Genomic DNA, 72,089 nt, shown 5'->3' with positions numbered 1-72,089 from the left:
ACCTGTATGTGTGCATCTATGGCGACAGCTGCGTTTATACGCACACACACACGCACTCTCATATGAACATAATTGTAGCAAAACAAGTGTTGTTTCTGATTTGTGAGATATTACAATAAATAAAATGATACTGTGAATGGAGTTCTGCCTCTTTTGTTAGATGATATAACTAAGCTGCATGAAATCAATATTTCATTATCACTTCATCATCTGCCAAAATAAAACAAATTCAACTTGACAGCATCTGCGTGAGATAAAATTAGTAACGACAGAGAGAGTTGGAGGCACAATGGTTTGTGATATTCACTGATGTGCAGGCACAAAACAGTCATGGTGCAAACCAGCCTCTGCATCCCATAAAATACAAATTCAAAACTCCAAAACTGTTGGCAGGCTTAACCAAATGTAGCTCAGCTATTGTTCATGAGTCATTGGCGAAATCCTGGGTGTGTTTGTCCTGTAGTGAAATTTTTGTTGCTCAGCTGTTGTATCCTTTGGAGCCTTTTTTTCCATTACCTCCAGGCTTAATTAGTGCATTTCCTTCACAGTCAACTAAACACGCAAAAAGTAAAAAGTCTTCTTTTTGAGGATTATATTATTCTATGAGACATATTCTGTGGTTAAGTGCAAGACCCTTGAATACGTTAACAATAGCACAACATAAAATGTCAAGGGCTGTTATTTCTTTATATAAAAAAACACATCTACAGGCAACATTTCAGCCCTGACTTTAAAGCGAGCTGGCAGCCGTAGTAAATCAAAAACAAGGCTGTGGTCATTATTTCCACGGCGTCGCTTACAGGCGGCGAGTGTCTCCTCCCTAAACACAACCAACATGTCCTGAATGCTAACGCACAGTCTGTGTTACAGATGATACAAACTGAACTGTTCCGGTCATGTGTAACAAATCACACTCAAATGGGATTTCAGAAGTCACAGCACAGATGTGACTCTTGATTGTTGTCCAGTTCATAACATTTACAGATGAATGGAGCTTAACGTAAACTCATTTGAAGAATTAAATGATAAAATGACAATGGAAACTGAACTGTTTATTACGTGTAATATGGAATTTACTCTTGTACTGCTGTTTGCTGAGGACTACTTTAAAGGCTTATATATTAATATGTAAAAGAGTAGAATGAATTTGGAATTTTGTTTCAGCATAACACTACTTCCTGTAAACACTACGCCTGTTGTTTACAAGCGCTGAGAACACTTGAGGCAAACTTTCCCTTAAGCTCCATGTCTTCAGTCCTGGCACTCTTGCAAACATAAATATCTAATGATTGCTCTGACTACGACTGGAATCATGTGGTGTTCTATCTCAAATACAACAGATTTTGTTGTTATCATATTAAACACATGAGCCACAGGATGTTTCTCGCCTAAGCCCAGAGGTACATGTATGCCACACTCACACATTTCTGGGTGTTCTTCATCATGAATTAAGAAGACACAAAGATCGTAATGTGTTCCAACTTTGTAATTGATTAATGCAACAGATGAGCTACGTGTATATACAGATTATAGATATCTAATATCTGCTGGTAGTTCCATTCCATGTGTTTTATCATATTTAAAGCTTCTAACTTACCAAATAAGTAACTTAAAAGTGCGACAGTAACTCATAAATAACAGCTAAGAATAAATGGAGTAAGCAGCACAAGCAGCTACCAAATTTTCATCGAAGCGAGCCGTCCTTAGAGTTGGACAAATTACAGTGGTCTCTGCGTGCAGCAGCCTGTGACATGAGGCAGCAGAGACTGTATACAAAGTGCTACACGAGGAGAGATGCAATCTCTGATACATTTCATGTTAGACAATATGTTATGTACTGTGATTTTCAACTACATACATGGAGCATTTGATTTCTAAGATTTTTTTTTCTCTTAGTGAGATTAAGAGAAAGACAAAAAAAGAGAGAAAGACATACAATCTAATTTTGGTTTTCACTTATGGAAAAAAGATTACAAAAAAGTTAATGTATGTTGTCTGGTTTTGTAAGGAAAGAATCAGCCAAAACTGTAAATCAGAATCAACCATAATCTGTTTTAGTCTCTCTATGGACATGTATCGCCATTTTAGGCTGAATCTCTCCCCCACTTTCTCCAACAGTATAGTCATACATTTTTTTCTGTCATACTGAGCGTTTATAAAATTTCTACTATGAGCAACAAACATGTACATATGTGTATATATACTGTATATGTATGCAGTGTTTACACAGCTGATGTGGAGACAAGAATTTCAGTGCGCCTGTACTAATATGTATCAGAGCAAATCGAAGAAAATCTATTCTTGAACCTTGAATCTTTACTGTTGCTCTTTCAAAAAAAAATTTTTTCAACCCCTCTTTTAGAGTTAGTGTGAGGAGATGAGGAGGATCATCGTTTGAGCACATACACACACTATTTAAATGTTCAGAAGTGTGGCTCCATCTCGGGACTACTGATGACTGACGATGCTCAGTCCCCACACAGGCAGCAGCTATTTTCAGTTTTTGTTTGAAATTGCTCAGAGAAGGGGGGATTTAGGGATTTGAAGACTGCAGGCAAATTTTGCCGTACCTACTTTTCAGCCTTTCTTTGCCTCAGTATAGGTATTGGCGGTGGTAGAAGTAGTTGTCATAGCTATAAGAACCACACAATAAAAGCACATAAAAACAGTATTTTCAGCATTATTTTTTTTAAAAATGAATGGGCTGGTGTCCAAACTTTTGACTTGTAATGTACATTTACTCAACATATGTTCAATGGCAAGCTTTTTATTCTTAATCTATGTTCACTACTTCGATGAAACGCCATATTTTGCTTTATTTTGTAGCTTTAATCTGTGATATTCAGTCTTGTTACGATGTGTCATTGTAACACAAAAATGTATTACTTACATCTTATGGCTTTTGCAGCAGAGAACCCTTTTCTCCTATCAATGCTCTCTGGAAATGGCCCTTATTGTTGCACGAAAAGCAATTAAAAGCACATCATTGTGTTGCAGTGTAGCACAAGGTATCATGGTATGTTTTTAGAATAAATACTGTCACTACTTTTAAGTCAGACCCATAGTGCTGCCCTGCCCTGTCTTTGTAAGATATTTTCCCAACAGAGCACTTCGCTCCCAAACTGCAGGTTTACTTGTGGTTCCCAGAGTTTCTAAAAGTTGAATGGGAGGTAGAGCCTTCAGTTATCAGGCCCCTCTATTGTGGAATGAGCTGCCAGTTTGATCCTCAAAACATCCCATAGTGTCCCATGGAGTCGTTCCTTTCCACAGTCGCCACAGGCATGCTCAGGAAGGGAGATTGGACTGAAGACAAGTTTCGGTGCAATCTATTGGTTTCCTTAGCTAGGATATTGTTTTTGAATTGGCTCTATATGAATTAATTGGTTTATTTTTAAATTAATTAACTGAATTCCAGTTGGCTTGAATTTGACTATATTATTTAAGTGCCTTGAGATGACAATTGTAATTTGGCGCTATATGAATAAAACTGAATTAAATTGAGTTGAATTGAATTTTTCAAATATCAAGACAAAAACTAAGATAAATAAAGTTATATGCCTTTTTACCATTTGATTAAATTTGGTCAGTGATAAGATACCATTGGATAACTTAAGAATAATTGTTTAAGTTTCTGTTCAAAATTGTTAAATATATTTGATCTGACAGGCCTTCTCAATTGTAATGTCTAAAAGACAAGCATTAAGTTATTTGGAACTATATATTGTTGACATACTTGTCCCACCTTTGGGATCCCATATGTTTCAGAATTTTATTTAATATCTGTTGCAGTATTTTGTTCTATAATCCTTTAAAATACTCTAAGTTTTGTTAACAACAAAAGTTCTACGAATTTGAACAACACAGGGCAGGCGGTGGGTAATATTTTGAGGCAGAATTCTGCTCTTATCTGTTCTGTTCTGATGAGAGAATGCAGTTTTTCTCTTTAAGCATCTCTCACCTGTTATTATAAGAATAGCTTACACTTTGATTTTTTTCATGTAGCCATCACCACTAGCACGTTGGTGTAAAAAGGCAGAAGCACGTTCAGCACGATTAGTGTTTCTGAACTAATACTCATACAAAAAGTAAGAAAAAGATTAACTGACCTGCAAAACGCCTGAAGTTAAAGATGTGAACATTATGTTAAATATTTTATACAAGATGGGTATTACCTAGCCAGATAGGTATTATACACCCTTTTTAAAATGTTGAAAACCTTGTTACTGTTGTAGCTTTGTTCTGTCATTCATAGTAAAGTTGATACAACTTTCATACAATCTTCAAATGTTGTTCCAGCAATCTACAGCCATGGCTTCACTTCAGAATTCTAAGCAGACTTGTAAGAAAGGAAAATCACTTCTTTTAGATATTAGATATTGGTTAGCAGGAGAAAACCTGTTCCATGTCTTCCTCATCACACAATTCAGAATCACAATTTTGCAAATGAAGATTGAAATACTGTAAGTGTTAGACAAATTAAATTGTGTCTGTCCAACTGTTGCACAATGGTGAATTGTTTGTGTTTTAGGCTTTTGTTGGGTGAGGCATGGATCATTTCACTGGTTGAGTAAAAATCAGATTAAAGTCTGGGGTAGATATCACACCATTTGGTAAAAAAGCTCATGATGATTTGATTTCTGCAACAGAATAAAGTTTCTAAATACACCTCAAAATCCATCACTGCTTCTACTACCTGTGTCTGAAATCTCTGGATAGACATCCTATTTTTTCTTTTTTTTTCTTTAATTGCAGTTGTTTGTGGTTTCCTGGACAAAATTTGGAACACTATTTGTTTTCTTTGTTTTTATGTACTTAATGCAGAAGGGCTGTTAAGCTTTCTTGCTGCTCAATGTTCTGCCAGCTTGTCACTAACTGCGACTGATGTGGGAGTGTGTATTGAACTTCGGGAGTTTGGAGGAGCAGTGAAACAGCTGCATGCTGTGGCCAGAAACCGTTCTCAGACAGAAGTGAAAGCAAGACACAACTGAAAACATAAGAGGGAGACTATTCAAGAGATTACACTCAAGAAGCCCAATTTTAAGGTGATAATTGTCCACGAATCCATCACCAATAAACGTCTTTGTTTTTGTCACTTTGTTTGCACATTCTCATCTGATGCATTTTATTTGGGTATCAGTTAAAGCCTTTGATTTTGTTGGGATGCAGACCATGTTAGAACTGATGAGTTAAACATGCAGCCTCTGAGGAATGGACATTTCACTGAATACGTAACCAAACTCCTTATTCAAAGCAGCAATGGAGTGATGTGTGATCTTAAACTGTAAAGAATGACGGAAAGAAACTAGATGAGAGAAAATTTGACTGGCTTTTTAATTGCTGGAGAGAGCGCAGAGAGAAAAAAAACAGGATGCAAATAAATGTCAGACAGAGGGGTTTGGAGCATTGGTTGACTATACTATGATTGACTCTATTGTTTATGCATAACATTATTTCTTTGCAAATATTGTATCTTCATATACTCCAAACAATTACTTTAGTGCTCTGTATCACATCTAATGGGAAACAGACAACATTACATCAGCAGTGTGTCCATTGGAACATAAGTCATACTTATTCACCTTATTGTTATTAGCATCGGCTTCTGAGGTAAGTCATCATTTAGCCAACTCAGTCTAGACTAACATGGAAATAAGTCCTTCTAAATTAAAAATGTTTGGTCAGCGTTTCACACCAAGTCTTGGAAGTTTGCAACCTTTCAAAAGATTATCTGCCAGTTTGTAATATATGACATTGTCACTGCAATGTTGTACGTGTATAGATGTCACACACACACCACATTAAAAAAAACATCTCAAAATTGTAAACTAGAAAAAGCAAACTTTCTCAATTTGTCAGGAAAACTAGTGAAAAACGACTTTTTGTGAACATGTTTGTCCGTCACATATATAGTTTATAAAAACTTTATTCTTGTTAGGTCTTGTGACATTATGCTGCCTTGTTATTTGACATTTTTGGTGGCTTCTGATAATGTCTTTGGCAGCTTCTTCAGCATCAGAACTAATTCATATATGTGGCTGTGCATGTGCTTGGCTCTGCTGGAAGTTCGTTTTCACGACTGATTTCTTGAATCCAACAACTGTAGGGGGTTGCCAAAGAGCAAGATACTGCCAGACTCACTAGTGCTACGTTAATACTGAAATTAAGTGGAACAAATGCCTCCATGAGGGTAAATTAGCTTAATTTATGTTTTTCAGGAATGTTGGGTAAGTAATTGGAAAGAGTAGACACTGGGTCAAAGTTGTTGATTTCATTGGAATCACTAGTTATTGGATTAGCTTGCAGAGGCAAAGTAAATGTGTGCTGTCTTTTTGTGTTAAGTTCAACGTTGGAGAACATTGACAAACTAATTTTGTGGCTCTGACCTATTTATTTCTGACAGTCCTGACTTTTAAAAGAGCAGACAGAATCTGATCATCGGAATTAGAAGCTAATAGATTAGCTGTGTTACACCATTGAATTTTAGTTTGTTCTGCCAAAGTGTTGTCTGCAGTCAATGCTGCATCATTATTCTCTAGAGTCACAGGAGGAGAACACATAAATATCTTTTCCCAAATTATCTGTTTGAACTTTTATTGCCTGATGGGTTTACATGGCTTCTAGCATTGCCCTTTGGCGCCTGCAGTGGGTTTTACTGTGCAGATCTCTATTATAACGAGAACACACCGATGTCAACAGAAAGAAAAATATACTGCCGACAATGCGACACAAACAGAACTGTGTTAGAGGACTCAGTTAATGCAATTCCAGAGCTAGAGGCTATACTAATTTAACATTACCATATAATAACACAGTATGTACTTCATGTGTCGTGAAGAACAAAATGTGAGCATCACAAAGTACAACCCCTGCAGCAGAAACATCAAGTTAGGTCATTCAGATTGGTACACTCTTCCATGGCACATTTAGGTTAAATAAAATGTTTTAGAATGTATTTCTAATTCACACATTTAAGCACTCATACAGTATGAGCGTATGTCACATTTTGTTGATCCTCCAGATATTATCTTGACTTGCAGTTTCTGCTTTTTGTTAATGACATTTTAGAGTGCTTAAATGAGAATGTGTAAGGTCTTTGATATCTATGTAGCAGTGCCCACTGCTTTGCAATCAACATTTCACATAATTTTAAGATCTTGAGGACTTACAGGAGTTTTAGGGTTGATATACAGAATGAGATTCAGAAAACGTCATCAGCTGACATTCTGGATAAGCAATTTTTGTCAGTGAAGGCCAAATCACTTGCATACGTTTCAAGACTCAAATAGCCACAGTTATTATTTTTTAGCTTCATGAGATAATAACTAACATTGCACTATAAGATTTAAAGGTAATCTGATATTTAGACACATGTTGTCCAAAAGGGTTGTATTTACATTTACTGGACTGTATGATTTGCCAGGGGTGCACAGCAAACATGATTGAATATACACATGCACAAAGCAGGACAATTGAGTTAACACTGAGCTTTGGAGGCAAATGTCTTTTAGCCTGTGAAAGCAAATTGGCTCATTCTGTATGGGAAACTTTTACATTCTGAAGACAAAAGTGTATTGATGTGTTCATCCTTCTTCCTTCAAGTCACTGCCATTTTCACACAGGGATAGTTTAGAGGCAGAAAAATATAATTGCGTGTTCATAAGGGTTTGATACTTGGGTGCATGCTGCTTTAACAAGTCCTCATTCCTGAAAGGTCATCCGCTTAGAATCATAGCTATCTGCTCATGGCTGATTACACAGCTGATGAATTGCATTCCCTATTGCAGCTAAGTTTCCCAGTTGTGTATCATTGTGTACTTTTCATTAAGTTGAAAACTAGCAATTGATAAATTACTCTTAATTAAAGTTACACGCACACACATGCTAGTAAGAATTATTATCATCTCAACTGCTCTTATAAAACATTTACAGGCAGCAAATACTCCCATATGAGAAGATGAAAATAGTATTTTCATTTTCATTTCGCTAAACAAGTGAGTTATACAGTATATTAAAGCTAGGCTAAGTAGCAGGTTTTATACTGTAAATGGGCAATTATTTCCAGCAGAGATTATCTCAGTGCTTTTTAACCATAGTAACCTTTTACAATAATGTAAATCAAGTGGTTTAAAGTCAGGTTTGAGAAAATATAAGACCTGACAGGAGAGTTTAATTACTCACAGGTATTTCCAGGGAAAAACTTGTTCCTCTATTCCACAGGTGCAGGTGTAAGTGCACATCCCATTAACTTGGTGCTCCAGCACTGGCAACAACCGCCTTTTCTGCAGAGCATCTCACTCAGTGGGGACATATTTATTATGGCTGGGAATGGCTACTGATTTCCTGAATCAATTAATTTCCAATTCAGAAGTTTCAAATCAGTCTGATTTTCGATTTGATACAATATCAATTTGAATAATTCAGTTTCTATACAAATTTGTTCTTTCCTCTAAAAGAGGTTTTCACAAAAATAATTGTCTGGCTTCTTTTGGTCAACATACTTTCTATATTCACAATGCTTTCACATCTGCCTTCAGGCATGACGGTGTCAGTGTTGGTGCTTCTATTATGTTTTCTCTGTCCCTACAGACAGTACAGGTTCTTACCGACAGATGCATGAATCTTATTGCTCAATGATGCAAGACTAGTCATGTGAAACTAGTCTTGTGAAATTTAATTTAATTCAGGATCGCTGGGGGGACTGGAGCCTGGTGTGGTACACTCTGGGCACCTGCCAGTCCATCAGAGTCACAGAGAAACAAACAACAATGCACTTTCACACTTGTCGGGTCAATTTAGAGTATGATGTAGAAAGTGGCGTATTAAAAAAAAATCAATTCAAGGTTTTTATAAGTTGATATTGGATTTTTCAAATGAAAATTGATTCAAATTGGAAAATAGATTTTTGTTTTTAAGACTCAGTCCTAATATTTACCAAAAAGAGCTGTGAATACGCATTAAAATGAGTCATAAAAGCAGTTATTTAAGTAAGTAGCTGCTCCACTAATAGAATGGGGGGGGGGGACAACCTGTCCCATTATTTACAGTAAGTTTTGAAATAAGTTTATTTAACAACCAAGCAAAATTTGTTTGAACATGAATATAGATATGGAAATACATTTTTTTCTGGACTGTAAAATGTTAGTGACTAGCAGGACTGTTGTGCTATTTCATGATAGTCACACAAGACAGTTATGCTGACTGAAATCTGTTTTGAAGGTGATCAAGGCAAACTAGTCCTCATCATCAGGTTGCTTTAATGCTGCAGCAGCCAGCTGTTAGTTGCGAGCCTAATAGCGTTCAGCTTCAGCAGGGAAGGGAGGAGCCGTGTGTCAGTCGGTCAGTCTGTCTGCAGCCAAGCCCTGAAGTTGTTGTTGAAGTCATCTGTCAACTGCAGGAGATGAAAACGGCACTTTTAGCCTCAAGACTGCTGTAAATAAGTATCTAATTAGATATTCATTTTAGATATTAACAGATAACTCAGTATTGATTTTTTTATTTTTTATTTTATTTTATTGATCAGTTGTGCTTCTTGTCTTTGTTTCATCTAGTTATAGTTCTTGACATTAAACCATTCCCGAGCAATTTCAAGCACATTACTAAACCATTTATTTACTAAGCCTGACATATGCGTATTTGTAGAGGCCGGAGGCAGCAGCATTTATCTTGACTTTCACTTTGACAGTAATTGGGGAAGACTTCCGTACCCTCTGGTAGTATCTAACAGCAGTGCAGTTTTAACAGTTTAGCATCATGTGCACATTTTACTCTGTTTTGATCCAAAAATTCTTATTTTCATTACAAAAGTCAGTGTGTCTATGTTTTTATCAAATATTCAAAAACAGATAAAGGTAAAATAAACAAAAAGAATTTGCTATCGAGTGTTTCAGTGATACAATTAATCAAGTGGCTTGCACAGGGATTTGTGTTCAGCTTTGAGTAATATTGTTTACTCAAACACCTTGCCCTAATATCTTTGTACCATCGTCATTTTCACAGCTGCTGCAATTTATCATTTATTTCTCTCAGCATTGTCCTCTTCCCAGTTAACAGCTGTTCCATCTGAATCCCACAAAGCATTATATTTACTGCATGTTGGAGATATACAGAATTCAATGGTGAAACACAAAAAGTAACAATGATATTGGCAGTTTACACTTACAGTAACAACACAAATGCTTTTAACAGTTGTTAGGTTCAGAAAGGTTTATACCGGCAATGTGTACGTATGTAATAAATGATCTTTTGCATATTGTTGAAATGGCTTCAACTTGCTGAAGCACAGACTACAAAAGGTCTCAGTAGGTGTAGTATCTGAAGCAAAGGTGTGAAATATTAAATGTTAACAAAATGCTATTTGTAATTTAATTGATTTGAACTATTTTGAGGGTAGGGTGTGAGGGTAATAAATGACTCCTACTACTGTGTATTAAGATGGTTACAAACTACAGCTTGTGTCACATAATTTGTAAAAGAAGCAAAACGTTGTTGGCCAAGATTAAAAATAAATGAATAAATTACTTGCATGTTTGCCTTTGCTAATAGTGTTGCTCGTTTTGAAAGACCCTAAAGCATAACGCTGTGAAATTCTCAAGTGGTTTTGTAGTTTATGATGAGGCTCAAGACGAAGCAAAACAAGGATTTTCAAACTCTGCAACAGGCTGGGAACTGAGTGCCTGGCAGGATAAGAGCAATGATCTTGTGTATTGGCAATGTTTTAGTAGTGGTAGTAAAATGTCAGATTTCCTGGGCTGATAAAGTTGATGCAACTGTGTTTGTGTATATCGTTTCCAGCTGAGCAGCTGACCAGTTTTAAGAGGAGAGAACAACTCACTTTATCATGTGGACTGGGTAGGACTGATATTCTGTGTAAAGCCAACATGACTTCAGCTTGTTGTGAAGATATTTTACTTCATACGTTGCCGGTCTTTAGTGTGAAAACAAGAGCTTGGTTCCTATGTTTAATTCTTGTTATTTTATCTGGTCAATAATGGAATGGCAATTTTAAGTGATTATGACTATTTTCTTTCTAATTAATTCCCAACTCAATCGGCGTGATTTTTACTGAATCGTCTCTTCAAATCCCGGATGTTATTGGGATGCATTTGTGACAAACATTGCCAGTGGTTAAAGAAATGGGGCTTTATCAGCTAAAGTTTTGGTCAGAGTCTTTCCTATGTGGCTTGCTTTGCTTGTAATCAGGAGTTTTTAGGTTGTACTATGGACATAATACAGAAGTAATCTGCAGCTGTGGGTCACATACTTAAGATTTTTGACCAGATGTAGCCCCTGTCTCCTCTGTTATTTTCTCTCAATTCCAGCTGCCATGCAGTCAAGTAGCTCCTGATGATTCAGTCTGTTTTTGTCACCTGGTTCTTGAAGAGAACTGCTCTGTTTCCTGACTGTAGATTATTCCTCATGCTCTAGTTGCATGTTTAGTTTGGTTGAAGCAATGATAGATCAGACTCCATGTTGACTATCCGTCCTCTGAGTAAAGCGCTGTCAGTTGGTACAAAGTTTGTAAAACAAAAAATCTGTACTCGGAAATTAATCAATATTAATTGATACCAAACATTTGTTTCTAATTGTATTCTCATTTGCAGCAGTATTAATTCTGGTGTCATCTTCAAGACCTCCAGTTGACTCAGTTTGCTGCATAGTTGTGGACAGATCGACACAGACAATGAAAATAGGCTCACAGTTTATAAGGTAAAGTTCATTTAAAAAAGGGAAACGATGTACATTTAATGTATTGCTATCGCTGTGGTCCAATATTTGCGTATATAACGTGGTGACACGACCACAAACTTTGTTAACTCTGCAGAAACACACTGAACATAATTTTTAAAGGCAGGAATAGTTTTATCAGTTAGCTTAAGTGAATAGTTGACTTCTAGAAAGGACATGATATCCATGCAACTTATTAGAAGTAACAATGATGTGTCAAACAAATAAATTAAGTCCATATGCAAATCGTTATTACTGACAAATGTTTTGCTAACAAACAGGCACTTTAGCCTTAAAAAATGTGAAATAGGAGTTTTGTTTTTTTTGTTTTATTTTTTTTATAGAAGAGGATTGACAGAGGGATTTATTCATTTATTTGGTCTCATGTTTAGAAAGTTTAGGTTAACTCAATGACTTTTTTTCTTTTTTTCTTCTTATTCTGTGACCTTTTCTCTTTTCTTTTCTTTAAAAAAGAAATGTTCTTCATTTCTTCTTTAATCAAAATTTTCCTTCAATCTTTGTTTCTTCTAAAGTCTTTTTTAATTTATAAGCAATGCAGTAAAGAATAAAAAAAAAAGTGAAAAAACGTAGTCTAGATTCCTTGTTTATTAGGATCATTTTATGCCTTTAAATGAGTCATTTTCCCATCTGTAGCATCAAAAATGTAATTAAGTATTTTCCTTTGTTTCGTTATCAAGTTTGAAACTCTTGTATCATGACAACACAAGTAAAATCTCCCCACTTAGGGGTAGTACTGTGCTTCTTCGACTTAAATGTCTGGCTGTAGTCATGTGACACTCCTCAAGGCCGCTCAGATCTTTATATCTGACCTTTTGTACTGCATCCAACTGATCAGCTAGAACGGCCTTGTCACTTTCTGTCTGATGAATCCTACACCAGGGCATGTACCATCAGGGTTCACTTTATCTTTAATAGCTCATAATTACTCAGCTCATCTGTGTATATTGATTCAACCTGTCTTTGACCATTGTATGGCAAATCTTATTTTCTAACACTCAGGCCTCTGACTGACCAGCTGCTCGGTCTCTTCAGAGGAGACATGTTAAGCTCAATAATACCATCAGGGCAGATGAATTATTTGTCTCCTTCTTCCATTAGCGGTGTGGGGATAATGAGACATGACAACCAAGAGTTCAACACGCTGGCAAAGTCATCGCCTTCAATCAGGAGCGCTGCTAATCATCACACAGCACATTGCTGGCACTCTTTACAGTTCTCTGACTCTCATGATTTGTGAGGAAGGGAGGCTATAAATGATTTTCAAATGCCTCCTAAGTTCCAATATGTCTAAATTGTGATAATGATGAATAATTTTGAATGATAATTGCGCATATCTGACCTGATAGCTTTGAATGTGTTTTTCTTTTTCTTTAATTGCTATTCCTGATTTGTTTTCTTTTGTGACTTTTAGCTTCTGCTTTCCCAAAACTACTTTAGCACGATTGTTCTTTCACCTTGTATACACTTTCTGCCAGTTTGCCATTATGTTTTACATCCAGAAAACCTGCAGACTTTCACATACACGCTCTTGTCCAATAAATCTTTTAGCAATGTCCCTCTGTAGTGCACTCAGCTAGGTGTTGGCACTGGGAATACAATCGGCTTACTTCACATGCCATTAAGTGGAGAAGGTGAGAAACAAATCCACCTGCCTAGTTGTTGCTAACATAATATGCACTCCATCAAATGGATTCAGTCGGGGCACAATTTAGAAAGGTAGAGGACACTTCTTGCGTAAATCAAGATTGATATTGTAGGGGTGTTTCCACTGTTCGGTGTTGACTGCTAATGCATCTTGTAAGTATAAAATGTAGCAGCTGCTGTATTCAATTTCATGCCCTACACCTACTTTGCATACAGGATTCTGCCTGTTTTCTCGTGCAACCATTGTTCCGCATCTTGTCTGTACAGTTAAGTATTCTAGACATTTTCATGGTTTTTGGCTATCATTCATCTCATCTTTGCACTTGTCTCCAATTATTTATTTCCATCCAGTGAATGTCAGGGTGCTTTGCAAAGTAACTCTGCTTGAAAGCTACTCTGTTGCAATTGAAACTGAAGAAAGAAAACAGAGGAGCTATCAATACTGCCTGAACACCAAGCTCAGCCAATCAGGGTAGCTACAGATTTTGATTGCGTATTCTTCCTTTTATTGAGTGACTGTATCTGTTGCACTCAAACCAATTACATACAGATACTCTTTCTTGTATTTCAAAGATTGCTTTTCTGTTTCCTATGTATTGATGAAGTCCAACACTGATTTACAATATTGACCTACTGGGAGGCCTTTTTGAGCAGTTTTTCCATCCTCCAAACCTTGACTTCCACCCTTTATAGGTGTTAAACTAAAGATGCCCAAGAGAAAAAAGGACATACTGGCCTACTGTGCCATATATGACAGCAGAAAATTATACCAATCATACTTTTTTCCTAAATAAATTGTGCTGACCGTGTGTCCGACTGGGGCGTCATATGTATTCATTCATATGGAGCAGCGGTATCTCAACTCTCTGGTGTCTCTTACTTTTGGTACAATGTATTCCATTAATGGTTTGTAAACACAGTCACCGCCTTGTAAATAAACTCTGTCAGTGGTGCATTTAAAATTAAATTTCTGTTAGGTTTGTTTTCTGCAGAACGTACAACTTGTGCATATTTAATTCTCTCTCTCCACTTATTGATAGAATCAGCTCTTCACTTGAGGAAGGACTAAAGAGTATGACAAGAGAACATTTTAGAACAATTATTTTATTTCACTCCTGTCCAGTATATTGAAAAAAAGCATGGGTAAGACATGATGCCATTATTCAAATAAAGAATAAGCAATTCCTCACATTCACTTTCTCCCAGTTTATTGCAGTTAAGCCATTTTCTCCTGGAAATTATTTCTCCTGCTTCTTATTTTCTTTAAAAGGTGGATGGAAATAAGTGCTTTTTCACATTGTAGGCATTAGTGTTAGTTAATGTATTCATCTTTTCCCTGCAAATATGGCTTGGATTTATGAATAGACCAACAATACTGAACCATGTATGGCATTAAGTTTGCTCACCTCTAAAATTTAACCAAAATGTTTGTAGATTTGTATATGTTATGGGTCTATGGATAAAGATCTAACCATTTGAAAAATGGACTGAAATGGTCTTTTTCTCGAAAAGCCTTTTTCTCTTCACACTGAATTCTCTTATCTTTTGTTGCTGCTAAATTAATTACAACTTCGTCATATGTTTAAGCTACTAAAATGCCAGATAATATTGTGCAGTTATTGTAAATTGATATCAGTGTAGCAATTAATAACAAAATAGGTCAAATGTATGTATGTTATTAAGTGTTTGTTAACATTTACAGCAGATAGGCGACATAGTTATGCTGCATCTGCTTGCAGACATGAAATCAAGACAATCATTATTTCACTTCTTTATCAAAACTGTGATTTATTTGTTGTAGAGTGGAATGGAGAGGTAGGACAAGCAAAAAGAATCATTAAATTGTGGATGAGTTAGAAGTGTGCATCCCCTGATTATTAAACGTTGATGTAACACATCTCAAAAAAGTTGGGACGGGGGCAACAAAAGGCTTAAAAAAGTTGTGAAAATAAACAGCTGTAGGAACAAGCTTGTAGGAACATGTAGGAACAGGTCAGCAACGTAGTTGGGTGTAAAAAGATCACCTTAAAGAGGCAGAATCTCTTAGAAGTAATAATCTAAAAAAAAAAAAACATGACAATAAATGGAGTTCTTTCAGGATAACGTTCCTCCACATATAATTGCTTTGACTTCAAATATTTCATCATCTACAGTACATAGTATCATCAGAGAATCTTGAGATGTCTCTGTGTGCAGGGCTATGGCTGAAAATCAATATTAGATGTGTTTTATCTTCAGGCCTTTATGCAGCATTCAATCAAAAATAGGCAAGACTCTGTCATAGCAATTGCTGCATGAGCTCAGGAACATCTCTGAAAATCATTCTGGCAAAGGAGAAGCCATATATGAATATGATCTAGAAACGCTGCCGTCTTCTCTGGACCAAAGCTCACATATGAGGTCAATATGATGGATGGCAAGTGGTGTGAGTTTTATACAGCCAGTGTGCATACTCTGTAAAATGAACAAAGATCATGACACCCTGCTACTGGTATGAAGCTGACCATATGATTATTGTGCCATCAGCAGACTTCCAGTGTAGTAAAAAAAAAGTTTCATTATTTTATTTAATTCATTAGATTGCAAGCTTTGTTGCAGTTTGAAAAAGACATATTGTAGAATATCTATTTGCAGTGCAACTGAAATACATATGTGGTATTTTCAAGCTTGAGAGGAAAAAAACATGGCAGTAGAGTAATAAGTAATCCACACACATCCGATCTCTCAAATCTAACCTTTAAGGAAAGCAGAAAGCAGTTGAGTTGAATGACCCTCTTTTTACCCTGTTCTCTGTGACGAAGGTGAACTTTTGTGTCATGCACATAAATACCTGCAGCAGCCTAATAGCAATACATCTATTCAACCTCAGAAATGAATTAATCTGACCCTTTGGAGAGACTTTCAATGGCTGCAACGCCACAATAAATGGCTCAAATAAAGAGGGAGCAATTCCTCATACACCCACCATAAAATGGCATTTGGACCTTGCCAAATGACATTTAGGGAAAAAAAGAGGAAGAAGAAGTCAGCAGTACAATTACAAACCACACTTCAGATACTCTGATCTTTTAAACTGAGATAATTAAAAGCCTCATTTTGTTATTATAGCAAGATCTGGACAATGACAGATTGACAGCTGGAAAGTCTGGGAGGTGGACAGCAGAGAAAAGGCTGGTGATGTGAAATTTTAGTTGTATTGTTACTCTGCAGGTCTGCGAAAGCGGTTGCTGAAATAATAGCTCCATTATAGCAGGTGCTCAACGCTGCAGAGGGAATCAAAAGCTGTAAGAAGTTCAAGAAAAAAACATCTATTCACAGCTAACCAAGGAGCATAATCTTAGAATATGAAAAGCCTGTGGATTCAATGGCGTCCCCGTGCCATTGGAAAAAAAGAAAAGAAAAAAATGCTACTTTTGAACCTGTGAATGTTAATTGTGCTTTTCAATCTGCAGTATTTTATGAAACGTAATACTGGTACATGGAAAAATTAATTTGAACATTTAAGTCACAAGATACCAATAAAAGAAGAATGATTAGCTACCGTTGCTACAGGGATGCACCCATGAATATACACAAATGTTTCTGTGTGTATGTGTAGCCTTAGTAATCCCATCTAACTTGGGTAATAGCAATTACTTGCGCTTTCCTGTCTTTTTTCAAAAAATTTTATTTCTTCATTTCCAAGATCCTCCCATTCAGAGTTTTTCACCATTTTCTTGTGATTTGTTTAAATATTGCTGTGCTTGTTAGTGAGAACAACTTTTTTATTTATTTCTTTGTATTTGTAATACTGTTGTCAGGTATTAAGAACAGGTTTGATGTTAAGAAATACAAAAAAATATTTGAAAAATGATTTGATTTCCTAGTGTTGGATAACCTGACTAAAACTTGAAATACTGTCATATGGTCGAGGGAATCTGTGAATTAAACCACTGACCCTCTGGTTCCACCTAACTTTGAACAGATTACGAGTTAGAATAAGGATTTGGTAAGTCTTGGTCTTTATAAAAGGAAAGTACTCTTATATAAGCAGGTGAACCACAGGAACCACATTCAGTCACATTATCACCATGGTGAGAAATGGGAGGCTGGAAGACATTTTTCCGCCAGCACAATGTGTCTTTTCTTGGGTTTGGAAGAATAAAATGTGAGCTTGACCTTTAACATGGACATCAGCATGTGGCCGCAAACCTACGAATATCAGCCTTGTTTGAATGTGCAGCATGTTTTCGTCCAACTGGAAGGAGCTATCTGAAAATGCGTCCACCACCAAAACTCTTGAGCTGGACTGTGATCTACTGGTTTGTGACAGTTGCCAGGATATAATGAAGTGGAATCACAAACTGAAAAGAAATCAGCTAACAAACGTTGACTGGAGCAGCTGAATAAAGTGTTTACTTGTAAGGAAAGGAATCCAATGCATTTCAAAATATATGTTGAAATTAACGTTGTTAAGGACTTTTGGCTTATTAAAGCCTGTTTAGGAGGCTTGTCTTTTCATGACTGCCACAAACATCTTACCAAAAAGAATGTCAGCCATGCATTATACATTAAAAGACTTTTGCTGTGACCTTCTCATTTTGTTTTGTTGCTGCTGTGAGATTTTCCCCTTTTGTCTGAAACAACTCTACATGAATCATAAGCTAAACTGAAACAAACACAGTCTCCACAGAAAGAGAAAGCCCATCTGAGTGCTTAAGTTGAAAAATTGAACCATTTCGCCCTCTATCACAGCTAGGTTTGTGTTCTCATCATCACTGAGAGAAAAAGAGAAGCCAAAACACAACCACAGAGACAAAAGAAAAAAAAACATCCCTTTTTGACCTTTCAGAAATGCAACCTGAGAGTAAATACTTGAATAAATGCCTACCCAAGTGCTCTTTGATGGATGCTTCAATCTGAGATGTTGGGTAATTTTGTTCTCACAAATCTCATGGGACAGGTCCAAATGCAGTTGTGCATAATGCACTTTGTCGCCTTTCAAAGCACTGACCTTGACAACAGTAATATAACCTCACACATCACTCTAAAATCCTGTGAAAGCACACACTGATCTTGGCTTTTATGCTCTTTAAGCATTTAATCACAGACACTTTAACAAAAAGCAGTCACAGTGTGGACTGAATATGACCAGCTGTATGTTCTTTAGGAAATAAGATAAGCAGATTGTGTTATTTACAGTAGTGTAACACACACTACAACACACACAGATTGAGCATGTTGCTTTCCATGTTAAGATTCATATAAGATAAAACGGCTTCTGTAGCACTAAGATGGGGAGAAAATACAGCACGCATCTACTTTCATTAAATGTCACAAATTGAAACACAGACTTTCTTAGATGGATTCTATTTTATGATGCACAGGTGATTTGTCCTCTAACAGGTAATTCATTTTCTAGAGTTGCCAAAGAAATGACTTCTGATTCTTATATATATCTTTTCTCCTGTGTTATTGAAGTGCCTGTGGAAATACAGAATAATTATAGTGCATTTGACCTTGGACGGTTCATGAGCTGTTATACTTTTTGCTTCTTAAGACCTTGATTGTATTATTTATGACTTTGTTTTAGAGTTAACAGTGAAATGTTCTCTTGCCCAGGAGATGATGATTTACCTCCCAAAAGCAACTTGAATAAAAATCTACAATTGGCTGTACCAACTGCCCAGCTCTCCATGCGGTGAGTAACTCTGCATGATGTCTATTCATCTTTTTTTTATCCAGTCTTCCAGAACTTCTACTGTATGAACAAACTCATAACAGAGTGCTAAGACCCTCACAGGTTAGGTCAGCCGGCAGGTATCCTGAATGATTATCCATGAAACTCATGTACTGCATTTAGAAATAAGACCAGACAATTTAGCGCAGCTCTTTTAGTTTTGCTCTTCTTCCACACTGAACACGGAAATTACCAGCTCCACTCCAGCGCTTTCAATTTCACAACTCTTTTTGCACTCACTTCCAGCCATAGGGACCTGCAGTAAGTGCTCCTTCTGCTCTGAGGGCACCGCTGCATCCTGCTTTACGTAGTGGTCACAAGGTCGATTGCTCTAAGATAGTGAAATGCATTGAGTTGTTGATACACCATGCATGGTGTTGAGGTGAGCGATGAAATCTCCTGGGGTTGACTAGTTGTTGTTAAACTATTACAAATTGAATAGTTAATGCAACTATTGTTTTCCTATGGAACTGTTTTGATTTAATCAGCAGCAGATAGTAATGTGTTACTTCCACCACAAAATGGTGATAATGCACTGAGCTGTTTACCAACCACCATGATGACTGTTGTGATCTCAGTACCAATGAAAATGTCAAGATCCGTGGAGGAGGTAGGACCCAGAAGCAGTTCTTTAAAAAGAAAAAAAAAAAAGTTTATTCCAAAAAAAACAAAACAAAAAAAAACAACAAACAGGGAGCAAGGCAAAAACAGAGGGCGCGGCAGAGTTGGATTCAAAAATACTTAGCTAGAAAAACAAGACTATGGCAAAAACGAGTCTATGGGTAACAAGACAATAATTTAGCTGTGGAAAGACGATGAATAAATAACTTGAACAATGACTATGAGGCAGTAAACCAGACTTAGCTTTCATGACGGTGGTGAACCAGGAAACTAAATACTGAGGAGGGAGTGATTACTGAATGAGTGCAGCTGATGACAAGGGACACAGGTGACGTGAGTGAAGCTGATGGCAGGGGCAAAACATTACAAGAACTGAATCTAAGAACATAACAGAAAACATAACAAATGACCTGAAAACAAGAGTTTACAAAACATAAGCTATGACAGAAAAACTGTTCTCTTCTGCCATAGTGCACAGTATATTTTTGAATGGGGACTACCTTTTGATTGACAAGATGTTTTTGTATGCGTATACTCTGTTTGCTCCATTTTCACTTTTAGCTTTCGGCTTCTAAAAGGTACTCTGCAAACCAATCTGTCATATCGCAGTCGCTACATCTACAACAGTTATTTGAAGGATTTACCTTCAGGCAGTCTCAAAGACGAATATCTCATATCAATTAAAAAATATATATAATAATTGATAACACCATGAGTATATTGTGAAATCTTAGAATAGGTTAAATGTCTGTTGTTCCCCAGACTTGGCAAGCACTATAAAAGTAATGACTAGTTTCCTGCAAATGTTTTTAATTTAATTGTGTTTTAAAGTGGCAAGACCATTGTGTTTCAGTTCCTGAAAACAGGCTAAGTTTCCAATCATGGCCAGTTTCTTGAAACAATGAATGTAAAATCTCCGCAAGATGAATAATTCAGCGCTGCATAAGCAGTGATGATGAATATTACAAATTGTAACTTAAAGACTGGAAAGTTCCTCAGAAAGTATTTCAAGTCCCCATTTGTTAGTGTCCTTTTTTTCTCTTTCATATTAAAAACTTATGTGAGCCATCTGGACATTTTTCACTTACATGCCTTGAGAAACCTTCCTGTGCCTTCTGTTGTGTTGAAGCTCATTTTCTTTGCATCTTTCATATACCAATATGGCAGCGCATCGCTCATCCTGTTGACAATTAAGGGTGACATAGCTGCAATCAGGTAAATTTAGTTTTTATTAAAGAAAAACAGCAGGTTGTTCCAGTGTCCTCAGTGATACTTTATACAGAAGGGAAGTTTACAATCACAGAAAAGCTGGAAGGTAACAGTGTTTTCATGCTGTGGCCACTCTACCAGAACACTGTTGTAACATAAGTATTCAAGGCAGCTGCTTTTGTATGTGTATTCAGTGTAGAGCTTTGTCTCTGCTCCCTGATCTTTTTTTTAAGTAAGGAAATTAATACCTGTGGGAGTTTAATGCATTCATGTTTCCTGTAAATTGACTTTTAATGTATAAAAGATTAAAATCCAAGAGAACCATTAATAATTAAAAAACATATTCCACAAACACTGCGTTCAAGAGAAAGGCTTCTCAGCAAGACACAAAGGACACAATTAATGACGGAGGGAAGAAGCTGCTTCAAAGGATGACATAAAACCTAAAAGCTAAACTGCAAAAATATTTCAGTAGCATAGAAAAAGGTGTGATGATCAGTTTAATTGGTTCCTTTTTAAAAAAAAAATAATTTAGTTGAGTTAACTTAGTTTTAAGTTTGATTTTTATGTCAACAACCTAAAAATGTTTTTCATTCAACTGTTTTCCAACAATTTGGGCATCCACAAAAAAGTCCACAAAAACACAACCCACCAGTGTTTTTTCCAGGATGGTGGGGATCATTACACCACACTTTATGCATACTTGCAAACATAATTTACTGATGCAACTTCCCAACTGAGCTAGTTAGTTCATAGCTTTGCCTCATTCCTCTTGTCCACAGCTACATGCCAAACTTGAGGCTTGAGGCAAGAAGACAAAAAATGGGTGACGTCAATGGGTGATGTCCACTTCTTTTATGGTCTATGGATGGTGGGAATTTCCTGCTTTGCCCTCTCTTTAAAGTAACCTAAGCAATCCATAGCTCAATAGATCCATGTTAAATTTTATATTATCCTTCACTTCTGACTCTGTGAAAGAAATGAATGATTTTCCAAAATGTTGTTTTCTTAAATTACTGTCAGTGCCCTCTATGATAACAGAAGGCCGTTAGTTTTTCAGCAATTTCATTATAGTTTTATGTCTATTCATTACTTTTAGATATTCATTTGAAAATATGAATTTGTGTGTTAACTACAGTTATGTGATTTGAAAGAGTCTAAATCTAATCTCTATTTTCATTTTATTTTAAACTGCAAATATTCCCCAGTACTGTCACTTTCAGAGGGTGATGCCCATAAAAAGACAAGATAATGTTGTTCATTCATAGCTGAAACACATGTATTCAAGCTTTTGCTTGCTCTTGTACATTACTACTATACTTTTTCCATGGGGGGGGGGGGGGGGGGGGGGGGGGGGGGAGATTCCTGCAGTTTGTTCTCTGCAGGCTTAGAAAATGTTTTGATCTCCAGCTGATCAACTCAAAGCTTCATCGAGCAAACTCAGAAATGATCTTAGTTAATGTAGTTTTTAACGGCATATTTACACGACAATACTTTCTCTTTCTAACTTTTATTGACTGAATCTGAATGGGTAGTAAAAAACTATTGATGTGTCAAGCCACTGTCAGCCCTCATCAACTGCATCTCACTAGTCAAGCCAGTTATTCTGGAGGACATTACGGTTTGCCAATGGATTATTGATGGGTTTGTCAATGTGTTAATGTGGAGAGCCCCTGGGGTGACACGTTTATGTTTTTACTTTATTTGTCTGCATGCATGTCCAAATTAGTTCAAGGAGACGGATGACTACACCTATTAAGTATCATCTAGAGTGACAATTAGCGTAATAAGTGAGGGCTATATGCAGGAGCTAGTTCAGTGAGCCCTGTATCTATTGGGATTCAATGACCCCACACAATACTTTCAACTGGCTGTAAGAAACTGTATTGATTCTTTGTCCTGCAGGCTTTACTATTTTCTGATTATTAGAAGTCATAAATCTTACGTAGAAACTTGCTGGCCATCAAATATGTCTTCAGTAACAGTTCTTTTCTTTTTTGATGGGGATCAAGTTAACATCATAAAGGCCTGGAAAAGTAACTCAGCACTTTCCATCACCTCAAGGCTGCCACATATCTTAATGTTGGTGCATCTTCAGCAGAAAGAACTGTTGTGACTTTGAGTGATATATTGAAATATTATGCATCAGCTAAAAAGAAGCTTTTTATGCCGTAGAGCTGCTCAGTTGCAATTGCTGCTGCACACTACAGATTGGATGTAGTAGATCCTCAAAGAGCATTGCAGTGAGGCTGTGCCGCATGTGTTAAAGATAGCTACTTTAAATATTTATTTGTTGACAGTTTTTGTCGCTCTGACAGAAAGAGCTTAGTGTTTTGACTGGAGGCTCATTTCTTCATCACTTTACTTTTATCACTGTGCACTGAGATCATTTCTGTCAGCCGGGCATGAAGACAGCAGCGCAGCACTAGTATCAAACCAGTGTGTCTCAGTCATATTTCAGAAGTAGTTTGAGCATCTTACTTTGTCTCCTGTATTCACAGACAGTGTGGGTGCTTTGTCTCTACAAGGCAGTTTTACTTTCACAAAGATTTGCCGCAATCATGATAGCCTAGTATATTGTAATGTCTTTTCAGGAAAGCAGAATGCTTAAAAACAGTAAAATAATAGTGGTGCTAATTCTTTTGTCAGAGCCCTACTTGTTGGCCTGATGTAAGATGGTCCCATCTACAGTAGGGATGATCAGAGACAGTGAACTGTCCCCTTTATGTCTACTTTACACTGTATGTTATGTGTTGCTGCGACTGAAAAAAACAAACCTGCGTTACAAAGATAGGTTGTTGGAAATGGAAGCAGAGTTTTCACTGCTTTTGAGGAAATCTCAGGATATTTCTTCTTGATTTTAATCTCAGGTACTTGATCTTCATCCAGCATGGACACTGTAAGTTGAGCCAGGGATCCATTCTTTCGTACTTCTAATGTCTCTTGTAGTTGGGAAGTAGAGCTCAGCCTCTTTTGAATGTAGAGATAGGCGATCACACAGCAGCTGAGAGAAGGCAGGCCCAGGCTTGGTCTCTTCTGAAATGCTTTTGAATCATGTCAAATATAACTGTTCACTTGCTGTCCTCACGTTCCTATTTTCCTTTGAATACAGTCACTTCATCAGAGAACTCGAAGACAGTTGTCTTTCTCTGTCATTTGTCTTGAAGTGAGAGATTAAATTTGTAGAGCAGATTGAATATTTTTTTACGGCTAATTTAGTTTAGTGACCCATTACCAGTAATGATTTATTATTTGAAAGAGAAAGTACAAAACTCTGTGTACTCCTGTTGACTAATGTTGACACATTCTTTTTTCATTCAAATTACTACTTTTTAATGCAGCGTTCTTGGTCTTCACGTGCTGAGAAGTTATGAAGGCTTCATTGCCTTGTTTGATAGCTTGTAGCTACATATTATGCAAAGTGGAGCATGTGAGTTGCCTACTGTGATTAAGCCATATTTCAAGTAAGACTCCTGCTATTTTCTATTAAATGCAGCTTTCTATTTTCTTGGCAGTTGTGGGCTCTTGTGCTGTTTTAGCATGGGGCATTTCACCTATTTTAAAGAACCTTTTGGATTCTTTTATACTTATTTTAACTAACTTGTGCTGAAGGGGAGTCAGTAGCTGAATAGATATGAGGCCATCCTTTTAACAAAGGGTCTCTTGTTTGAACCCAGTCCTCTCAGTTCAGATGTCAAAGTGTCCTAGTCTCTGTAGTCTCTGTACACCATCACTATGGGTTTGAATTTGGACAATTTTAATCAAGATGTGATTGAAATTTTGACTTTCACCTTAAAGATTAAAGAGGTTTTAACAAATCTTATGGATGTTTTGATTTTCATTTCACAGCCTTAAAAGAAATAACTGAAAGTACTTTCCATGGTCAGGTATCGCCCATTTCATCATTATTTGTTTATAACAGCTTTCTATCAATTTTATTAAATCCAAGTATTTAATTTTGTTTTATGTGCTGGTCAGGGTAACTATCAAGAGGTGGTTCAAAGACATGTCATTAGGGTAAAATGACAATGAGATCCTAAATAAAATAAGGTCAAAAAGAAAAACAAATGAGCAAAAATCGAAGGCTGATGCAGGAAAAAAGTTATATCAAGATAGGAAACGGTGGGCGGTCAATGACTGAAAAGGAATTGCTCTCAGTTTACACCCTGAAATAAATCTAATTTAATTTCAACTGGGTACAGAAGCAAAACTAAAACAGATGTAAATAGCAGGTGTAAATAGCAGAAACTTGACATCTAGAGGGAATGTTTCACCCATGATAAGCTGTACAGAATTTAATAAATATTATATATCAACTTCAAGGATTCATTAAAACAGCATCAGAAGTTTCTGTGGCATTTCTGTTTACAAATGATAAGCGCAATAATGTAATGCATCCTCAAAAGTCTGTTCTTGGTTAAATCCAAATTGAAACTCTAAAGAGACGTATTAATTACCACAATAGTAAATGTGGAAACTGTCAGACTTATAAAACATTTATTAAACAGTCACAAACATAATAAGCAGGTTCAAAAGTAAGTATTTTTTCCTTATTAGTCTGGAGACATGCATGCATCTAAGGTGCTAAAGGCAGCTTTGTGTATTTCATGAATGAATAGCTTTTGCATTTACACAGCCTTTACTACAAAAACAACAAACATGATCATCAGATCTCAATAATAACCTATGATCATGTTGCTTGAAAATGTCTCTTCTGAGCAGTAACATTTACGGCATTCAAGTGACATCATTACTTGCACAGATAGCTCTCATTAAGCTCCAGATGGATTTAGTCTCCTAGGAGAGGAATAATTAAGTTGAATTCAATACTGGATTTGCAGAGTTGAAACTGAAGCCCACAGTACATTAGCTGTAAAGTATTCCCACTGCAAAAATACTTATCTCCACTGTGATCACCCTGTAGGGAAATTGACTTCATCCTCTGAGAGCCATCATTTCAAATATAACACTCAACCTTCAGTGTGGCAATTACAGCCATTTACAGGAAAGAACTGGCGTCTTCAATAGGTGCTGTAAAGATAATTGACTCAATTCAAAGATATACTGACGCTGCAGAAATAACAGGAATTTAAACCTGAAATAAAGGCAAAATACTGTATTATTTCTATCATGTTGAGAATTGAATGTGACTTTACAGCAGTTAGAACATTTATTCACAACCTTTTTTCATAAGAAGGTTGAAATAAGTGTTCATCCAATTCATCCTTCTTTGGAAACAAAGAAGTCAGTTTCTGGCATTTGCCCACACATGATAGGTGACAAAGAGACTGGAGACGAAGATCGTCTATTGTTTTCATCCCTGAAATCTGAAGTATGAGCATTAGATTCTTTGCAAGTTTTCCCAAGAAAGCATCCTAACTTGAACTTGACAGTCACCTTTGAGAAATGTGTGCAATGCGATGGTGGTAAAATTAGCACTTCTGACTCCAGCTTTTAATTACCGTTTGGCTTTTATATGTATCTCATACATACAAGTCCTGTTCCAGATGTCAGATCTGTTTTTCAAAGGTTTTATGACTTGAAGAAGAGAATTATGATATACTAGATGAAAGCGCTTGGCTGACTAATCGAACATATACAGATTTAACAGTGGTTTACAAAATCACTCTAAGATTATGGGAATTATAGCTTATTTTGCACCTAATTGAATTAAGATGTATTGAGGGCAGACAGTTACTTAATAGTCTGTTCTAATGTACTAATATGACAGTTTTCATGACACTCTACCGCTTCTCTGATAATTAGGTATGGATATCAAGTCATTCAAACATCTGTTGCACTTGACGATGTTGGAATCTTTCCCAAGAGATCCAGATAGTCTGTTTGACTGTGAGCATTTTCATGGTGTTTTAGAAACAGCAAACTGTTATCTAGCTGTGAAGGTGTAATGTTTACAGCTAGTGTTGCATGCTGTCATAATTTCTTGCTTGCAGTCAGTGTCTCCATTCCAAAGCAAAGCTGGTTTTGTCCCTCCCTATCACAACAGACTCTATCAAAACAATGTTTATGCCTATCATATTGAAATTGAATACCAATACTGGGGAGCGGATTCAGTCCTTCACAGTAATTAATTAAAACAGTTATCATATCATAAAAATGTAGAAAATAATAACAAGACAAACCAAATGAAAGCTGGATGAATTGCAAGTTCTCTCATCTTGCAACAAACATTGTTTATAAGTCATCTATTATCAAACAGTCTAGTAGTAATCAATAAGCAATTAGTTAATAATAGTAATTAAGGATAAATTGATATAGGAGATTTAATCAGAAGTCATAGGGAATTTGAATTACTGTATAAGAAACACCAACACAAGAAATTAACACAAACATTTATTATCTAAAAAACGCAATGAGCCAAAATGAGAATAGCAGGGAGAGCCTGTGCGTGTTAGGGTGAATAATTTCAGCAGTGTGTTGTTTGATGAACTGTTAAATATTGGAAATGCATGAATAAACTTCAGAGAAAGAAGCAATGGATGCGATATACAATTACTTGGTGATTAACTTTTTCATTTTAAGGTTACGTGGCCTGATTAAAAGAAATTAAGTTATATCATATTAAACCTCATAAACGATTGCTTCAAAACCATTAACTCATTCTGAAATCAATCCACCATCATAAGGGCTGCAGAAGAGACATTTTCCTATGATGAAGTAGTGTATCGAATGTGGATCGGTCCCCAAACTTCTAGTCGTATTGAAGAAAACACTTGCTGGGAGAAGGCAGTTCTTCCCTGGAAGCGACGTCTTCTGCTGGCCTTGATTCTGCCGGTTCGATGACTGAATCCAAACGCGTTGGACCATACCGCTCAATTCTAGGATTAGCTAGGCCTCTCTCTGCTCTACACACAAAAATTAACAAACTTTTGAGGCAGTACATGCATATCATTCTTAAATAAACTTATTGCGGCTGCACTGAAGAGCCTGATTAATTGAAAATGCACATCAATGATTCATTTTTAGGAAGACAGACATTTGTATATGTTTAGTACATATCTTATAAAGGAATAATTGCTCATTGGACACCTTGCATGCATAGAGCTGTACCTAAATGAAATGAAGACAAATACCTAACTAATTAGATTAGTAAATGTGAATAAGCAGAAACAACTTGTCTTTATTTTTTTGATGACCAGATGTTTGAATAAAGTTGATGAACATGTGGCACAGTGGTTTTTTTAATATAGTACATGTTTAAAACACTTTGATAATTAAACAGCTTGATGTCAAGCGCTGCAAATAAAAAGAGTAATAACCAAGTTTATGCAGTGACAGCCACTATTTTGAATGATATGTGAAAAACGGTTCATATTTTTTAGAATCATGTGCTTAATGTGAGGTTAGCGTTCAGTCAAGTTGTAACTTGCATGATTGAGTAAGGGTGTGGAAACAGTCATTCTATCCAAATTCCAGCGGATAGGGTAACCATGAAGGTACCTTATTTCAGTTGTGGGGTGGGTACTAGTGTTGGGAAGTTCGACTCTTTTTACTGACTCGGATACTTTACTCTCGAACAGTAAATTGAACGAATCTTTGAACAAGTTATTTCGTTCATTTTTCCAGCAGGTGGCGCTGTAGTTCTACTGTGGGCGTTGCACAAAAAGGCCACGGTTCTAAACACTTGAAGGCAACAGAGTTTGCTTCAGCTGAGCTGACAAAGTACAATATACAAAATGCCACAAACAATTCAAACCATGTGAAAACCTGGGAAAGTAAACATACAACACAATAAGGTGACTTGTGTCTGTATCCTCCCAGCCATTTATTGTGTCTTATCATTATTATTATTATTATTATTATTATTATTATTATTATTATTATTATTATTATTATTATTATTATTATTATATTGTAGAGTATAACACAAAATCAACATGTTATAATTTATTCACATTTTTACATTATCATTTATTTATTTACTCACTTCACGCAAGAACACTGAACTTCACACAAGAACACTGTACACATCTACAAAAACCGAAGACCACTAATTAATTATGATTTCATGACAAATGAATGAATATTACAAATCAGACATCATTAATTTCCTCCTTCATTTCTCAGTCCATAGCTGAACTGTAGTCACATGACAAATGAACAAAAAAACCATGCGTATGAACGATCCGGTTTGTGAACAAATTGTTGTGCCTACTGCTCTTCAGCTTGAGCTGACTGTCACGTGACAAATGAACGAGGACCCGAGGAGTTGAGTCGTGAACGAATCATTTCTGTTTCCTGTCCTGCTGACTGAGCTTATGCAGCTGCCGCTTGCCATGTGGTGAGGGAGGGTACTGCATGAAAATGAACAAATCACTCACTGAGACGACTCGTTACTCCCGAGTCATACAAAAGATTAGTTCATAATGAACAAATCGTTTGCGAACGACACATCTATAACGACTTATAGGAGAAGTCTGAGCTCCTCAGTGTACTTTACGACCGTCTCTTTTGATAAATCGGGGCTGCTGCTCAGTCCTGATTGGTCCTTTGTCTAGTAGGTTTTGAGTAGCAGTTCTTAATCACATCCATTAGGTCCCACTTGTTTGACCTTTGTCTTGTGCCCCTCTATTTTAACATTGCTGATAAAGGTGAGAGCATCTTTATTTCTCAAATATCACTAAGAGACTCCTGAGAGAAAGAAAGGTCTCTTGTGCACAATTAGTGATATGTTATTGGTGGTATGTTATTAGTACTACTTTTCATTTATCCATGTGGCATACTGCTATAGTTAGGTGGGCAAAGAGGTAAAAAGTTCCAAAGCAGAGCAAATAAAGAGACTAATCTTTCACCCTTTCTTACAGCTGGCATGATGACGTCTGTCCTTCTGTGGGTTAGCAGCACAAAGTTACATTTGAGTGCACTGTCCTTGGCAAGCAAAGGTAATACTACTTATTATTCAGTAGTAGCAAACACCCAAATCCCTTTAGAGTCCTAGCAAGTGGATTCGCTGTCGAGGTCCGATGGTGACAACAAGACTAATTACTTCATAATGGGAATCATCCCTCTCTTTCAGCCCAAGATGGCAGTTGTGGATTGCTGGGAACTGGCTGGGTGATTACAATGTCTCCTCAAAAGCATCCGCCATACATACAGATTAACTGTGATCCAACCCATCAAAACAGCGAGCTGGTTCTTACCACAGTGAGAAGTGCAGTTCCATGAAAATGGCAACTTTTGGACAATTTCATCTCGTCTGACTTTTTTTTAAGGGTCTGTGAAATATGTGCATGCATGTGGTATTGCATATTCAAAAGCCTTTAAATCATCAGCAGCTTAAGTGTAAGGGGGGGTATTTGCTATTTTGTTTATTTGTATACTTCGACATTGACATTTTTTACATTTTTGTCTGCATCCAATAAAATCTAGGATGATATGGAAAATGGCAAATAACATCGAAGGCATAGTTGATGTAGAACACTGCAACTCTAATTAACTGTTGAATGAGTGAAATAAAGGTATCAAACATCTAAACTCAGTTGACTGGAACCTTACAATCAAACTTCTTCTCGGCTCTCACATCAGGTGGAAAATCTGTAGATGTTGCAACCTGAGTAAGAAACAGACTAATGACGACAAGTGGAGATTGGATTTTCATTCGGTATAATCAATACATTTCAGCCTGTGTTTCCCAAGATAATTAAAACAACACTAATCAACCTGATATTTGCATACTTTTTATGTTCTTTGAATTTCTGAAGAAAGACCTGTCCGAATGTTATTGAATTACCTCAGTTGAATTGCATTAAACTGGAATTACATGATCTCTCATTTTTCCTATGCTGACTTTTTAGCCGAGGAGGAAACACTTAAACCTTTCTCTAAAGTCAATTCTTTCCTTGCATAGATTTCTTCTCCAGACTTGTTCTCATCACATCTTAGAGCTGTTTATGTATTACTCTGTCAGATGACAGCTGGCATGAGGTGTAGATTGACATTTGAGCGTAGATGGACAGCCTCCGCGTCCACGGTGCGAGAGACAAATGTGACGGGCAGTGAGGCAGAGAACGATGCCGGCCTGTGATTGATACAGGTGCCACTGCGAGAGGTCAGACCCATGCCTCAAAAAACGGGGCCATCGATTCTCCTGCCCTTTAAACAAACAAAGGGACATCTCTGCACAGAGACTCCACTCAGCTGTAAGAGGCTCAGACTACTTCCAACTCTGCCAAAATAACTCCTCATATCACTACTACTTTTCCTTCAACTACTTTTCCTTCAACAAAGTATACGACAGTATTTATTCAGTATCATCATGCTCCATGCAGAGCTGAAACCTAATATTGCCTCACTTTGTAAGTAAAGTGCTGCACTATTCTTACTTTAATGTCTTCCCTCTGTTTCCATTTGCCTCATCTTTTTCCTGATAGGACAGTGCTCAGGGTTGCTGGGGAATTTAAATCCATTCTCCTCCTGCTAAGACAGCTGTTTAGAGAATCTCATTAATAAGAGACAACGGTAAGAAAGTCAGCATGAAGATGAGAATGGCCTCCTTTCTCCCACAACCCACAGTAACACCCACAACTGAGTCTGAAGAGGGAGCAACTACAGTTCACATATGAATAAGGAAAACAAGACTTCTTGTCCACCCAGTTTCCTGGTGGGCTAATGAAGTGAAATGAGGCCTATCATTTATCACGTGTGTGTGTGTCATCGGTCCAGTCTGGGCACATGTTGGTGAGGGGATTATCTGTATAAATGCAGAAAGAACTGCGTGTAAGCAGAGCAGTTAGTGGGCTGCTGGAAAGGTCAGGCTGTAAGAGTGACTGTGAGAGACCTCACCCACTTCAAACAGTTGGCTTCACAATATGCACATGATTTAGTTTTACAGCCACATCTTCCTGCGGTTTAGGCAACATATGTAAGAGCCAGATAGTCTCGAATACACTAAAAAGACCACAATCATCATCTGCCTTCTCGTCTGCTGACCGCACCAAACTATCTCATATCAGAAGTATGCCTTTATTGAAACCATGTTGTATCCATCAAAAACATATTGTGAGAACTGCACCAAATGAGCCCCAGCATTCAAACCAGAAATCATGTAAATAACATAGATTTAGGAGCAGTTTTTACAGACACAACAAACAGCCCAGGCCTATCTAGTCCTAATACAATGGAGTTTGTCTGGAGCTAACATTCTCATGCCAGACACCAGAGGACACCCCCACATGCCTCATCAGAGCCCTGTTAAAGTTGTTCAGGCAGCACAAGAGGGACGTGCACAATATTAGGCAGGTGAATTTTTTTTCTCTTTGTGTATTTGTTGCTACAACATGTCATCAGTCTGCACTTCATTTTCTGTTAAGTTTACTATTGATACGAACTGCTGCAGCAATGAACAGAAGCAAATTTTTTGTTGAGATTAATGCATCCAAACCTGTTGAAGTTGACCTTCGAAATACATTTCTTAACTAGTAAAGTGCACGTATCATATCAAGTCAAGTTTTTATTTGAGTTTGCTGTTATCTTTCTTTTATTATCAAAGTTTGTTCAAATAATGTTCATAAAGTTTCAGAACATATATTTTGTCAAAAAAGGAAAGTTTGTGATGTATTTGCTCAGTTAGTTTAGTTATTTGATACAATTATTTAACTGATTGCTGATTGTCCTATATATCTCATATCATTCACGTTCCTAAACTGACAGAAACAGAAATAATATCTATGAATATCAATATATTAGACATCTATAAATGGTTTGAAGAGAGAGCATTTGTTGGCATTTAATGAAACGGATTGCAGCATTTCATTTTGATTATCCAGGTGGCTGTGATATTTCCACTCTGAGCAGCAAACATTAATTTCCTGTGATTCATTTTACATGACTGGACCACTGCAATTTACTAAAGAAATCTAATAAGACCTTTGTGGAGATGAATGTACCTTGCTTACCTTTTGTAGGAATAAATAGCCAAGTCACGATTAACCACTCTTTATCTAATGTAGTCTTCTGCTGCAGGGTCAGTGGAAGGATTTCTTACCATCCCTGAAAAAAAGACTTCTCTTAAATTTGAATGTTTGTTAATTTTACCTGATCACTGGGGTGTGTATCTTTCCTTTATAAAGAGATTTGATGTGTCTAGCTTGACCAGTCGTATAAGATCCAATTCAGGAACAATTTTTTTTGCCAAAAATATGTGATTTGATGCAATCTGATACAGTTTTCTTAACATATATATATACATTTTCTATTCTAAATCACACGTATTTCTGTTACTTCTTGGCACAGGGAAAAAAAGCATCTCAGTGTTCTTCATTCTTTACTTCTTTATAAAACATTTGCTGGTGAAATTCTTTCTAGTTGGGATCTTTTACCACTCTAATGCATGTATCATATGAAGTTAAGTCAAGTCGTGTTTTTTTATATAGCACATTTAAAAACAACTGAGGTTGGGTTTTGCCATTTTTGACTGCACTGTACAATTGTAATATCTTGAAATATATCATGTAATAGATACTGTAATTAAGTTGTATTTGTTGGAGTTGGAGAAAGTCTCCATTATCAATGCCTTTATATTGTGTGTTGTTGCTCTTGTTTGTGTTGACTGTATTAACATTCATGAATTCACCATGACTCACCAGGTGAGTGTTCGGATCTGTCACTGCTTTGCTCCGTCAGTGCTCGACAGACCCTTGTCTGATGTTCCTACCTTCTTATAAAATCCAAATCCTATTCAGATGTTAGGTTTCATGATAAGTCCTTGACCGCATCAGTCTTGGTTGTTGGACATGTTCGATTTATGTTAACCTTGCAAGTAACGACTGTGCCGCCACCGCCTCTCGCTTGTCCACGTCCGCGCCGACCAAACGCTCCTGTTGCGTATCTTTTTCCCTCCTCCTGTTCTGGCTACCTGGCCTCCTTAAAAACAATCTAGGCGCTAGTCCCAGCACCTGATTGGCTGGCGCCGCAGTCAGCCAACAGGTGGATCCACTTACTTGTTAACAGAAAAAGACAATACATGCAAGAACTCAAATCATAATAAACACAATTGTAACAAAAACAAAATATAAATAAACATGCAACTTAAACCAAATACACAACGCATAACAAAACCAAAATATAAAATATAAAGTAGTGGATCACACTCGTGACACATATCAGTTTATTTTTCTCCCTTGATATTTACATTAAACCAAAAAGAGCTGCAAAAGACTCATTCCAGCGTGTGATGCTATTTTGTTGGTACAAAATCAGTGGTTTGACTTAACACAACATCATCAGTGAATAGTATGGTGATGGACATAAACATTGATTCGGCTCTGAGTATCTCTGCTGCTGGCTCAACTGCAAAACAGTAATGATCGTTACACTTTTTACAGAACAGCTAATCTATTTGAACACAATTAACATACTGATAAATGTAGGTGTTTACAACTGCATGACAGCACACTCATTGCATGTCTTAACACACATCCAACTAATAGAGCAACCAAGTCATGCAAGAAGAAACTGAGACAACCTCTCAGTGGTGTTTGTGTGATGTAATGCATGAGTGTACTGTACGGTGAGTGGAAAGGTCATCAGTGAGAGACTCATAAATAGTTCTGACACTCGGGCACATGTTTCTAATCAACTCGGCTTCAAATAATATTATGCTTGAAGAATTCACCGCCGCAGTCATTAGCTGTTATCAAAGACTGACTTCAATGTGGCAAGACTCGAAGGGGCTTATGGGTTTAAAACCGCTGGGAACTGGAGGCATGGAGAATAATTATGCACCTTCATGGTGAGTGGTTCAGGCAGGTGGAATGCTTTCTGCCCTTCTGCTCAAAGTTGCTTGTGTTTTCTACAGACCGATCAAATACATGAGTTAAAACGTCACTCCACAGGGAGAAACATTGTGCCTCAAGTTTTCACCCTTCCTTCTTACATAAATCCTACTCTCAAGCTCCTCCAGCTGGAGCAAAACTTTTACGAACAGTTAAACCAGTTGCAAGTCCAAAACCTAAAAAGTTAGATAATTTGTATCCTTCCCCATGTGACAAGCTATTATTCCACTTCATCTATCCTACTGAAGACTGTTTGGGAAGCTATTCTGCACAAGGAAATGAGTTTGGCAGACGTGTTGACGGTCATTTCTATAATGGACTTTTTCTTTTCAAATAACTTCAGCCAGTAATTTGCTCATACATCTTTGGGAGCAGCTCAGCCAGCCATAAAAAATGCCTTAAATCCTGGAGCTAAAACAGGGATTCAGCGCTGAAGGAGATCCTTTTTGTTTTTCTCGTTGTGTTTTTTCTCCCTAGAGGAAGTTATTGCGCAATAAATGAAGTGAGGATTTTTCTATGGGACTCGATACTTCCTGAGCGTCTTGTTCTCTGAGGTTAATTATGACAGTACAGACAGTAATTTGCTCTTTGTATTGGTACTTATCTCCCCTCACAGCTGGTGTGTTTTGCCGAGTGGATGGCCATTAATCAAACCTTTCTCCTGCAGGAAGTTGGACTATCCATCACCTCCTTTCTCCTCCTCTCCCTCTTCCTCTCCCTCTGCTCCCTCTGTTGTCCCAGCAGACATTAAACCTTTATATTTTACATGTCCATTTGCTACCTTGAATGTTGCACCTGCATTTTGCTGTTGTGATAGGTTGAGTGAATCATATGTACAATTTGGAGTGTTTTTCAGGAAGTGTGAGTGGTTGGTTGTAGTGAGTTGTTTGTTTGTCACTCTGGAAGAATGGGCAAGAGAGCGCAGTAATTTCATGTCCACTCGACTGAAGCTGAAATATGTACAGACTGTGTTATTAATCACTGAGCTGAAATTTACTTCAATCTGCTGTCAGTTTCCTCAAAGCCTCTATAGCTCTGTAGCTATTGATTTCACTGTACCCCTGTGTTATTTCTCAGTGTACCTTTAAGGGAGTTTAAAAGACAGTGTGAGCGACATCTGCAGCCTGAAATGTCACAGTAGCTGTATCCCAGTTCGATGCTTCATGCTGATTGGAAAGGGATTTGGGATTCATGTGCTCAAAGATGCTTGCATGCATACTTTTATAGTGAGCTACAGTGTGACACTGAAAGGAAATGGGGAAACAGCTGCATGGAAAATTGAGAAGTGAATATTAAACTTTTAGAAAGACTATGGTTTTAAATAGTAAAGTGTGAATACAATAATATCAAGATTTATATAAACGACGTATAGGTATCATCTAGTTTAAACTGGGACAATAGCTCCATGCCAACTGCAAACTAATTTTAAGAATTTTTAACTTTTTCAAGAAAAAATTAAATAAAATTAGGACACATTTATTACAATTTTTTAAGGTTATACAAAGCCAGGAAGTTCAACTATTAAATGTTTGTGTCAAATGTGCTTTGTTTATTTTTTTTCTACCAAATAAAAAGGCTAAATGAACATCCAGATGTGGTGATTCCATAATTTTTGCCAACTTTGGGTAGTTGTCATGCTATTACAGGTTCCTGAATCATATTACTTTTTAGATATGATTCAAGTTTTTTCTAATTTAATCAACTCAAAGTAGCTGACAGGAAAATCCTAACTAAACTAATCTAACTAAATAGGGAACAGTTCAGATGTGGTTCTGCACATGAGGTAATAACAGCCCCCTCCTTAGACCCTTTGACCGAACAGATTGATGAGAACACACAATGTACAATGAATTGCACTTTGACAAGGATGGTTCTTCATTCCTGTGCACCAAGAAAGATATAAATAAATTCTATCTATAAGATAGTTGTGCTTTTATCACATAATAAATTGAACTGAGGTGTTTACACACACAACCCTGTTTCCATCTACTTCTTAGTGTACAGTCCCTTACCTATATGCTCTGTTTTGTTCCTCTTTGCTCTGGTTCTCTTGACTAGATCTGTAAAACAGTGGGTGATTTGCCAGCTTGAACCTCTAAAGACCCTTGCAAGTCTTTTGTCTTTGATTCAGCTCACAGGCCTACACACACTAAGATGCACAAACGCACACAACCAAAGGCTCCTCGTGAAGTATATGAGCTGTAACCCTGCTGCATTGTAAAAAAAAACAGTCTCCTCCAAGTCATGCAGAAATGGGCCTCCCAGGTGTAATGGCTCCTAGTTTCAGTTCGCAGTAATATTAAGAAAGGCTCATTTTGAAAAAAAAAAAAAAAAGAATTTAAAAAAAAAAAGAAAAATCCCAATTTTATTGGACATGGTATGGAGAATTTCAGTAACACAGGTGGTAAACTTAAAAAGTGAGGCTATTCTGCTGTCCTGCTGCCTGAAACTGCTCTTGCCTCAAACCTAAATGCACTTATTCTATTTTTTGCATGAGCAGAGGCATAGGGGCTCAAGCTGAGTAAAACAATGATTCAAGGTTGCAGTGATAAATGAGCATGTCTGCTCTGATAGCAGAAGGTCATGTGCATCGGCCCCCAGTGTGCGTCTGCCATCTAGCACACAGCAAGGGTGCACTGTTGGCACGCCACAACACGACAATGCTTCCTTTTTTTCCCCCTCAGTTTTAGCGAGTTCCACTGGCCAATTTCATTGTTTTGTGCATCCAGCTTGAAGTAGACTTTGGCTTGGGACAAATCTTATCTAGCAGATGTTTGGATATTATTATTATTTTTTTCTTTTTAATTAGTGAGTGAAAGCAGGATTGTGTGTTGTTTGAGGAGAAAAAATGGCTGGTGGAGAAACAGAAGCTGCCATAAGGAGATGTTTCAGAGGAGAGGCAGACTAATGAGAAGATGTTAACCATAACTAAGTATGATATTGAAGCAGAATTGAAAAACCACATTAATGTCTTTAAAAAAAGGTTGCACGAGTTGCACTTTCTCACACGCTTATACTCAATTATATTGATTTAGAATATGAAAAATGTGCATAGAAAAATGTTTGTGTCGTTGAACAGCTCAATCTCTGCAGTTGCAAATCAAATTAGGATTAATTATGTCAAATATTATCTGATGCAAGTAGGATGCAACAATTTGATGCTTGTCTATTTGTTAGTTATGTAATACTTGTTCTTTATTGATACTTGAAGCATAAGTGAAGGATGGGCAAAGGTACTTGAAAAGGCAGCTGTTTTCTCTGAGGATCATGATTGCAGCAGAATTCATCTTACCAATCTATGTGTTTTGAGCGCAAAATTAAGTGAAATGGACAAAAGTGAACAGTTAATGCTTGCCTTTTACACAGCACATATGGCAGTGTGGAATCAGCTAAGTGACAGTAGCGTTGTTGGTTGAGATGGTGTTTTCAGCCATTCCAACAGTTCCTTATGCACACAACACAATTTGGCTCATGGTTACCTCTGCTTTTGGCTCAGAGATGCATCAGCTTCAAGCCCCCGTTCCACATCTTTACCTTACAAATGGGATGATAATGCAAAATAATGGTGCATCAGTCTCAGGTTGGATGGTATGTTTAAAAAGTGTGTCAGGGCACTGAGAAGATTATAGGAGATACAATAGCAGCAATGTTATTATAGCTGTAAAGTATTTCTTCCATAAAATTATAATAAATAATGACACTGAATGATAAAGAAGTGATTGAGGTGGAGATATTATCACCTCACTTCCTCATTGAGATTCAGACTCAGTCCATACTCTGAATATGGTCGAGGCCTTTGGGAATAGACTTTCATGTCTACATCTGGGAGATCTGACTTTTTTCTGTTTTCGCGATGCCGTTGATTTGCTGACACTAATAAATGGTTTTCATGGTCAACTCCTCATGAAACATCACATTTTAAAGATGTTTTGTCTCTGTTACTTTGGAAGGATATCTGTTCTTCAGTGTCTGATGGTGTTGGGACACTTTCTGATGCATTTTGATGCAACATGAAAATCGCAGGCGTCATGAATGACATTATTGATGAAAAAATAATCAGGCTCGTCAAGTCATGAGCACAAGCAGACTCATTTAAAATTCTGTGCAGATCATATTTACAGATGCTTTCTCAACAAAGAGTTTAGGGAACGTCCTGAGAGTAAATGTCCACAGGCATATTTCCCCAAGAACTACTTACTGGCTTTTGTCTGCATTTGATTACTGGGAACACCAAAGTGACGTGATAGCAGGCCACCAGTTGATGGACAGATAAGAATTACTTTGTATTTCCTCCATCCCATTTATGTTCAATAATGCATTGTTTACTTTGCCATTGTTTTATACATGTTTGCACAGATGTTCTGAAACCTTATTTATGCAAATAGTGGTCCATCTTGTGTGTTAAAAAAAGACCAATTGATATAAGAGATACAGTTATTCTTAGTATGCAGTGCATACTTCCTCCAAAAGTTTTGAGGAACCATGAAAAAGTTTATCTGGGTTGAAGGCCTTGTTAAAATTCTGATTGCATAAGCCATGGTGAGGGATGAACTCCCTGAATCTCTCAATTTCTCTCCTTTTGGCAAGTGATAGGCAAAACTATTAAGTGAGCAACAAAAAGAAACACTAGAAATTGTAAATGATTTTTACAGCTCAAAGTAAATGTTGGTGACATTTCAACAGCTGCTTGGAGAGAAAGAAAGAGGATCTTCAGAAACCAAAGATTTGTTTTCATTTAAGTTCTAGGTTAAACAAATGATCTGACAAAAATATAAGCTGTTTCACACCTTTCCTCTCTTTCTATTGTCTCTTCCTTCTTAATTCCGCTTTCTCTCAACTTTTTTCCTCTTGGGTGCAGTTCTCTGTCTGACAACTTCTTTACCCCTTTCAGCTTTTCTTTCACAAACAGGCCAGGGAAAGATCAATAAAGTGTGCAGAATAGGCTCTTATCTCTGTCCAGAGGAGGCCTTATCAGCCCCGCTTAAATGGTGTTCCATGAAAATTCCTTGAAACATAATCCTCCCGGTGATGGAAGACAAAAGAAAAACAACTCCTATCGAAACATCAAGACTGTTGATGCAAATGAGTTCAACTTTTACACTCTGTGAACATCATAATAATGGAAAAAATAATCGTTCAATCATTCAGGTAAAGGACTGAAAAGCTTTTTCCACTGATGATAATCCTGAAACTATTTGTTTCTTACAGAGTGTACTTGACTGGGAGTGAGCTACAAGAAGGTGCTTATAATCTCTGTATTTTCCTCTGGAATCCACTGAAGGTTATAAAGAGCAGGGTGATCATAAAGCTGGCAGAGAGATTGATAGTATTCACAAGTTTTTCTGTGTTTAGTTTAGTGTACTGGATTCTAGTTTGGGTTCTTTATGATATCTTACCTCATCAGACAAATGGGCCAGTAACACAACAGCTAATAACAATGGTAATAGTAACCACATGGCGTTACTCTTCCTCCTTTTAGTCAGGGTCTCAAGTAATTTTGTCTTTTTAGATTTGAACTGATCAACTCACTGCCTTTTTGACTGGAGAGTGAATTTGTGCTGCTTGGAAAAGCAAAATAATGCTGTGAGCAGCAGCCAGAATCAATGGCAATCATCTAGGTTGCTTCCAAAAAACTGTGCAAAGTACTTTTGTGGAGGTTTTATCAATTACATGAATTACATTAACAGCCTGCCCTGATACTGTCACTGTGCTATATTATTGGACAATTGTCTCCACCCCAAAAGATGAGGCTCTGATATGAATAATTAAATTGTCTAAAATGGTTCTTTTACACTTGGTTTAGGGTTTTTGGTCCAAAAATGAACATGCACTTCACATTTGAAATGAATGAAAAGACTTTTGTTCAGGCAACAGTTTTCCATACAGTTAAAACATTATTTTTATGTCTAAAGACTCGCACTAAACTGCTGCATGTCAGGAAGTTCTCAGTGAAACAATGGGTTTCTTTTTACTAGAGAGAATATCTTAAGTCAAATAGCAGCCGCACGCAGGGATTAATTTCAGAATAACAGTCAGTTATTATTTCTGTAATTTTAGTAGAGTTAAGGGGGGTTTGAGGTTTCCAAGAGACCCAATTTTAATATCAAAGACTCTCTGGTCCAGCCATGTCTAACTTCTCTTTCTACTTATACTCTGGGATGAGTCTCTTCTTAGACCTAAACAACTGGAAAACATCAAGTGTAGTTGACTAAACTACTATTAAGCATTTAATTTTAACCCTGCTCATTCTACTTTTTAGTATGCTAACAATAAAACATCAAAAGACATTCCAGATTTTGTTCAAACCATGATTAGTATATTTGTTCATTTGTAGAAAATAGATCTAAAGTTTGTGTATGCATGAAATGCTGAAAAATGCTTTAGAAAAGAACAAAAAACATGCATTCATTTAAACTTTTAGACTAAGGTCTTATCTTCAAATTTTAAGTTTTGTTCAACCAGCTGCCAAATGTAAATATATTCAGTGTGAACTCTAACAGAGACATTTATTAATATTGACATTTGACAAGTTGAAGTTGATTTTCCCTGAACAAATGATTATAAATAACAACTGATAATTGCTTTTTCACAGTTTATTATAGTTTAAATTTTTAACCAACAAAAAAAGGGATACATTTATTTGACTAAGACCATTAATGCCTAAGTATTGTATGTATATGTAGTAGATATAAGATGTGCATCACAATAAATGTGTCATCCACTGCTGAAGTTCATAAAGTCTGGCTCAAAACATCGGAAAAATCCATCAAATTGATCATTTCCATATTTTATTTGTTTTTTCAAAGCTCAACATGTTTCAGTCCCAAGTGTGAATGACTGCATACACTAAATGAATACTTAACAGCATACACGATGGTACATGAAAATGACACATGGTTGATCTGCTCTACTTTTATGTGCTTCTATCATTCATTCATGTAACAACTTAACTGAAGACAGCAGCTATTTTATTGTTATTCACTCTCTTCTGTCACATATCTATGTTTAGTAAAATAAGTTATTTGTGTTGGCAATTACATCAACAGACAGAAAGATATAATCTCACATTTCCACATATTCAGTTACAATTCACTGTTATATGAGAGTATTAATGTCTCTTTTATTTGTGTGGTGCACTACAAAGTTTCAGTCTCTACTTCAGCTTGAAGAAGGAAAATAGAATTGCTCAGTTCTGTCCAGTGTTGGGAAAATCAACCTACAGACACCTAAAACTTACTGGTCAACATGAGGTTTCTCATTTGTTCAACACCTGGAAATTATAATTCATGTGGGTATTTTATTGACAACACTTGAGTGCAGCTGCTAAATTGGGAAAGTTGGTCTTATTCCACTCAAATCAAATTCAAGTGACTGACTCCAGCTCTCTGAACTCAGACATACAGGCTTGTGCTCCTTCTCAGCCTTTACATCCTCTCAGGAACATCGTCCAGTACTGCCATCTCTACACACAAGACAGTTTCAGTCCAGGCTGTTCTCATTTGTGGTTCCATGATGGAGGAACATTCTGCCAAATGCCATCAGAACTTGGTGTCCCTCTCTACCTTAATATCTTTTTAGGCGCATCTCCGATAATAACACCTTCTCTCTTAACACCTCCAGAACACCAACACACCTAACTTGAACTAATTTCCACCTGTGAATACCACTTAATGTCTTAGCCAAGGTTGCTTTCCACTCAAGTTTGAGTGATATTCCTTGCCTGTAAATCTCTTTGGATTAAAGCATCAGGAATGTATTGTCCATCATAAAAGAAACAAAAATGTATGTACATATACTTTTCAAGATATCAGAAGTATTCCTATTAAAGAAGGCACAGATACCTGCAACCACACTGCACCATACTATGTATAATTCATGTGAAATTCATCAAGTATGAGTTTATCAAAAGCTGAATAGGAGGTGATGAAGTGATACCAACTATTGCTCATAACTGTAATATGTGGGCAGATATAAAGATGAACAACAAAAATGATATGCAGATTCAGTGAGTGGAACAGAAAATGGATTTGAATGCAGAAAGTGCCTCACCGGATTTCTCCGGATGTGAAGGAAATGTGTTACATTTTTGTCGCTCTCTCCTCTTCGTGTCTCTCCTCTCCAGACTATTCTTTGCCCGAGGCGTCCTGTGATGAAGAAGCTTTGAAACTGTGTCATTTGGGGTTAGTTCTTAAGCTCTTTGTCTTAATCTGCAGATCACTCCCTTATCTGATTAACCGTCTTTGGATCAGATCCATTTGTATGCAAAACAGGGATTGTTTCTGCTCTGCATTTGTATACCAGCCAAATGCTTCTGTGAACTTTTATATCACCTTTCGCAGCAGATGTAATTCTTGTTTATTGTTGCTATGTGATTAGACAGTGTAACTGCACAGTGCAGAGCGAGACGGCAGAGATGTCGTGCATCACACTTTATGAGTCAGTTTTAATTATCTTTTAAAATAGCCTCCGTCTCTTATCTCTGTCTTCTGATGATCTAAATCTGCCTTTTCACCCTTTACTGAAGAGTGAACATTGTATGAGTTAAACTACAGACTTCAAGATTGCTTTATCTGAAGTTTATTGTATAGATAAATAGTCTGCCTTATGATCAGCATTGGCAGTTTTTAAAAATATATATTTTACTGTTGTTAGTCTTGAATTAGGAATAGTTCAATCAATGCTTGTAAACGATCAAACAAACTAACAATTATACAACACATGGTAAAAAGGAACCAACTTCCTCAGACACAAAGTGAACAATAAAGACAATCTGATCAGTGCATTTTTTAATGTTAGGTAAAAAATAATTTTTATTGACAGTTAGGACAGTCAGAATTAATGCATTTAAAAATAAACTGGTGTCAGTGAAATTGACAAATTGACATCTTTCATCAAGATGAAGCCAAATGAGTCTGTCAGTGTAAAGTATAATTTTTTTAATTATGAATAACAATGAGAAGATGAAGATCTCATCACCGCACTGATGGTTTAACTTTTGAAATAACCAAATCTCCATTTATGTTGTAACCTGCTACAGATTCATGGGGTTGTTAGATACAAGTATGATTGAATTAAAACTTTTTATCTCCATGGAAAGGTTCCTCTTTACAAACCACTGATCAGCACTGACAAACACAGATAGAACTCATACTATTTGTGTTTTTGCATTTCATATCCCTACAGGGAAGTTGTCACAGAGTTTAAATTAGAAATGAAAATAAATAAGTTGATGTGAGGAATTACTACTTGATGTAGTACAAAGGGGAATTATTACTGTTCAAGTGCAGCACCTAGTCTATGGCTGAACGTGCTCCTCACCAACCAAAGCATTCTGTCATGGGCAGAAGATATCATTTTGACAACGTCCTCCTTGGGCAAATACCTTCAAAGGGTCTAGCTCCACTCAGCCATCCTCCTTGATCAGTGTGAGTCTGTTGGTGTCATCCAGCCTCAGGCTTTCCCCAAGCAAGCCCCAGCGTAGAAAATGGCATAGTCCCCAACAAATTTATAAAACATCTGCAGTTTGGTGCCTCAAGCTGGAAAACTCCCCAAGGAGAACAACCAAGTCTGGCCTGTCCTGCAGAGAGCCGCAGACTGAAAGTCAATGACTTTAAATGGTCCCAACTTTCATAATGTCAAATAGGTTTCAGCTTTAGTCTTTCTTAGGTGTCGACTATCTCCCTCTACTGTAAAAAACACCCAAAAAACACTTCATCATCATTTCGGATTTACAGTTGGACTTTATCTGTGAAAATGAATGTAAACCTATTAAATTTGTAGAGAGATTGTTTCCACTTAGCAATATTTTATAAGAACCAGGCTATACATTTGGTAAAAAAGAGATGATATTGCTGTGGGGAACTTTATAGAAAGATATTTCATCTAAATATAAGACGTATAGCCACTTCGTATTCAAATTCATAATTTCTATAACTGTTAGAAATAGATAAATTAATTTTATTTAGAAGTACAAACATTCAGTGAAAGATAGGATTTTGCTTTCTCTCGTGTGACCACTGTTTAATCTGAATCCTTTGGCCCCCTCATGTGGTGGCATTGCATACTGAAACTTGGCTCCCTGTGGCTCTTAGATATAATATACTGCATGTGCTTTGAACTTTATTGAGCCTTGTTTTATAGCAGATCTTCTTGAATTAATCCAGGGCAGTAAATGTTCATCTTTAGCAGCTTGCACAACTTGAAGTTTATCTCTTAGAACCAGAGACCTGTTTCAAAAGCAATTAAAAGTTAGAGCAAACAGTGATTGGATTTAGTTTTGGATGAGAACTGCAGGGCAGTTGTGTTAATCGAGCTGTTTTACTTAATACAATTATAAATGCAATAAGGCAGTAAAGCATTAATGAAATACCAAGTTGCACAATTGTCTTAAGTTTCCTTTGATGTATTAAAAGTTAGGGCCATTACAAACTTTTGACCAGTTGATATTACTGTTATTTTGGGAAGGGAAGTACAAAGAGGTCCACATATGAAAATGCATAAAGACAGTTGGCAGCATTTGGAAGTTGGAAGAACTTTAAGCTCACCAACTGCCTAAATTAAATGTCTGCCTATTCTAGCTATTTCTGTTCCTCGCATAATGTACCTTTTTGTGTGCTGCAGAACTTAGGGCATAAAAGGTTATTGAATAGCCACTTTTATATATTTAATGGAGTGTTTTCTGCCTTTTATACTTATGTATTAATAAAACCCAAATTGGAGGAGAGGGGCTGACACTGTGGAAAGACTAAATTCATAGTCATGGAAATATGATAGAAACAGTACTCCAAATGTTCTAAACTTAGATTTTACATACGTAAAAGTAAGTGTGGTGCCTTTGAGCTCACAGCATGGACGTTGTATTAAAGTTGTGTATTTATACATTTATTAAGAGGGTTGTATTTTTTGGTTGGGCGAGGCAGCAACTATATTAATGTTTGTGGGGAGAGAAATCCAATGTTTTTTGCTAACAAAACCGTCCACTGTCACTCTTGAATAACTGAAGTTTGGTAAAAAGAGAAAATAAACAATCTTCTTTTTCCACATTTTAATATTTTCTGCTGTTCTGTTTGTAAAGTTAATGTTAGCAGAGATCTTAGAGTTTTAAACATTTGAGGCTGTTTTAAAGCTTTCATTTTAACAATGCACACTTTCCATTTTCTGACACTTAAATTATTTATACACCATCAGGATTTATAGAAATAATTATTATTTGTAACTCCAAATACTGCCCTTTCCTAAAATGGTAATACTGTAGCTTATTTGAATGAAATGGTTATTGTCTCAAAGAAATAAAAAAAAATCCATATGTTTGTGAGAAGACTATTCAGACAAACCGAAGTGATCTGACCATATTTTTCTGTTACCGTATTACACACCAGACTTTAACCTGTTTCATATAAACATCAGCTTTCAAACCGTACATCTGCAACACTGTTCTTTTCAATCACAACAGTTTTATCAACATGAAATCTCTCAGCACTCACCTCAACTTGCTCTGCAAACAAAGACTTTTCTAAACAAAATACTGTTTACTTGACAGACCCTCCTCCCTGCTCCTGCACTATAAGCATTCCACTTTGCAAAGATAATATTATTTGCTCAAAGAAATGACGTAATTTGTAAGAGTGGAGTTCATCTGCAACCGATCACAGACAACTTCGACAGATATCATCACTCTTTTAATTTTTCTTGGTGCTTGCTAATGTAACACTTCACCATACAGCTCTATTTGACCCCTCACTATTATTTTGGTTTTATTACTAAATCAAGACCTCTATCAGGAACACTAACTATTTAACATTGCTTGAATACGCACAGGTTCATGTACAGTCCTGTTACTACAAATATTTATAGCAATATTTTAGTGAAGTGAGAGTTGATACACACTGCTATATGACATCACTCTGGAGAAGGTTTTGGTTATTTAAAGGTCTGTAACGAAAGCTCTGGCGTTGCTTTCTCTACAGGAAGGAGTTGACATTTTGAAAAATTGATTCATTCCCTCATGATAGAATGTAATAATCAGAAAGATGTGCATGAGGCTCTCCGTTACAACCATATTTACCTGGTGAATGTGGTCATGTAGAGTTGAATGCATGTAAATGGAAGTTGATCTCCTGGGCATGTATGGAACAGGACCTATAAGAAGAATAGCTTTAAGTCTGAGGTATCTGCATTTAAGTAAGTACAAACTTACGCTCGGTGTTAGTAGTTGTCATCACCTTTGGTCATGTGCCCAATTGGTCTTTTTCATAAATGTAAAGCTTAAATGATTAAACAATATGGACTGATTTAAAAACCAGAAAACAGTGACTTGTTTGAGTGACTGGTTTCAGTGCACCTCAGCAGGGTGTTAGCTGTTAGCATCTCCTGATGCTACATGTGAAAAGCAAATAAATATTACGGTCATAATTTTGGAAGTTTAAAAATAATTTTCATGAAAACCTAGCATGTTGTATGAAGTATCTTTTGCAGAAGTTTCTCCTGATTGCGTTCCCAAAGTGTCAAAACGTCCAGTAGTACCCTAAAATAATATTATAAACCTGTTGAAATAGATGGATATAGATTCAAGCTCAGAGACAGACTGAAGACTAGAAGGGGATTAGACCACTCAGCATTTCCCCTCTTTCTCTGTGACAAAGGTTACACAAGTTCAACAGCAACACATAACATCTCTGGATTAGGAGCTCAGACTTCTGCATCTCCATCTGTTATCGCTCTGCTGGTGGAGGCATGTTGGTGCGTCAGCCTCCTCAAGCAGCAGCAACACAGCTGTGTGTGGTATTTAGTGGGTGGTATTCACTGTTCAGCTCTTAAATTCATGGATCAACTGCACTGACTCCTGTCCACTGTGGTATGTTACAATATAGTCACCCCTCCACCCCTTAACTTCCCTGCAGAGCTCAGCACCCAGCTGCTGAGGCTGTGAACATCTGTTCTCACTGTTTCAGGGTTAGTTAAAATGAGACCTGCTCTTAATGCTAAATTAACTCGACTTCTCCCCCGCCTTCCCCAGAAATCCACAGAGGAATCTGAAACAGTCTTGTGTTTCTGTTTGTGTTAGTATCACTGTGCTGCTTTTACAAGTCTGAGATTCAGCGTGAGTCACCATCATACCTTCAGGCTGAGTGTATTTCACATAGATGTTTGCTCCCTTTTCTGTAGCTCTCTTGCAGCTGGTGTTGATCCCTCTGGCACAGTTTGGAAAGGCAAACTAAAATACTGTCATAACTGTGTACTTGAGTGAAAGTGATACACTCACTATTAAACGTTCATAATCAGTGTGAGGCAATGCATGTTAACCTGTGAAGCACCTCTAAAACAACATGACAAATCAAGTTCTTTTAGACATACAAAATAAGTAAGTGAACATGCAACAGAAGTACAAGATCATATAAAGATACTGCGAAGTAAGAGTAATAAAAAGGGAATACAAGTAATAGGGGGTGCTGTGGCTCAGGAGGTTGACTTGTCAACAATGAACAATTTTTAAGATTGGTGATTTGACCTGATGCCAGACAGCATCTTTAGGCAAGAAGCTGTACCTCAAACTTATGGCTGTGTTAGTTCATGTATGACAGAAGCCATTTTTCCACTGTGTTTTTGATTTTCATTTAAAAGATGTGAATAAGAAAAGGTGAATGGAATTGGAAACATTAAAAAAACTTTTCATAATGCTCAAAAAATCACTTTGATTTGTTTATTGCCCTATTTTCAAAAAGAGTTTATGCACATTAGGGGAAATGGGGACAACTTTGTGAATTGCAGCTGACCTGTTGAGTATTAAAATTATATGACTCACCAGCTATGTCCAGACTGAGACTGACTACAATAAGTTATCATGACAGTTTTTTTTCCCATGTATGAGATCATTTTTCATGTATTCCAAGTGATGAAAGTAATTCCTGACGAAATTTTCTCTCCTTTTCTTGCAGCAGTTCTTGTTTAGTTCCTCCTCGAGAAAAGAGCTTTAGTTTCTGGTTGAGACAACTGCTTCTACTACTTCTGAATTACAACGACTAACAACTAACAACAGCCTATGTTACCTCCCTGTGATTACGTTGGAAAGCCTAGTATGTTCAGACATTCATTTATTTTCCATACCTGCTTTATCCTATTCAGGGTCTTATGGGCGCTGGAGCCTGTGCTGCTATAACCAGGCAAGAGGCAAAGTACACCCTGGACAGGTTATCAGTCCATCATGGGGCCAACACAGAGACAAATGACCATGCAAGTTCACATTTGCTCCTGCAGTCAATTTAGAATCACCAGTTAACTCGTTTACTTGTCTTCTTTTTTTTTTTTAACCAGGATTAATAAACCCAGCTTCTGGAAATCAATACAGCATTGTTCTGAGTGTTGGTTTTTCTTGAAGAGATACTTCAGGAGAAAGCAATAGAGAAATTGAAATTTCTGAAGTTTCTTTTCTATCAATCAAGAATACAAATTTGGCTTAACTTAATGTATGAGGTGTTTTGGTTTAAGTAGCACAGCTGCAATGAAATTGAAAGTAAAAAAAAAAGGTGAAGATTAGGTTACACCAAATCGTGACCCAGGCTGTCTATATCATTCAGAGAACAAGGGAGCAACTTTGCAGGATTTATGTTCTTGTTTCTGGAGGTGAGCTACCGAAAACAAAAATAAAAACAGTGCCTGGGCAGGCATCAACACTGCTACAAGTGCTCGAGTGACTTTGATGTGAAACTTTTCCACTGATGGAGCTCAGGGTTTGTACAACTCACGAGCGCCCAAGCACCGCATTCTTTGTGTCTCCTTTTTATCTGCATGAGCCAAGCTGTAATGTAGAACCAGTAAATCACAGCTTGGTCTTTGTCTGTGTGTAGACCGAGCCCTCCACTGAGCCCACAGCTGCCATAGCTGCCTACTTAAAGACTTTATTTATGCTCTCTGCCTCACTGCACACTTTCCCCAACATGGCCCATTAATCTGAAGAAGAACTGGAGGGAGCTCATAGGGGTGCCTTATGTCTCACAACACCTCAACATTGTTGGAATAGGTTTAGGTGCCTCATAATCCCTTAAACATAATCCCTTATCTCCATTTTATTTTACATTCTCACACATTCATGTCTGGCACTGAGTAATACGTTGACGTTGAAGTGCCACAAACAAATGATGACTAGCTTAGACATTTGAATAAATAAGCTTGCAATGAAAAATGCCGACTTTACTTGTGAGCAGCAAATTGTTCACCCTCTTTGTTTCCCACCCTTTTTTATTTATTTCCAGCACAATTGTCTTTCGGCACCATGTTTTACTGCTTTCCCGGCTTGTGTCTTTATGGAAACATAGGAAAATACACTCCGTCTCGCTTAATCATCAGTGAGCCGGTGGAGAGGAGCCACGCCGTCTGTGTGGTCCTCGCTGCAGCGTCTAAGAAAACTCCACAGACGCCGCTGGAAAACAGTCATCCCTTTGGCCGTCACACTCGAGTGGCGCTCTCCTCGTCACAGTGCTGCGGCACATCACATGCCTGGCTCGGAACTTGGAAGTGCCGGACTGCAGTTGTGGAGGAGTCCTGAGGGTTTTTGTGTCAGGAGAGAAGGGAGTTCAGTGTGAACTGCAGGGTCACTGACATCTTCATCAAAAACCTTCAATCAAGACACCTTAATGAAACTTTAGGACTCTCGAAAGTAGAAACATCTCTTTGTGTCAGGTGGTTCTTTGTAGATTTATTGCCAAAAACAAGCACAGGTGTGTTTTAGGTTACTTTACACCACAAGTGAAGGATGCAGCAACACACATATCTCTCATGTTCAGTACATATTTACCATATATGTCTTCTCCAGGTCAAACGGTCAACATCTATCAATCCAGTTACAATATGACAAAGGTCCTAAGATGGCATTGTTTGACTCAAACGGCCTTTGCCTACACGTACACCCTGGATAAATTGACGTTTTTTTGGGGTGTGTTAATACGGGTCCCGTATCCAGAACGCCTCCATCCAGTGGTAGAAATGTTTTTTAGCAGATGAGAAGTACGTTAAGATTGATAGGGTGCCAGTTTCTTAATGGATTTCTTAAAATATGATATCCAGTGTGGTGAAAGAAGCACTTGATCCGTTTATGATTTTGAACAACTAACCATTGTCACCCTGTTCTCTTGATTGCTTTCACTTCTGTATACAAGACACAAATAATGAGGCGTTATTTGAGCTGATCCTTTGATGGCATCACTCTTTACAAAACCATATCAAATCAGTATTGAAAGCTAAACCTTTTAAGATGCTGTGATAAAGGTCTAGTCCATTCAGACCTAACACTTTGTTTAAAAAGAACATTTCTATGATCTATAGGGTTTCTGGAAAACCTGAGATGAGAGAAACAAGAAAAAGAATTCAAGAGAATGTTTATCAATATGTGTTGAACAATATGATTGTTCTTGTGTCTTGAAAATGTTGACCCACATGTTGCATCATGTCTGAATGGATGACAGTTTAGTTTGGTATTAATATCAATGCATAAATAGATCACACAGTTATACAGTTATTCTTTAACTTGTTCGCAGGAGAGCTCTATCCTATCCTGGGCTTCCTTCAGGCGAGAGTAGGGATACACCTGGAACACTTTGCCACATTGAGCTGAGTTTAGAACAAGCAACCTGGTTGCTGTGAGGCAACAGTGCCGGTGCTGCAAGCAATAACCCAATTTGAGTAAGTGTCCAGAAAGATTACATGGTAGTTTAGAATTAGTAACAATGATGTTAAATATAAAGGTAACTGTTAGGGATAGGGGGATTTCTACCAAAACAAAACACAACAATCTATTATGAAGTATCATGTTGGAAGATGAAATATATTTTGCACATAGCTCATCATTCCTCATGTTGTTGGCTTCAGTGAAGATGCTGGTCCCAGTTATTGTTTGGTTGAAATAAGTTCTCCCAGAATTGTGGGATCAGAGAACAATTGATATTAATTTTTGCCTTTTTGTCTCTTTTATCTTAGTATATCTTATCTTTTGATGCAAAATAAGCACACTTTTAACGTGTTTCTCTCCATTCAAACCAGCAGAATCTGTTACAATCCAAATTTTATTCTTCTTAGCTTTTTCTTCATTTCATACCTTATTTATCTATGCTTGTTCTTTTAAACCTAGTTGTGTAGAAAAGCAGCAAACTGCATTTAACTGCGATCCAGCACTGATGCTCTGCAGCTGAATACATAAAAACCCTCATGAAGATCTCCCAAACAATGACATTCCCCTCAGCGAGTGTTTAGTCTCTCTCTGCACTGGCCCAAATTTATCTGCTTCCTAACATCACCAAACTCAGAATCAGCAGAGCTCGCCTGGGTGTCTGTGAGGAGGATGGCAGAGACGAACGGTCTTCTGAGCTGTAACTGCTTGAGACCAACCAGGCCGAGTATTAAACCATCAGATTGTAAAATATTACACCTGCAATTAAAAGGCTTGTCTGGGTTTTTGCATGTTTTTACTAGAAATCATATAAAGATTATATATTATTTCTGACTATTTTCCAAAGGATTCCAGTCTTACATTTTTTAATGCATTTCATCTATTTTCCAGGCAGCCATTAGCTTCTATGGAATTACTTTCGAATGTCAACACGCAGTTGTTCAAAAACCCACGTCCCTCATCTACAACAGTAGTTTCCAACCATTTTTGGCCAGAAACATGAAACATTTCTACTTGTGACCCCTGTTGCATCAGCATTTTGGACACGACAGCAGTTCAACAAAAGAGGTTTTCCCTTTGTGATTGTTTCATTTTGAGGGAAAAAATAAGCAAGTGACTTATAGAGTGCCTTAAAGAGGGAGCGGTAGCCTACTAGTTGTCCATGTGTTCCAGTGCTTATTAAGTAGTGCAGATCTCAAAAGAGGCAGACGGGCTGCATGGTGGTGTGGTGGTTAACGCTGTTGCCTCACAGCAAGAGGGATTCCCAGCTGGGGCCTTTCTATATGAAGTTTGCATGTTCTCCCAGTGTATTAATGGATTCTCTCTGGGTGCATCCTCCCACCATCCAAAAACATGCATGTTATGTTGATTGTGACTCTAAATTGACCCAAGGAGTGAGCGTGAGCGTGGAGGGTTGTTTGTCTCCTTTGTCTCTATGTACCTCTGTGGTGGACTGGCGACCTGTCCGGGGTGTAACCTGCCTCTCGCCCAATGACAGAGAGAGAGGCAGACCCTGAGGAAGAGAGGGGTGGAGTGGAGTAGATCAGGTCACTCCACACCCCAAAAATTATCCACTATAAGAGAAAGGAGTTGCTGCAGTGTCTCACTGTGGTGTTTTGACCAAAGCATGTCACAGACATTTCATTAAGACCCCCAGATATTGTCTCATCTTGTGAAAAAAGGCATTCTATATTTCCCTTCAAGTGATACTCATCTGTCAAATTGGTTGCCTGCCCCTTTAACCATTTAATTCGAAGAATCATATTTTCAGAACAAAACTTGTCACATGCTGATACTATGTAAAGAGCTATTGGCTTCACATGTTAACATTTTGAAGAACACTCACGTCCAAAGCAGTGATCTACATTTATGTCTTGCTGAGTTAGGATGTATTAAAGACAGTCTGCATTTAAAAGTAGGAGAAGTGTGGAATTAGATGTATGCCACCAGCTACACTGAGTAACGTTGGAAGCAATGAGCTGTCACTCAAAGATTTACCAGCCAACAGGAACAAACCCCTTAATAATCCCTTCCACCTGAGAAGTTTGTGCAAACAAAACGTTAGGCAGCGCACAAGAGACAGCTGACAGTTGATCTGCAAAGATGACACTCAGTGCAAAGGTGTGATCAGTGAGAAAGAAGCAAAAAGACATGTCAAACAAATGAAAGACCATTATTTCATACAGTTGAGCACTGTACACTTCTATGAATTCAAAGTAAAACCTCTTTCAGGAGTTGTTCTGTGGGACTCTTGAAATGTGTTGCCAGGTTGTTCATCAGATCCAGACTTCAGTTTGAAATTTCACAGCTCTGACAACCTAAAAAGCCAAAAGCTCGACAGCATAAAGTGACCTACATCCAGTGCAACATGATGCTTGTTTACATCAACTCAAATGGTTTATATGGGCTGTCGCTTTGACAGGAGCTCTATGGTGAGCTCTAAGTGTTTGTTTATGGAGCAGGGGACGTATTTATGTGCGTGCATTAAAGTACAGTATCAACGTTTATACAGTCTCCCTGTTATATACACATGTTCACTGCATGTAGCCACTCAGATCAAGTGTGTGTTTCCTTGAGCACTTCTTTATGAAATGTATTTGCATGTATACCTGTTAATGTTTTTGTACTTGTTATAATACATGATGTCCACATAGCTTTTGTTCACGTAAAACTGTCATTAGTGCTGATAAGCAGCGGTGCAGCTTAATCAGGTGAGTATGAACTTCAGCCAGGTGCCTACCATTTCTATCTCCTTCCCCATCATACTTCCAGTGTGGCCTATCAAATGCATGTGTAAAATGCCCAAAGATATTTAAAGTTAAAGGTGACCCAAAAGGTGTGTAAGTCAAGTATTTAGCAACTACATAATGAGACATTTCCCTTAAGAAAAGAAAAGAGACCAAACATTGAGATAAAAAAAAAGGAAACGTAAGCATTGCTCTTACAGTCGGACACAAACATCAAAAATATGCTAAAGTTTTTCTGTAACTGTAACCTGCACCAAATGCTATTTTTATCATACTGTTTTTACTGTTTTTATTTATCTGAAAAATCTTCTATGGACAGGTGATTGGGTGAAGGACCCGTCAGTCTCAAGCTAATTAAATTAACCTAGCAGAACCATACAGAACCAGTCAGTGAAGGAACCCACACAACAAATTTCAGTGTAAATGTCAGACTATTGAACACACTCTATGGCATAGTTAAAGTACGGTAACTATTTCTGGTAGTTCATTTTTTTAGACACTTTCAGACATTAAACTGAACTCATATTGCTGTTACGATACATATCCTACACAGGGTGAAAGTAAATCTAACATGAGGCTTCACATGTTTTTATTGCACAGCTCTTGCCGTTTGATTTTGATATCACACATCACAGGAAATGATGAAGTGTTTTTCACCCAGCATGGTTACAGGCACAGTTGAGTCAAGCTACAGTTCGACCTGGACATTTAATTAGACAACTGTCCTTGTAACAGCATACAAGCACGGGGAAGGAATTGAGTTTATTGAAGAATGTGTGACACTTCGATGCTGTGGTCTGTGAGACATTAATGAGAAATCAGTTAAAATGTCATAATAAAATCAAAAAGCAAAAAGATGATTTTTAAAAAAAACTTTTTGTGAGAAATGTTGTCAAGTTGAAAGTTATTTAAATTTTTGATGGAAAAAGAATAAATAGAGATAAAATAAACTTTGTTAATGTTTAAAATAACACAATTTGTTCTTTCATTTGATCAGTTTTCTACTTCGAAATAGAAAACAGATTGTTTGGGATCTTGAAATATAAGTGATGATAGATAAAAAAAACTCCAGCACTGGCTGACATCTTTAACATAATTATTGAAAGAAACAGAGTTGTCAGTCCCCTCAGCTTGTCAGATTCAGATGCTTTAAAAGTTTGTTTGTAAGGGCGAGGCACTGAAATTATACCAACCACATTGACAAACCCGTCATTCTTTTAATTCTTTGTACAAGTTAGAAATTTAGAAATTTCTCCTCGCTGTTATAGTGGTCAAGCTGCAGCTAACAGAGGGGAGAGAGTTATGGCAACAGGATGTAAAATGAGGAGGTTTTTACACACATCCTGCACACTGCCTCAATGTGGCTCATCAAGATTATTCAAAGAAAAAATTGTTTTTATGAGGCTAATGAGATGTGGTTTTTTTATACATTTTTGCTAAAAGTTTTGCTATATCTTTCTGGTTCAAACCTTAAAATACTAGCAACAACCAATCATCATTTTGTGCTACTTGTTCTCTTGATTTCTCAAGGAAAGAACCTAGTATCATTAAGTAAAAAAACTAATAAAAAACTTCAACACCATACTAGATTTCATTGTTGTTGGTGTTGTGTAATAATTTGCCATTTTTTCTATGGTAATTTCATGTAATTTGCTATTTCACGGGTACATAGTTCATCTTTGCTGATGGAAAGACCGTCATGGACTTACAGATATCAATAAAATTGTGTCAATCTTTGAAACTTCATATTCTGGCGGTAAAAAACCTCTGATAGTCAGAGGAAAGCCCCTCCAGTAACTTAGTCTGACGCACATATTTTTGGTCAAAGAGGACTGTAAGTCTGAGTGTATGACGCCTTCACACATGAATCCTTTGGTCTTTATCCAGTCTTCTCTGTCTCCATATCATGTCTCTGTAGTGTCTCTCTGTAATTTGGAGGCATTGTGTTGATGTGAAAGGGCAGTTGTTGTTTCTTGCCGGCCAACCTGGCGTCCCTCTGCCTCTCCCATACATCCCGGAGCTTTTCCAGGAGGCTGTTTATGTGTTGAGTGCAGCACTCCGTGGAGCTTAGGGCCTAATGGAGTGTGAGAGAAGGGCCTGGGCTTCTTCAGCTTGTGCTCAGCTGTATAAACATGCTGCCACACTGCGGCTCTCGCTCTCTTTCTCTCTCTGTCCAAATCACTACTTTTACTTGTGTCTCTCATGTGTCTGCTCCATTCACAATATGTCACATGGCCATTGCTGCTTTCTTTCTTTTATTTCCCTTTACTGTGTGCTATCCTGTTCAGTTTATTTCTGTCTTTCTTTTTTCAGCAGCACGATGTCAAGGCAGGTAAATCAAGCAACTTAGAGCGCAAACTAGTCTGCCTCCTCTCTCATGACATGTTTCCTTATGGGTATGAAGTTGTTTACTGAAGTAAAGGAGCTAAGACCCAGGTGGCAACACTGTTTGTTTGGAAGGTTGTGTTGTTTATTTTTCATACCAGAAGGACCACAGAAGGATGAAGAATTGAAAAGATTGTAACAGAAATGAAAAATGCTCCAAACTCCAAGCTTTTAACCTCTTTTAACCTGATAATTTTCTGGTCTGCGGCCAAAGTAAGAGCCTTCGTTACGGACATTACAACAGCTGTAAAGGAGAGGCCACGTGCTGACGAGGGATTGCACAAACTTCCTATTAATCACAGCCAGCTTTAGTAAAACAAACACCACAGACTCGGATGATATTCTGCAAATAGCAGAATATTTCTGCTTAGATTTAACATCGGAGGATAAAAAAATTGCTCTCAGACCCCATTTCCCTTTGTATTTGTACGTAAAGTATTGATAGACACAAAAACTGTGTCCATTGATAGACACAACTGCTAAACAGCTGAAATACTGTTTAACAGACACTGTAGTTTAAAGGTGCTTGTTTTTGCATCAAAGAAGTTTTTTATCCTTTTTTTTTTTTTTGGCTTTTGTAAGACTTTTTAGTTTGGCTTCTTCTGAACTCAGTTGTATTCTCCCTTTCAGAGCCTTCCAATGTGACCTGACAATTTAATTCAACAACAATAGCCTCAGTTATCAAGTATCTGCTAGCATTGATTTATTTGCATATGCCAGGTCTGAATATTTAGCTATTTTAGCTTTTAGATTTTTGGAAGTTTAGGAGGCCATCGCTATTTATATGAGTGCACATGGGCAGAGCTCTTCGAAATTATAGGGGAGACCTACAACAATCAGAGGAGTTTGAACTTTATTGTAGGTTTCTCTGCTCTTGGAGCAGAGTCATTCCTCAGGAAAACGTTCTCTGGTGTAGGATTTCCTCGTGTTTGACTGAGAGCTGACATGTCAATCTCTTTGCTGCGAAAGTGAATAGTACAGACACGAATGTTAAGATCCATTTGTAACCCACCGAGCCACAACAAAGGTAGCCTGTCAAAGCTTCATAGAGTTTGGCTTGACATTTTACTGTCATAATAGTTGTCCGTGTCCCTAACTGCCTTTTCAAATTCCATTGGTGAAAAGTTTGTCATACTTCAATGTGATACCATAGGCTCACAAATGCTTGTCACAAAATAAATTAAACTTGTATGACTTTACAGTCTTAATTTATTTCAAAAGGTCGGCATGTATGCCAGTATTGGCACCTTAAAACGGCTTGTTTGCGCTGTGTGCCTCCTTTGTCAACAAGCCATCGACAGTCTGCGACAGCACCACAGCCATGCCACCTTTTTTGTCATCATGGAAGCTGCAGCGTGCATCAGTGAGAGAAAAAACAACTGTGAGAGAAAAAAGTGCTTTATACGTACAGCCACCATACCTGCATGGAAACACACACTGCCTCACTGAAACTCACAGGAAACTCTATTACTCTTCAAGTACAGGTACTAGTTAACCGGATTTAACTGGAAGACACCTCTCATACCCTCAGTATGCCATACAACACTAAATCCAAGGCTGTATATTGTTTAGGCTTTGTAATTTTTTATTTAGCTAATTTTGCCCTCCAGTTTACTTTTTACGATCTGGGAAGTTGAAAGATATCGACAGAATTAATTAACTGTCACTGAGTCACTGTCCGAACAGTAAAATAAAAGTCATCAAAACTTAGCCTAAACGTTTTGCACAGAACCAGACCAGATCAGAAAATACTGCTCTGAGACAGCCTAACCTTTTATGAAAAATATTAAGAAATGATTAAGACATTTTATTGCAGACAAAAATATTAGAAAATAATTATTAAAAGAAAAATTGTATTTCTAAAATAGACTAAAAATATTTTCTAGGGGTTGAATGGATTTTACTTTTCAGATTTTTTTGTCTGTGCCTCATAGTTTTACATATGAGAATAAGAAAAAAAAAGTAATGTCAAGATGTTTAAAAACCTTTAAAACTCAATAAAGTCATGTTGAAAAAAGTCAAAATTAATGTACCTTAAGTGTGAAAGAAAACCTGCATGAGCAGAAAATAGATCCACAGAATGATTAACTCCTGACTTGATGACCTCATGGATATTAATGAGCTGCTTTAAACTGGAAGTCTATATGTATCTGTATTTATATGAATACTCTCATCTTCTATGCCGTGCAGTCTCTCCTGCCCTGCAGTATTAATGGTCCATGTCATGATTGATTATTGCATCATTATCCACCATCCATCGCCAAATCCCAGCTGCCTTCCCAGAAGTCCCTGCTCTTCAGTGAGTGTGGCTCTGTGGAGTGGAAATCTCCAAGGTTGTGGCTCACTGTTCTCCAAAGTACAAGCACCTGAAAAAATAAGCTAACCTCTGTCGGCGTGTCCAAGCTGAGGCAGCGCTGAGTTAAATATAGATGTATCCCTCCCTTTCAGCTGTGTCCAAACAAATTAAAGATTACGTTCTTACTGATGGTTACCACAGAGAGTGATTTTAATAAAACTGGGGGGAAAAGTGCATAGTGTGGCATGACATGACATGACATTAGAAACAAAGCCCTTAATGGTGCTTTTATGACATATTATTCCTTTCATTAATTTGCTTGGAAGGATTGAGAGCTGCTGCACTGATTGGCAGCCTGAAAGCTGCTGGACAAGCAGAGCAGGTCTCTTTTGAGCTCTTCGTGGGTGACGAAGGGAGTCATGCTCAGATGTGGCCAAAATGAGCAGTGAGCAGAGTTCAGGAAAGTCCCACAGTAGCTTAATACGTTAATAGAAAACAAGAGCGTGTGGAGCGGTTTCTCGGTCACTGAATAGAGAGTTATAGCAGTTTATCATTATGATTTCCTGTCGTGCAGAAAGCCAGAGAAGCGTCTTCATTCTCACCATTAAAACAACTGTTGTTTTTCATAATTCAATGCAAATGTTTGACATTTTGAGGAGTGCATTCATTGGCTTTGCATTGGTAAAATCTTTCATATCCACACAGTAAACATTAAGCTGCTACCAGTTAGGTCTGCAAAAAGGCAGAGAGCAGCTTTGAAACGATTATGGTAACGCTTTATTTATTTTTTCTTTAGATTTTACTTTATTCTTTGTAACACACATTAGAAGGCAATTAACGTTTACATTTAAATAACATTTGATGTCGGTGCATACATCAGACAAATAACTAAAATGTATGTATACCTGTATACCTAAACTTACAGTGTAAAGATTGGAAGATATGTTATTTCATGTTTTTTGCCCACTGAACATCTGTTTGGATGTTAAGCTTCATCTGGTTAATAGTTATTTATTTTCATTTAACTATGAACACAATGAGAACATAACAGATCTCACAAAGTCTTCTTTAACATTTCTGAAAAGTATTTCCTGGCAGAAAAAAATCCCAAAATCTTTCAAAAGTTTGGCCCATGAAACAAGGCCACAATTTCTGCTGCAGTTTTTAATCAAGTTTTTGATAAAGATTTTCATTTTAACTTTTCAAACGTGACAGAAGATCCAAAGCAGAAGTGATGCACACATACAGTCTGTGGCAGGAGTGTAATGTGGTAAACTTTGCAAAACAGTGTTTTATAAACAAAAAAAAAACATTTCCCAGTGGCAGAAGCTTAACATTATTTAATTTTCTCATTTGACTTGTTAAACTGCTCTTATTATTATATGATTGGCAGCACATTCTGATATTTTCTGAGGACCCCTTGTATAACTAATCAAATCTTTTCCTAAACCTAACCAGGTAGTTTAGGTACCTAAAAGTACAGCAGCGAGTCTCTACCTTGAGTCTCATGTTTGTTGATCCTGTAACTTCCCCCAAACTTCCCTTATTAAGGATCTTGTCACTTGTCTGCTGGGTAAAAACTTCAGAATGCCTGCAACTTTGAGAGGACAGCAGTATTTGAAGCCCTGGAAAAGAGAGAGGGGATGGGATTTTGATATGCAATCAAATAGTAAGCAAAAACCAAACCAAAAAAGTTCTATTTTATACTACAGTAATCTCAAATTGTATCACATTTACCCCCAAAAAACCACACAAAGCTCCCACAAGTCCATGTAAATGTAGTGGAAAAAAACCTGCAATGAAACACCTGCTGTTTGAGTTTTATTGGTCAATGTATTCTCCATATGTCCCTCTGCCATTAGTAAAAGGACTCAAACTGCCTCTGTAATAATTGCAGGGCCAGCTCTGTGACCAAAGCGCAGTGCAGAGTTCCCTCGCTGACAGCTTCACTGCTTCATAATGATGCATTACAAAGAAAAACACGTTTGAAGTTCCATTAATTCTGTGTGTGCGCTTGTGTCCGTGGGCGTGTGTGTTTGCGTCATTGAGAGTAACCCCGAATGTATTTCACTCCCTATATAGCTCATAATGGAGCATTTTCATGCTTCTTGTTACATATTTTCCATTTTACGTGTCCCGTCTGTTTCTCAAACTTTATTATGTCTTTATCGATGCAGTTTGCACAGACTGGAAGTGAAACAGCGGGAACTGAAAGTAATGATTTGTGAAATTAAATTTGATTCAGCGAATCACAGCTTTACATATCACAACGTTAATGAGATCGTATAACCTGATCCTAGAATGAATCGAGATTATTCATATTGTCACACATTGGAGTCATTATGAATTACATTTATCAATGCAGCAAGCAGTATTAAGGGTCTCTGACACTTCTGTCTGCATGTTCTGAATACACGGTTATAATTGTATTCTGTGAAAACCATGTATCTAAATTTAGTGACAGCAGATACACTGCAGAGTTGAGAAAAACATCCTGCTTCTATACTAAAATGAATAAGGAATTTTTCAGATAACAGGTTTTCATAAGACAGAAAATAAGCCAAATATATATTTTCACTTCTAATCTGTGGCCAACAGATGTGATTAGATTTGTCATCATTTGTTCAGTGTAAATGGAGTTTTTTTCTCTGGTGGGGTAAAAGCTGAAAACAATAAACTTAGCCAGGTGTGAATAACTGTCTGCTCAAGGACAGATGTTTGATGCAGAGGGGAATCCACGGAGAGAGTGACATCACTGCTAATCATTACTGACACAAGAGGAAGGAGAAAGAAAATGAAAAGATGTATGTTAAGACATAAATTATACTTAATTAAATTAATTAAGAAATTATAAAAGTACTATTGTATACTCTCTAAAAGATTAACAAATACAATCGCTCACTTCCTTCTTTATTTCACTTCATCGTCCCTCAATCAGTGCTTTGGGACATGTGCAAAACAGAGAGCAAAGTAGGTGAAACTGGATCCTGGAAGTTAAAAGAATGTTTTAAACGCGTAACACATGGCCTGTTAATGCTAGCTTGCTGTGCAGGATGTAAGGGTCATCAGTGTTTCCAAGACAACAGGACCTCTGTCAGAGCTAACACTGGTGATGCAGCATTGTTTAAAAAAAAATTCACCACTCCATATACAACACAAACCATTCTGTGACTACTGTTTAAGAGAATGATGCATCAGAGATACTTTAAGTAATTTATGTAGTTACTTCAAAGGAAAATTCTCTAGTCAAGTCAAATGCAGACAAACAGGACTATTACTTCCCTTTAAGTCCTATAAAATGAATGGTTTCAGGATTCAGTGCAAGAATTATTCATGTGAAGCAATCAAGTAACCATTATTCAAGCACAGATGCCAAGGTCTACTAAAGAAATTAGGTGTTATTTAACTCTATTATATTTTATACATACATTTTAAAATAAAACCATAACAACTTGCATGACTTAATTCCATCAGAGATAACCAAACACGCAGTGAGGCCCTAATATTAATTTAAGTCCCAGAAACCGACCCATTATGTGCATTTTCTCTACTTCTTTAACACTGATGTGTCTGTGTAACATTCACAACTCAGAAATTTGGCCATTTCAGATGATGAACGCATGTCGCAGATGATGAACTGCACAGTTCATCATCTGCAGCCATGTAAAATGTAAGAGCCTCCAGAAGAGGGCACTCCATCTCTGTTTATGCTCCATCTGCTGTAACAGAGCTCTAATTCTCTCATTCACTGCCCCACAAGAGCCCCTCAGTGTGACAAGTTTACATAGACCATCTGCAGACCTCCCTACCGCCATAAAAACACTAATCACAAGGTCATAAAATGTGACTCCATAACGACACCCAGAATGAAGCAACTGGACTGAGTTTAGTAGACGGCAGCTTGTGAGTGTAGCTCTACATGAATGTGGTTATTGATTTAGTTTTAATATAAATTTTTGGCCCAGTTTCAAATTGGCCCCAGGTAATTCTGCAAGGTGGTAGGGAGTTGTTACCAAAGCAGTTTGAACTTACGGGTAAATACCTACAAGACAAGACTGAGCTATTCATAAATCCATCACCAGTCTTCTATTTTATTCCCTCCCAAGTTCTTAGTAATTAGAAACTAGTTTCAAACAAGTAAACAAAATGTCTCAACTGGAAAAGAGTTTGTGACAGTGTCAGCTGTTTGCTAATAAATATTTGCTGCAAAGTCAGTTTAAAGGGAATTAATTTAGTAAATGTTGGGTCATTGTAATATCACAAATGTTCTAATCGTACAATATATATGGTATTATTTGTGCAGATTAGAGAAAGATAAAGCAGTTCATACTAAATCAAACAAATTAACATAACATTTGTATCATGTTTTCTTTGCTATTTTTGGGATTATGTCATTTTACACCACAGCTAAGCACCTATTTAAATTAAATATCAGTCAGATGTGTTAATCATATCATCCCCTTTAGCTTTACATAGTAACTGGCTACCATTTGATGAGTGAGTTCCCTCTAAACTCTACATGACAACCAGCTTTTAAGGTTGTTTTTTTCTTTATTGCCATGAGAGTATCCATTTAGTAAAGACTTCCATTATAACTTTGCTAAATTTAATGCCTGAACAGCATCTAGTTTGTTGGTAATCTGGGCATAACAGCTATTGTAGTTTTATTTTCAGTTGGCTAGATTAGTCATTATTTTCTATTGGTGGAAAAAACAGTTTAATAAGCTAAGTTTACGCAGAAACTATTTCACTAGGAGAGCATACTGAGATTTAGTTAATTAAAGAATTGTTCAAATATTAATATATATTAATATTAATAGTTGGTTTATGAGTCAAAATAACATTTTATTTTTCACTGCATATAAGCTCCTTAAAGCCAGGACTTCACTGTTGGTCCATGTGTTCAGTTCCATTTTGAAGGCTAAAGTCAAATGCTGCTGTTTTGTCAGTGTTTACAAAGATTTTTCTTCTGCTGTTATACCTCGATTCTGCTGTGAAAGCACACAAAAACTGTCCTCCAAAAGTATGAACTATGAAAAGGTTTGTTCAGTCCAAAAGCAATTGTTGTCCAAACTCAACATACTGGTCAAAATGGAACAGTTGAAGCTTTACAATACAATAACATAGATGTATAAATATAGAGTCATGAAAGCTCTCCCATACCTGCTGCATCCTGCAGAAATGTATTCAGTTGATAGCTGGCTTTCCATTTCAGTGTTTGATTTACATTTAGAATTTGTGAACTAGAAAAAGAATGAAAAACTATTAAAGTTGAAAAAAAGCCTGTGATCGATTCTCAAAAATACATTATCTTTAACCTGAATAATAAGCTTGTTTGAGAAGGGTTTTGTCTATTTCAAAGAAGACTTTATAAACTTTGCGGGGAGTGAAAGCACTTTTCAGTTGCATAAGATCCCAGATATTCTCACAGGTTCAACAAATTCCTTATTAAGAGCTATCCCAGTTTTCCTCTTGTGTATGACCATCACAGCTGCTGTTGTTGTTTTCTTCATCTAGGTTTGTTTCCAGTTGGGATGACTACCTTGGCTTAGGGTTACTGAATTACAACCCCATACAAAATAACCTATATAACAACCCATAAAGTTAAGAGGAACCCATAAAGTTATTATGTCAGACATGTGGTAGTATCTACAGTATTAAAAGTTTGCTCATGCAAGACAATTTACATGAATTGCAACACTACCAAATAAATCTGTAATGGCTAAATTGCTGATTGACCGAACTAAAAAAAAGTTTATTTTTAATGTTCTTACACAGGTTCCGTACTCTGATCTAATACGTTTAAAGTGTGAAGGAAGCCCTATAAAATTATGACTCTAGCATCTGCTTGTACGGTCGACCTCTTCCTATCTTTTCTCAACCTTTCAGAAGAGAAACCGCAGGAAAGCAATTGACAGACAACCGCCATGGAGCCAAAATTTATTTCAACAACAAGCTGACCAATATGGGAAATCAAACATGGAGGGATATTATCGCAGTGAAATCACTGTGAACCACCCACCTTGTTCCCATGCACAGCAGGAGAGAGTCAGTGTAAGAGATGGAAAGAGAAGGAGGAGAGGCTTTATGATGGATTGTTTGGAGTCGTGGGTGCTCGGCTCGTCGGCAGGCCTCGAACTCAGCGGGCCAGTGAACGGGCACTTGTCATCTGGAGTGTGAGGCAGCTGGGGTTATCCTCAGAGACACAGTGAGGTGAAGTGGGTGACCATGTTTGAGGTCCGCCCAGCTGTTATTGCCCCTAATATTCAACAGATGTCTGGGATCTCAGCCCGCTAAGTCCTTGCACATGCCAGAGCAGGGAAATCAAAGCAAAGACCCTGCAGCCGGCCGAGCACTGCGACATACGCACACACTCACAGCTGTTAGAGGGTGCACACACTAAAACGACCATGTGCATTAAATCACTGTCATTAACTATTTAGTGAGATGATAGAAGCAATTAAGATCATGCTTGATTTTTGGATGAAGGATCAGTAAGCTGTGACATGCTGACTTTTACAAAACACAGCTGTTCGTGTCCACATTGTTTAGTAAAAAATGATTTGTTATATATGATCATTTAATTTCTACTAAAAGAGTTTATCGATGTTAATTTTATAACCACAGCTCAAATGGCTACCTCCATGAAAACAATAGATTTCTAAGTCAGATATCTTATCAAACCATCTCTAGAACATTCCTTTTTAATATGTTTGGGATGGCAGCATCCCTTACAAAAATATTTGTCGCACTTTACCCGTATCATCCTAAAAACATTACTCATTCCAGTCTTCTCAGTGAGAGAAACCCTATGCTTTCATACAAGCAAGAAAAAATTGAGTTAAATAAAAAGCCCCACTGTGTTCACACACATAATCCATGCAGAGGCTTTCGTTTGAGGGTGAAAATAAGAAAGTGGAGAGTTGCTTTGCTCCAAGTGGTCACAAGGGGGTTAAGCATTTCGAGCCCGGGCTCACACAGCTCGCTTACTTTGGAGAGCGCTTCAGGGAAGGCAACATTAGATATAATGAAACATTCACTGACTGGCCCTCTTTCCAGCCTCAACGCTCGCTCACCTCCATGGAGGATATTCTGACTGAAACCTTTCTACAAGTTGTCATAATGTCCAGCTTAGAGCGTGCCAGAGCAACATGGCAAAGATATGAGGAGAAGAAAACTCTTGCCTTGATCACTCCTTTGCTTTTGTGGCTGAAATTGAGAGTTTTAAAGCAGTCTGAAAACATTCTTTAAGCATTGCTTTTGTTTCCTTGAAACACGGTGATACTAACCATGTGCGTTACCGCTGAGAAAACTGCTCTTTCTGTAATTTCTCATTCTCACTGCTCTTAATGTTATGCATAAAGCAACTCTTCAGTTCCAGTGGCTTTAAGGTCCTCATGGTCCAAAAATCAGAAATCTTAATAAACTAAGTGCAGACTGTAAATGATCATGTGTGCTTCAGTTGATTAAAAATGCAGTAGATTTTAAGTTGAGCTGGATGGCACTGGCCTCAACTTGTTTTTCAGGGAAAATGGGAAATATAGAATTTCATTATGCTGAATTACTGCAGGAGACGAAGTTCACATGTAATGTTTTTCCTCATCCCCCCCCACCTCAATTAATGTCGTTTCCCTGGTTTCCGTTGTGGTCCTACATGTGTCCCACACTTGGCCACAGCGTTGGCCATGGAGACACTCCCAAGTATATAAATTCACTTTTTCGCTCTGAGACACATTGATTCGTACCCAAATATCCAGGCAACTGTGAAAAAGATAGACTCCACAAATCAAGCTCTGCTTCATAACGAGCATTTCTTGCCATCTAAAGAATATATTCATGATTTTGGGACCTTTTATGAGGAAGGTGATGGCAGATTGACACCAGATGTGTCATAAATTATCAGCAGAGAGATGCCAAACTAAACAGACCACCATAAATATACAGTGACTGCAAATATTCTGGTTGCTTAAAATTATTAATTTATTATTAAATTAAGTATATTTCAAATGACTGTGACTTGTATTTTAAGCAGAAGCTATAATTATAATTAGGTTTATTAGAATAAAATGAAAGTTTAGGTCAAATTGTTGTGATATGCAAATGTCTGTAGTTTGGTTTAGTGGAAAAAGAATGACATTATCCAGCTTAGAAGTCCATACATATGTGAAACTACTGTCAATGCTGATTTAATTAGATTATTTTCCCCTTTATTTAAAAAGAAGACACCCCAGAAAAGGGTGATTGTTCAGCTGACAGTCATAAAAATGAGGCAACTATTTTGATGATTACGTTTTTGTTTAGAGAAAATGTGATTATCCAGGTCCTGGAATGTGAGGATTGGCTGCATCAGTAAAACCAGAAGTTTTTTTGATGATGTAAATCAATGCAAGCTGGAGCTAAAACAGGTTAAAAAAGTCTACTCTTATTCTTTACTGTGATATTTAATTTCTTTCTCAAAGTATCTGCACTGTCATTACATAAAATTGACCTGGTCTTTTTATTATTATTTATTTGCAGCCTCAATGTGTAGCCAGTTGTGAAATAAGTTTCATGATTACGTAAAATTGCCTGAGGTAAATGTGAACTGACAGCCCAAATGTGTTTTGACTGACTGTGTGCAAATTCAAGCTACTTGCTTGAACATATGAAGTAGGTAAACCGTCATAAGGTTGGTTGTTAATGTTGCAATGGTCATATTTGACCCATGGACTGCAGTTTTCATAAGACTTGGTCATTCAGTGTGAATAATCCCTTCGGCTGACCCCACAGCTCATGAACACGGTTTCTATGTGCAGCAGCACCAATGACGTCTCTCAGCAGGAACGTGTCCCCCTAAGTTAGAGTGCCAGACACTGTGCTGTGTAAGTGAGTGTGAATGTAAATAAACCCCATTATACCAGTCATCTCCACAGCTCCTGTCGCCCTCTTGGGGTAAACACAGAGCTTCCTGCAAAGTACTTCTGGTGAGCGCAGTTAGATCAGCCACAACAACACTAAATCTTACCGTCAATGCAGCAAATCGCGATGAAAACAAAGATGTCTAATCGCACTCTGAAGTGAGTAACCTACATTGAAAAGGTCAATTAAGAAAGTGTGTCAGCAATATTTGTCTAAACACTGACTGAGTCATGTGTGGAGTAGCTTTAACCAGGGTAAGCACCATGCGAAGTGGTCTGCATGACCTAATGAAATGTGACAAACTGTTTCCATACAAACAGCGAAGTGTTCTCACCAACACGCGTGTTATTGACATGACCATTAGGTCATTCAACACAGTGTAGAAATTCTAGCTCAGAGCTGTGAGGAATCTCTGCAAGGGCAAAAAAATACTAGATACATTCAACATATTTGTTTAAATATTTTTTAAAGTTCAACCCAATACCCATACTAATTATAATTATGTTTTCCTTTAACTAATTTCAAGGAGATACTACACTTGCAAGAAAACATAGATCATCTCGTGTTACTTTGTTATTCATTAGTAAGAAATACTAATAGATTGGAAAGTGTTGATACTAAGATTTTTTATTAAAATGTCTGATTTCCACTTTAGTTCATTTAGTTTCTAGTAACTGTTGAGACGCAAACGTGTTGAATAAAAAAGACAATCTGTTTTTTCTACATTTATTCATCCTTAATAAAAGGGACCTAATCACATATGTCTCTGTTGTTTTTTTGTTATACACATTCTTTAATGTTATAATGTCTCAGCAGCCAAAATTTCAACAAGGTAAGGAAAATGTATCACTGAGAGCCAACAAGTCACGCTTTACATTTTCCTGCATAGCTGTTTCCCAGCGGACATCAGCATGCCACTGCTTTCTTGAAATCTAAGCAGCAGAGCTCACAAGCACTGAGTGCTGCTCCTCAGCAGGCTTCTAGAAGACTGCAAAAAAGAGGGAAGTGGGTTTTTAGGGAGGGGGTCCTTAAGAAGGGGAAAATTAAGAGGTCAGTGTAAGATAAATGGAGATTATATATGTGAATGTATATATATAAGATATATAAATCTGATTTTATGGAGGCTGTCATTTAGGTGCTTTTGGTAACTATCTGCAAGTCTCAGAATGCATCCAACCATTACAGCCTCTGTGTGCTACAGAAACATAGTGCTCGATTCCCATCCATCCATTTTCTGTACCCACTTAATCCAACTGTTGAGTTGCGGGGCCGATCGATCATAATTCCTACACAAGTTATGTCTCTCCTAAACAAAGCTATGTCACCAGCTGAGCAGTTTTGTACCAAAATTTAGGGCTCTGTCTACAATAGTGTATATTCTCATGTTTTAATCTAACAAAGCTGACAGCTCAGTTGTGCCCCATGGCCTCCTCAGAGGTTAATCCAGCAATGCTTGTGCGGCATAATTACAAATAGAAAAGACTGACCTCTGGCAATGTAAGAAATAATAACTGGAAGTGTATTGCCCCAAGATATATTGATTATGTTCAGTTTGTGTTTTGCAATGTGGCGGTTGTGGTCCAACAGTCTACGGAGGATTTGGTAATTGGGTATATAGTATGAGGGTATATAGTCTTTCTACTGTTCAAGTCGTCCACAGAAAGCAGAGGAGGAGATCTTTGTGGTAGCTGGTTATTCTATAAAGACAGCTGCTCTGACAGGACCACCTAGGCCCTCTGTTTATTGTCTGAGAAAGTGTTTTGGTGGACAGAAGCCGGGCTCTGTTGTTAAAGATGTTGAATGTAACAGTTTAAGGTAGCTCTGAACAGAGGGAGACAGGAAAAGGTGAAACTGAGAATGGACGAGGCAGAAGCTCATGTGAGGGGGGAGAATGATTTTAGAGGTTAGGGGCTGGTGGTGTTTTAGGCCAAGAGAGCACATGGGAGCCATGGCCTGAGGATGGTTGCCAGCCGACCCCCTCCTAGGTGTCAGTGTTATGACATGTGTACCGCTCCACTGTTTTCTCTCACAACAAGAGCACTTTATCTTCCAGGGTGGCCCAGCCTCATAAAAAAAATCGGGATTTACATGCTGAGGATCAGACCATCCACCGTCTTCTCTTCCTGTTGCACTTACGCTTCACTTCCTGTGGGCTTGGGCTTGACCGTCAGGGGTGATAAATAACTCCAGAATGAAGTGGGGAAAAGTTGAATTCCCGCTTCGATGTACAACCAAAAAAAGAACGGCCCTTTATTCTTTTGTTTATTTATAATTTTTTTTGTGTATGCTCAATATTATGAATACTTCATTGTTCCATTGAGGGTTAATGCACAAGACAATTGACCCTGTCGGAGTGCAGTCTGAATATTTTTACAGCTTTGCTTTATTATATCTCCCATGACGAGAGAGGTCAGATGTACGATGAGTACACTGTTACTGTAATGATGACTTGTGCTGAAAAAAATAGGCTTGCTTGATCTAGAGTCATAGCAACATGCCCAGAATGAATGCAACATCAAGAGGATTTTGGATGTCTATTTCCTCCTGGCAGAGAGAGGGAATACTTCACGTGGAAAATATGATGTTGGTTAATAATGATCGTATGCTTTCTTCAGACTGAAGACGACTGTGGTTGTCGGTGAGGTTTTTGGACATGATACTCATTGTCATGTGTAATGACTTATCAAGGTTCATTCAGATTTATCCACAATGTCTTGGATGTTTTAAGATAATCAGACTCTGCCCTTTGTTTTGATTAAAATCATGACCACTATCAAATCATGACCACAGAGTGAATAACTGCAACATAGCTTTACAGAGTTTCTTTCAAATATTTAGACAAATCCTCTGGTCTAATCCTCCAGTCACCCATTTCCAAAACCATTCAATGAGATTTTTTGAAGGTTTTATTAAGTTTAGACAACTGAAGCAACATGGTTAAGGATAGGAAAAGGTAATTGTCAGCCCTTTCACTATCATGTGAGGTATTTTAACTGACACCAGGTTCTATGATTTTCGGTGAACACAGGCATAAACATCACACATTAATTTTTGTCGCCACTTAACAAAATATCAGATGATCCAGTCCGATATTCACTTTGTTCTCCATCAGTTGCTTGTAGAAGCATCGTGCTTTTCTTTCTGTTGCACAACATTCACCAACCAGTTGCTAACATAAGTGTGGCATAGGTTCCAGAGCTGCTTTGCTGGCAGCAGCAGCCAGATGTGGCCAGTGAACACTGATGCAAAGACATGAGTGGTAAGCAAAAGAAAATCACCTGTTTAAAGTTGTGAAAAAAACCAAGGCAACACCATGGTTGCTCATGGTTATTTGATCCACTCTTAATACAAAAATAGTTTCTGAAGGTGTTGCTCAGCTGGCGTTCCAACTTTTGTGCTGCTTAGATTTTTTATTGAATGCATTGTGGCTGTTGTGTTTGCTAATATGTCTGTAGTTCTGGATGATTAATATTTGGCATATCCTGCACTTTTTGACATTAGACTGCTGTTGCATTAAAATGCTTGATTTATGGACATTGCTTCTTTTGCACATAATAATTTTTATCTTTTATTGTTTTAAATCATTTGACGTGTTCTGCCCCCTTTGGCTGACACCAGGTCACAGGTCACTGTTTGTTATTTAGGAATAGTGTGTAGGGATTTCCTCATCACGATTTTTTGACCCTGATGCTGATCTGAGTCATTTAGGATTGAGCATCAGGTGACACTGAATGTCGGTCCCCTACTTGCATTTCCCTACAGCACACAGCTGCAAACTTCACATCATTAGTGTATTAGTACACCATTTTGTTTTTTAGTAGAAAAATGGTAAATGTAGTTTTTCCACATCCACACAGTACAGCATGGATTATCTTCTCTTCCTCATTACACTTAATGTTTTATTGCAGAAGTACAACTGGGACATATAAACAGAAAATCTAAAATGAAACCTTGAAATTATTTTAATACCAAATGGAAATTGTTCTGTAATCCTTACATATTTAACGTGCCATTTTATACATTTTGTTTGTATATTGAATGATGTGAATATGTCAACAGCTCTTCATATATAGCTTTGGTAAACAAACTGAATGAATTGATAGCTGGCTCTGTGCTGGGGACTGCTCTGAATCTGCTGAAACTGTTCAGTCAGAGGCTTCTTCAGCTCTACTGCAGCATAGGTCATTATAGGAAGTAGCTCCTGTCCACAGCAATAACTCTGCACAGTGACTTACAGTGGTAACTGACTAATAACTGCAAAACAATTTCCCATTTTGTGATTAATTAAGTATTATTTTGTTAAGTTTGTACTGATAGGCTAATAAGCCTCACCTTACATTAAATGCAGCTGTGATGATAATTGTTCATGATAAAT

This window comes from Leuresthes tenuis, unplaced genomic scaffold (assembly GCF_036924035.1).
Source record: "Leuresthes tenuis unplaced genomic scaffold, fLeuTen1.0.hap1 SCAF_11, whole genome shotgun sequence".
Taxonomy (NCBI): domain Eukaryota; kingdom Metazoa; phylum Chordata; class Actinopteri; order Atheriniformes; family Atherinopsidae; genus Leuresthes; species Leuresthes tenuis.
This window is presented reverse-complemented; position numbering follows the sequence as displayed.